Source organism: Rutilus rutilus (genome assembly GCF_951802725.1).
Source record: "Rutilus rutilus genome assembly, chromosome: 25".
Classification (NCBI taxonomy): Eukaryota; Metazoa; Chordata; class Actinopteri; order Cypriniformes; family Leuciscidae; genus Rutilus; species Rutilus rutilus.
The window spans coordinates 25,253,390-25,325,478 of record NC_140229.1 but is presented as its reverse complement, the minus strand read 5'-3'; the positions used below and the strand labels follow the sequence as shown (position 1 = coordinate 25,325,478).

The 72,089-nt window shown below is 39.3% G+C and overlaps 1 protein-coding gene and 1 long non-coding RNA gene across 7 annotated transcripts; one reads left to right on the top strand and one right to left on the bottom strand.

Moving 5' to 3' along the window:
- The first annotated feature begins 31,957 nt into the window (after positions 1-31,957).
- On the top strand, positions 31,958-33,513 carry LOC311284683. Of its 4 annotated transcripts, none has more exons than XR_014626258.1 (3): positions 31,958-32,066; positions 32,224-32,336; positions 33,076-33,513. It is a non-coding gene; the product is annotated as an uncharacterized lncRNA (long non-coding RNA). The 4 variants fall into 4 exon arrangements; XR_014626259.1 differs by having other exon boundaries at positions 31,964-32,066; positions 32,221-32,336; XR_014626260.1 differs by having other exon boundaries at positions 31,964-32,066; positions 32,171-32,336.
- A 22,543-nt stretch (positions 33,514-56,056) lies between these two features.
- On the bottom strand, positions 56,057-63,183 carry LOC311285033 (interferon-induced protein 44-like). 3 transcript variants are annotated; one of them, XR_014626298.1, is made up of 8 exons: positions 63,108-63,183; positions 62,966-62,999; positions 62,296-62,494; positions 60,469-62,083; positions 60,218-60,282; positions 60,055-60,116; positions 59,899-59,971; positions 58,912-59,699 (listed from the first exon to the last, which is right to left on the bottom strand). XR_014626298.1 is itself a non-coding variant. In XM_084400433.1 (7 exons), the coding sequence occupies exons 1-7, from the start codon at positions 63,127-63,129 to the stop codon at positions 56,516-56,518; spliced, it is 840 nt and encodes a 279-aa protein (XP_084256559.1). In that variant the 5' UTR covers positions 63,130-63,183; the 3' UTR covers positions 56,057-56,515. The 3 variants fall into 3 exon arrangements, 1 of the variants encoding a protein (XP_084256559.1); XM_084400433.1 differs by lacking the exons at positions 58,912-59,699; positions 59,899-59,971; positions 60,055-60,116; positions 60,218-60,282; positions 60,469-62,083 and adding exons at positions 56,057-56,680; positions 56,806-56,906; positions 57,007-57,178; positions 57,284-57,430; XR_014626297.1 differs by having other exon boundaries at positions 60,469-62,494.
- Positions 63,184-72,089: the final 8,906 nt, after the last annotated feature.

Here is a 72,089-nt window from a genome sequence, read left to right as displayed (position 1 = left end):
GGTTGTTCATGGCACTGTGGTCCTGTAGATCTGCAAACAGTGTGTCGGGCCTCTCCTTCATCTGCTTGTGTCTGAGCATCAGCCTGGAGGCCTCAGAGCTCTTCTGAGGGTAGATGAAGGGGCGGGGCCAGGATGATGCGTTGGCCATCATTGATTTGGAATGTAAACAATCAACTGAAATAACTGCCACTGTTTTGAATTGTTTTTGTTTATCATCTCCCAGTGGAGATATAAAACTGGTAAAAATGAGTAAATAAGCCAAAAATGGGGAAAATATGACTTCCACTGATTTCTTTAAAATTCCAGTTGTGTCCAAAATGTCCAAGAATGTTTTTTCTGTACTGTTCTTTCAGACAGGAATCAAGCAAAAGTCCAAAGAGAGATAAATAGCACTGTCTATTCAAAATGTTTTTACCTCTCTTTTCCTCCAAGTTTTTCTTATAGTGGCTGCTGTTGTTGTTTTGCTTGATGTTATCCTTTTCCAACATGAGTATCCTCTTCTGCAGAGGTTATCCTGTGATCAGCTTCTCTTGAACTTTTCCTCAAATTCAGGTGTGACAGTGTAAAAAAAAAAAAAAAAAAAAAAACCTGTCCAGATTCAACAAAATCTTTGTTTAGATGTTGTCTAGATGTTGTTGTATGTTGAATCCTCTCTTTTCATTAGCTTGTTAGCAAATAAATCTTATTTTTCTTGCAATTTATCTGGAGCTCAACTCAAGTGTGACTTGTCTCCTTGACACTCCTTCTCTCTCTCTCCTGTCTCTTCTCTCGTGACTCCTCTCTCTCTCTCCTGTCTCCTCTCTCTCTCTCCTGTCTCCTCTCTCTCTCCTGTCTCTTCTCTCGTCTCCTCTCTCTCTCCTGTCTCCTCTCTCAATTCAAATGAGCTTTATTGGCATGACTGTGTAAAATAGCACAATATTGCCAAAGCAATAGACATATATAAACATACAGCAAACACGTCTCCTCTCTCTCTCTCCTGACTCCTCTCTCTCTCTCTCTCCTGTCTCCTCTCTCTCTCTCCTGACTCCTCTCTCTCTCTCTCTCTCTCTCTCTCTCTCTCTCTCTCTCTCTCTCGTGCGCATGTGCGTGTTTGGTGTGGTGAGGAGTGGGGGCTGTGAGGAGTGTTTGATTGAACTTTAAATTTATACTTATTCTTTTTCTTTATGGGGATTTTTTTTCTCACCTTAGTTAGGAAATAATTGGGAAGTTGTAAACACTTGTTTGTTATTTTTGTTTCGCGTCCATTTGTGGACAGTAAACATGGCCTCACCTTCTGCTGAGGGGACGCCGGTTTTGTCTATTGGAAATGGATGCAAATGTTTCCCTGATCAAATTTGCTGGGTGGAGGATGTACTCATGGCTATGGGAAAAGTTGTTGGCCATGATAAAATTGTGTCGGCGTCTAGAATGAATAAGGCCGTAGTTGTGTTTTTAAAAGATGAGAAATTCGTGAATATGCTCGTAGAGAGTGGAATAGAAATGTCGGACACATTTGTGCAGGTGACACCTTTACGCTCACCCGCGACGCGCGTCATCATTTCTAACGCACCTCCATTCATTAAAAATGAAGCGATTTTAAAAGAACTTGGTCGCTTTGGGAAGTTTGCGAGTGTAATTAGAGATGTGCCGCTTGGCTGTAAGAATAGTGCACTGAAGCACGTCACGTCTTTTCGTAGACAAGTTTTTATGTTTTTGCAAGCACCGACTAAGTTTTTGGATATTTCTTTCCGCGTACAGCACGGTGAAAGCTCGTACCTGATTTTTGCAACAACAGAAAGTATGCGTTGTTTTGAATGTGGGGATTTAGGTCACAAGAAATTGTTGTGCCCTCACAGAAAACAAACCGAGGAGGAAAATGAAGCGACCGGAAACGTTGAAAATAGAACTCAGTCGGATCGTAGTAAAACTAGTGACAAAACTGAAAAAAGACCCACACTGTTAAAAGAGACTTCCGCGCAACCGCAAAATAAAAAACAAAAAGTACAAAACGAGGATAAAAGCTCAACTAACAGTGGACGCGCACTTCCCCTTGAGGATATACAGCAGCTTTTAGATAGACAGGTGCAGGCTGAGGCAGATGCGGAGCTAATGATAAGATCTGAGGTGAGTGACTCTTCTTTTACGAAAGTGTGTAGTGTTTCAGAACGAGCTGGTCAGAGTAGTACATGTGATGATGAAATGGAAATTGAAAAGGCTAGTGGAAGCGGTTTACAGGTTGTTGAGAATGATGATGTTGATGACGTGTGTGTAGATGAGTCAAGATGTGATAGTGATAGTGGTTCAGACGTTTCTGAGTTTGAGTTGAGTCAACCGTCTGGGGATTTATATACTGTGGACGAGATTAATGACTTTCTGGATCATACAAAAGGACAGAAAGTAGATGTCCTGAAGTTTTTTCCTGATGCTGGCAAATTTTTGAGGTCAGTTGTGAATGTTCAGAAAAGTGTAAGTACTGATGTCATATCAAAACAAAAAAGATTTCGGTTGAAAAAACTGGCTACTGTAGTCCGTAAAAGTTTAAAAGGAAAAAAAAAGAATAAATAGGTTCACATGGTTATGGGTGCTGCTCTTTTTTTTTCTTTCTTTCTCTGTCTGTCTTTCTTGTTTCTTTTTTTCTCCTCTAACATGCAAATCTTAAAGGTTAGTTCTTTAAACGTTAATGGAGTGAGGAATAGAGAAAAACGAGCTTTATTAACTGAGTTTCTTAAACTTAAAGAATCGCATGTAACATTTTTACAAGAAACTCATAGTGATGAGAGCAATGAGGCAGATTGGGGTTTGTGTTGGGAGGGCAGTTACTCTTTTAGCCATGGAACAAACTTAAGTGCTGGGGTAGCCATACTTTTTTCACCTTACCTCAATGTTGATATTTTGTCAAAAGCAGAATTAGAAAAAGGTAGACTTCTTGTTGTAAAAACAAAAATTGATGAGTATAATTTCACATTTGTTAATATTTATGCTCCAAATAGAAGTGCAGACAGAATAATTGTATTTAAAAGATTGAATGATTATTTGAGTACTGTGAATGTAGATGATTTTCTAATAGTAGGAGGTGACTGGAATTGTACAGTTGATTTTACATTGGACAGGAATAATACTGAACCAGATTTTGAGGCACCTGCTTTATTAAGTAATGTGATTTTTCAAAATAACTTGGTGGATGTATGGAGAGAGAGGAATTTACAAGTGAAAAAATATACTTGGGTAAAAATATCACAAGGGAGAATAAGTGCAGCCAGATTAGATAGATTATATGTTTGTAAGAAAACTAATAATAGAATTGTGGCTGCGAACATTGTGCCATGTGGTTTTTCAGACCATCATTTTGTTACTTTTAATTTGACTTTGTCTCCGACTCAGTGTAAAAGTCCTTACTGGAAATTGAATGTACGTTTATTACAGGAGAAGGATTTTATTGAAAGATTTAAATGGTTTTGGGGGACTTGGGTTTCTCAGAAAGGGGAATATGAAAACCTAATTCAGTGGTGGGAATTGGGAAAAACGCAAATTAGAATTTTTTGTCAGCAGTTTTCCTCTTTCTCTACAACAAAAATTAGGAAAAAAATAAATGAATTAGAAAAGGAAATAGTACTGATTACATCTAATTTGGTGCTACAATCAGGTTCTGTGACTGATAACTTATATGAAAAAAAGAATACTCTTACCTCTCTTCTACAAGTGCAAGCTAAGGGAGCACTTATAAGGTCACGGTTTTTGTCAGTTCGTGATTTGGATGCACCAACTACTTATTTTTTTTAATCTTGAAAAAGTTTCAAAAAAGCCGAGTGGGATGCATTGTTTGACTTTCCCTGATGGGTCTAAAACATCTGACCCTAAACAAATGAGGAAAATTGCTGTGGACTTCTATTCAGAACTTTTTAGAGCTGAGAACTGTGATTCACAGAGTACATCGGACTTGCTTGAACAACTTCCTACTCTTAATAGAAAACAACGTGAGACTCTGGACAGTGTTTTTTCTTTTCACGAATTGACTGAAGCTGTACAACAGATGAAACCTGGTCGTGCGCCAGGTATTGATGGTCTGCCGGGGGAATTCTATAAAGTTATGTGGGAAATCATAGGTAATGACTTTTTTGAGGTTGTGCAGAAATGTTATGAGGAACAACATCTTCCCAGGAGTTGTCAGAGGGCCGTTCTTGTTCTTATTCCCAAAAAAGGAGATATAAGTCTCATGAAGAACTGGAGACCCGTTTCCATCCTTACTACCGATTATAAAATTCTGGCTAAAGTTTTGGTCAATAGATTGAAGTGTGTTTTGGGTGATATAATTCATAAAGATCAATCATACTGTATTCCTGACAGGACTATTTATGATAACATCTTTCTTGTTAGAGATTTACTGGACTATTGTAAATTGAATGGTATCAACCTGGGCCTTCTATCGCTAGATCAAGAGAAGGCGTTTGATCGCGTAGATCATGGGTATTTATTTAAAACACTGAAAGCCTTTGGTTGTGGTGATGGTTTTCTCTCCTGGATTAAGACTTTATACAGAAATGCTTCATGTTTAGTGAAAATTGGAGGAGGTTTAAGTCCACCAATACAAATGCAAAGGGGAATCCGACAGGGATGCCCTTTGTCTGGTCAGTTATATGCAATTGCAGTTGAACCTTTGTTGTGTTTTTTTAGAAAAAATGTGTCTGGTTTATGTGTGGGAAATAGCATTTATAATGATATTAAGTTGACGGCATATGCAGATGATATTACTGTATTTGTCAAAAATCAAGATGATGTTAACATAATTAGCAAGTGTCTTTCTGTATATGAAAAAGCATCATCTGCAAAGTTAAATTGGAGTAAAACTGAAGCTCTGTGGTGTATTGAACATTCAACAGAAGTTTTACCAGTTATTCCTGAAAGTGTGAAATGGGGAAAAATAGGTTTTAAATTTTTAGGGATTTATTTAGGCAGTGAGGAGTTTCAGAAAAAGAATTGGGAGAATGTAAAGGTTAAAGTATGTGCTAAGTTATCTAAATGGAACTGGTTGCTGCCTCAACTATCGTATAGGGGAAGAGTGCTGGTCATTAATAACCTAGTTGCATCCACCCTGTGGCATCGACTAAATGTTCTGGACCCACCATCCGATTTTTTTGTGGATATCCAGAGAGTTCTTGTAAATTTCTTCTGGTCTGGGAATCACTGGGTGAAAGAAGCAGTTTTGTACCTACCAGTTCATGAGGGAGGACAAGGCCTAGTTGAACTTAAATCTAGGTGTGCGGCCTTTCGTCTACAGGCTGTCCAGAGGTTTCTTTATCATCAGGACCAGACCTGGATGGAAGTGGCATGTGCCCTCTTGAGGAGGGTTGGTCGGCTGGGTCTTGATAGACACCTGTTCTTGATGAACTTGAAGAATATGGACCTTAATGGACTCACACCCTTTTATGCATCGGCTTTACAAGTGTGGCAGATTTTTTCTGTGGAAAGAGTTGACATCTGGCCTGTGGAAGAGCCCTTATTTTTTAACAGACTTTTGCCTATTGAACTACTGAATTCAGGCACATTACGTAACAGTCTGATAGAAGCTGGCATTTGTAAAATTGGACATTTAAAGCATGATGACCAGTGGATTACAGCTGAAGAGTTGCGTCTTAAAACAGACATTCGGTCTCTTCGAGTTCTCCAAAGGCTGCTGGAAGAAGCAAAGAATCTTGTGTGTCTGAGGAGATCACATCTGGTGGACTTTGACGGGTTATTCCCTGAATTACGTGTGTCTGCGGAAGTGGGTGACTGGGTAGAGACTGAAGGGAGTCTTTTGACTTTCAGAACACCTGTACTTGGGGACTTTGAACTTTCCTCCAAGAAAGCCTTGTACATCGTTTGTGTGAAAGCTCTTAATTTAAGAACTCTTGATAATGTGATCGAGTCAAAATGGACTGCAGTGACTGTGCACGGGTCTTCCCCGAAAGGTAGTTGGAGGTCCCTGTACAAGATGCCTATTGAAAAAAGGTTGGGTGACTTTCAGTGGCGGATTGTACATTGGGCTATAGCCACAAACAGATACAAAGCACATCTGAACCCTTTGCAAAGTGTAGAATGTAGTTTTTGTGGGGAATCTGAAACAGTTAATCATCTTTTTGTTGAATGTCCAATACTAAGTGAACTTTTCTTCTGGTTAAAAGATGTTTGCCAAAGATTAGGTTTTTTGTTTACTAATGAACTTTTTATATATGGACCAAAGTATAGTGCTGCAAATAAACAAAAAGTTATATTATTGAATTTTATTTTTGGAAAAGCAAAGATGGCAATTTGGCTAACCAGGAAAAATAAGTCTCTTAACTTAAGTGGAGTAGACCCAGTGCTGATGTCAAAAGGTTTTATAAAAGGACGTTTGATGTTAGAATTTGCTTACTTTGAAATGATCAATGATATTGAGACCTTTCTTTTGACATGGGGAACAGAAGGCGTGTTGTGTACGCCCAGTGAAGGGCAAGGTTATCAGATAAGTTTTTGAGTGTTATAAGAGAAGTTGTATAATTTTATTTTAAATATTTATTTCAATCATTTTTTTTTTTTTTTTTTTTTTTTTTTTTTTTTTAAGATGTTTGATTATTGTCTGTTAATTATGATTTGTATTGATATTGGAAAAAATGTTATGTGAATTAAAAGGTTTTTAAAGGTTTCCTGACTCCTCTCTCTCTCTCCTGACTCCTCTCTCTCTCTCTCTCTCTCTCTCTCTCTCTCCTGTCTCTCTCTCTCTCTCTCCTGTCTCCTCTGTCTCTTCTCTCGTCTCCTCTCTCTCCTGTCTCCTCTCTCTCTCTCCTGACTCCTCTCTCTCTCTCTCTCCTGTCTCCTCTCTCTCTCTCCTGACTCCTCTCTCTCTCTCCTGACTCCTCTCTCTCTCTCCTCTCTCTCTCTCTCTCTCTCTCTCTCTCTCTCTCTCTCTCTCTCTCTCTCTCTCTCTCTCGAATGTGTGTTGCATGTCGGGAGCGTGGGGTGCGTGAGCGTTTCACGGGTGAGAAGAGCAACTGATTTTTCCTCTTTTTGGGAAGCTGTTTAATTTTTTTTTTTTTTTTTTTGTTTGCTTTTCGTTTTTTCTTTTTCGTTTGTTTCATTTTTTTCCAATTTTGTATTTTAGTTTTTATTTTTCATTATTTAATTTGTTGTTGTTTTTTACTTCGTGGCGGGGTGTGAGAATGGAGGCTCACCCGAGTGGGTGTGACTCCTCTCTGTCGCTCCGTCATGGAGTCAGGTGCGTGCCTGTGGCCGATGCTTCTGTGGAGGATGTACTTGTCGCGGCGGGAGAGCAAATTGGATTTGAAAATATAGTTTCTGCCTCGCGAATGAATAAGGCCGTTGTGATTTTCTTGAAAGAGCAGAGTTTGGTTGGTCGGTTGATTGAGAGCGGAGTCTGGGTAAGTGGTGTTTTTTGTGTTATTTCACCGCTGGTTTCCCTTTCAACGAAAGTTACAATCTCTAATGTGCCGCCGTTCATACCTAGTAGTGAAATTGAACGAGAATTACTCAGGTTTGGAAAACTTGCTAGCGGAATAAAAATGATTCCGCTAGGTTGTAAAAATCAAGCATTAAAACACGTGCTCTCATTCAGACGTCAAGTGTTTATGTTTTTGGAATCGCCTTCTTTGGACATCTCTTTTCGCGTTCAGCATGAAGGGAAATCCTATATGATTTACGCGAATACTGGCAGCCTCAAGTGTTTTGAGTGTGGAGAAATTGGACATAAGAAAAATGCTTGTCCAAAAAAAAGGCAGATTGAAAGAAATGAAACCACAAGTGAACACGAAGTAGTTTTACCAACATCAGAAGAGCAGAGTATAAGGAAAGATCAGCTCAATAGGCCAACTACGGGGAAAAGTGAAACTGGAAGTGGTGAGGCTGTAAAAGACAGTGAAGAAAGTAGGCCTACAGTAAGTGAAGTAGTTGAGGAACATGGCGGGATAAGTGTTGAAGTTGAAAGATCTGAGGTCATTGGTACTCTTGAAACAGATAGGACTACTATTGGTGATAAAATTGAAGATCACCTTTTTGGGTCACAGATAGAGGAAGAAGGAATTGGTCATGAAATGGAGGAAGGTGATGATGATGATAATTTGTCTGAAATGTCAGATATCCCATCTCAGTGTGGGGATGAACAGTTGTATACTGTAAAAGAAATTAATGATTTTCTGGATGAAACTTTTGGCAGAAAGTTTGAAGTAAGTGAGTTTTTCCCAGATGTTGGAAAGTTTTTGATTTCAGTAATGAAAATACAGAAAACAGTAGGATTTGAAGAACTTAGCAGAAGGAAAAGGTTTAGACTAAAGAAAATTGTTACAAATTTAAGGAGAGGCAAATGTTCGACTAAAAGATTAACTAAACTTGTTTAATGTCACAAAGGGTGAATCTTCTTTTCTATTTTAGACTGTCTTTCCTTTCTGTCCTATTTTTTTCCTTTCTTTTCCCTCTATATATGGAGAGCTTTAAAATAGGAACCATTAACATAAATGGAGGGAGGGAAAAAAACAAAAGGGCTGTTATATCTGAATATATACAGAAAAAAAACATTAATATAACTTTTTTACAAGAAACCCACAGTGATATGGTAGACGAGATAGACTGGAGAATGTGGTGGGAGGGAAACATTTACTTTAGTCATGGCTCAAATCTAAGTGGGGGTGTTGCCATTCTTTTTGGAAAAAATATTAATATGACTGTTGTTTCTACTTGTGAGATAGAAAAAGGTAGGGGTTTAGTTGTTCAAGTAGAAATAATGGGTTCATTATTTGTATTTATTAATGTATATGCACCGAATAATGGAGCAGAGAGAATTAATTTTTTTAAGAAAGTGAATGATAGCTTAAAAGTTTTTGATAAGAATGTATTTTTGATTATAGGTGGTGATTGGAATTGCACCCTAGATTTTACATTGGATAGAAATGGAGAGGAACCCTGTCCTCCTTCAATAAGTGTGTTAAGTGATATTATTAGGGATTATGATTTATTTGATGTCTGGAGAGAACATCATCCAATGGCAAGACAGTATACATGGGTAAAAGTTTCCAGTAATCATATTAGTTCAGCAAGGCTAGACAGGTTTTATATTAGTAGAAGTAATAATAATAGAGTTAAAAAATCTGTTATTTCCCCAAATGGTTTTACGGACCATCATTTGTGTTCGTTGGAAATAAGCTTGAAAAAATCAAAAAGCTTCAGTTCTTATTGGCATTTTAATATTAAATTGTTGCATGATGTAACTTTCTGTGAGAAATTTGTTTTATTGTGGAATAACTGGAAAGAAAGGAGAAATGATTATGATAATATTGTTCAATGGTGGGAAGTAGGAAAAACCCAAATAAGAATGTTTTGTCAAAATTATACTGCTCATACAAATAGTTTGATTAAAAAGACAATCAAAGACCTTGAGAGAGATATAGAACAACTTGAAATAAATGCAGTAAACAATAATTTATTTGATGTAAGCATGTTGGAAAAAAGGAAGAAAGCTTTGGGAACTCTTCTTCATGAGAATGCAAAAGGAGCTTTAATTAGAGCTCGTTTTTCTTCACTGAACGATATGGACGCTCCTAGTTCTTTCTTTTTCAATTTAGAAAGAAAAGTAATGGAGAGAAAACAGATGTTACATCTGAAACGTGAAAATGGACTTTTAACCTCCGACCCAAAAGAGATGAGGATGCTTGCAATGGATTTTTATAAGGATCTGTTTGGAGCACAAAACTGTGATGTCTCTAGTATGGACTTTTTACTTAAAGATATACCAAAACTGGATATTGAACAGCAAAAGGAGTTGGACTCTGAGATAACGATGCAAGACTTGTCAAAAGCAGTTCAGCAACTTTCTATTGGTAAAGCCCCAGGAATTGATGGACTTCCTTCAGAATTTTATAAACATTTTTGGCATGTACTTAAGGAAGACATGTTGGAGGTTTTTAAAGCCTCTTTTGAAAAGAAGGAACTGCCAACAAGTTGTAAAAGAGCTGTACTTTCATTACTCCCCAAGAAAGGCGACCTTGGCCTTTTAAAAAACTGGAGACCAGTTGCATTATTATGTACAGACTACAAAATTATTGCGAAGTGTCTTTCAAATAGACTAAAAACATACCTTGGGTCTTTGATACAAAGAGATCAGACTTATTGTATACCAAAGAGAACTATAATGGATAACCTCTTTCTTTTAAGAGATGTTATTGATTTGGCATACATGGATAATCAAGATGTAGGTATATTTTCAATTGATCAAGAAAAGGCTTTTGATCGAGTTGATCATTGTTATTTATTTAATACTCTCAAAGCTTTTGGAATTGGAGATTCCTTTTTATCTGGAATAAAACTTTTATATAATGGGGCATCAGTCATGCTCAAGGTGGGAGGTGGACTTAGTCAACCAGTTTTAGTAAATAGGGGTATTAGACAGGGTTGTCCTTTATCAGGACAACTCTATTCTTTAGCAATTGAACCTCTACTATGTCAATTAAGAAAAAAATTACAAGGTTTTATGGTTAAAGGGTTTGAAAAAAGGCCTATTAAAGTATCCGCTTATGCGGATGATATTACTGTTTTTATCAAAAACAAAAATGATGTTGAAGCATTAAAAGAAAGTCTAAGTATTTATGAAAAGGCCTCATCTGCAAGGGTCAATTGGAACAAAAGTGAAGGGTTCATTATGGGGAATTGGCAAGAGGAGCCTCCTCCAGTACTCCCAGGTGGAATTAAATGGGGAAATGAACACTGTAAAAAATTTCCCCGTTAATTTACAGTAAACTACAGGCAGCTAGATTTACCTGTAGAATGCTGTAATTTTACAGTGGACCTGCTGTAATCTGAAACAACAGTTTATTACTGTAAAAATGTTCCCGTTAATTTACAGTAAACTACAGGCAGCTAGATTTACCTGTAGAATGCTGTAATCTAAAGTAACAGTTTATTACTGTAAAAAAATATTACAGTACTGTGCTGTAGAAAATATAGGCTGCACAGTATAATACTGTCAGGTGTTCAGCTGCATATACACAAACTGTGCATTACTATAAAGTGTATTAAAGTACTCTAAAATGTGATCTTTACATTGTAACACTACTAGAATCTGACAATTTAAAATTTGCATTCTAAAATAAAAAACACTGAAAATTGCTTGCAAACAAATGACTCAAACAAAAGATTACCTTAAAACATGCTTTTATTAAAGCTAATACCTTTAAGAACAACACAACACTAGATAAACTTTTAGATTTATTCTCATACAACATTAGACTTTTACCATATGCCTTAAAACAGGCATACATAATTACATATACATACATAAATACATTACCTATTCATAAAATACTCTTAAGTACTCTTAAATACTCTTAAGTCAGGCTTCAATGAACACTAGCCAATTATTTTATATCAAAACAAATAGTTTATAAAATATATATCAGCATTTTATACTTTTGGACTGATGGTTAAAGTATTTTTCTGCACAGTTTTCCCAGTTATTTTACACACCTCTTTTCTCTGTGCAGCTTTGGTTCTCTTTTCCGGATTTATTCGAATAAAGTATCTGAAAAATAAGAGGAGAAATTTTTCAATTAAAATGATTTGCAGTGTATAATTTTGATTATCTAAAAATTTCTAACCAAAAACTACTGGATAATTCACTGAAGACTTGGAATTAACTGCGGAGATCATACAGAGTACATTTATAGTCAGTAGATTCTAGCATGAGGCACATAAATGTGAATCTTATCCTGATAAACGAAAGTTATGTGTCAGTCTGGAGTGTTAGCTTTGTTTTAGAGAAACAAAATGCAGACATGTCTAATATGACATACTTACCAAGAAGGATCAAACAAGGAGACACAGGCAAGCATTTTCTCAAGGTCAGCAGGTTTGGCAGACATCTATTGGTAAAGAAAACAATTTAAGATGACTAACAGTATTTGTATCTGCAAATACATTTTTTTAAAACTTAATGTGCTACTTGTTGCTTATATTCTACAGAGGCAATAGGCCTAACATATTCAGAATATGAATGGTTTATGTAAAAATTATAATTTTCTCATTTACTTGCCCTTATGCAGATTTAAACTCCAATGATGAAAAAGATGATATTTTAATGGAAAAGCAATGTCTGTTTGTCCCTACAATGGAAAAGAAGAGAATCGGGATCAATAATGGGGAACACCATTAGTCATAGTAAATGAAAGATAAAACTAGCCTAATTTATACGGGTCATATGTTTCAATTTGTTTCACCATACATCTAGCGATTGGAGTCCAGTTTTTGATGCTTTGGTCTCATATCTTTGATATTACATGAAACGACTGGTGACTTAGATTAAAGGGATAGTTCACCCAAAAATTTAAATTAGTCCATGATTTACTCACCCTGAAGTCATCCTTGGAGCATATGACATTTTTCTTTTAGACGAATACAATTATAGTTATATAAAAAAAAATGTCCTGGCTCTTCCAAGCTTTATAATGGGAGTGAATGGCAAGTCCATACAAGTGCATCTTTCCATCATAAAAGTGTCCCAAACTGCTTTGAGAGGTTAATAGAGGCCTTCTGAAGCGAAGTGATGCATTGGTGTAAGAAAAATATCCATATTTATAAATTTATAGACTAAAATAACTAGTTTCCGCCATGCAGCCATATACGCATCGATTTACGGCGAAAGAGTAACACTTGAACTTGACATACGAAGTAATGACGAACGCGGTTGCTCAGCCCTGTTTGTTTGAACTGGCATAAGTCGACTTGCGTATAGACATCTGCCGGAAGCTAGTTATTTTAGTCGATAAAGTTTTAAATATGAACATTTTTCTTACAATAATGCAACACTTTGCTTCAAAAGGCATTTATTAACCCCCCCCGAAGCCATTTGGGACACTTTTATGATGGATAGATGGACTTCGATGGACTTCAAAAAATGGTGCCCATTCACTCCCATTAAAGCTGGGAAGAGCCAGGACATTTTTTAATATAACTCTGATTGTATTTGTCTGTAAGAAGAATGTCATATACACCTAGGATGGCTTCAGGGTGAGTAAATCATGGGCTAATTTTCATTTTTGGGTGAACTATTATTTTAATGGTACTGTACCTTTATGTTCCTTTTGGAGCTTGAAGGTTTGGTCCCCATTCGTCTTCCATTGTTTGGGCAAACAGACATCATTTCTCCACAACAATATCTTAATTTTTCCTCCAAGAGAAAGAGACAACATAAGGTTAAGTAAATGATGAGAGAAGCAGAGAACTACCATTTTTAGGTGAACAACTATACAGGTGTTAATAGAAGAAGCAATAGGCAAACTCACAGTTCTTTAAAGAATGAGTCCTTGCTTCTCTACAAAGTTAGCCTTCAGGAGTTTATCTATAATGACAAGATAAACATAATGTAAAGAAGAGATATGTAAAAAAAATAGTCTTAATTAAAAAGAAAAATCTGAAAATTATCGACATTCCATCCATCCATCTGTTATGCTGCTATTTCTGCAGCGGTTTGAACATGCACGTTCACAGTAATCACGCAAGATTTATGAATTTTGATCATACCTCACCTATCTTTTGCTTCAATATAGATTGGGGCATGTGTCCGTTGCATAAACTGTGCATGACGGTAGCAAATACAAACCAAATGCAGTCTGAGTACATGCTAACGAGCTCACAGGCATGCTATCGTTTTACTCGGTTACTTTTCCATGATTAAAACACGCTATCCTGTCATCTAATTACACTTCACTGGATATTTATACTGTATGTTAATATTTAGATGTAGGCCTACTTGGTAACTTACATATCAAATCAAAGAGTACTGGTAGTTGCAAATAACAGCAGCAGATAATTGACGGTTTGAATCTCACGTAAAAAATTTAACCACATAAGAAAAAAAAACACACAATTTCACTCGGATTTTTACTCGGATAAGATAAGGAAAATGTGCAAGTTGAATAAAAGTTGCTTACCCGTTTGAATGTGATGTGATGACAGTCTGTACAATGGGCTAACTTTCCTGTGGTATCTTCCGGATTAAAACAAAGTCGCTTCATCAGACTTAAATCACAAAAACATCACTGGATGTTTAATATTTAAAAGTAATAGGCTAGATAGTTTACATATAAAATAATACTAGGCAGAGCTGCAAAATGACCTCATGCAGATTAACTAAAATGTCTTCCTAAACTCATGTGCATGGAAAAATATGGTATTATACTGTTAAATAACAGTGTCATACTGTTGCTGGTCAACACTCAATTTGAAGCGACCAAGTTTTCACATAATGCACTGCAAAAACAGTAACTTGCAGTTATTACATGAAAACAGCATTTTGCTGTTAAATTTTCATGTAAATTTACAGGAATTTTTTACAGTGAAGGGTTGAAGTTTTTAGGGGTATTTCTTGGGAGGGAAAGATATCAGGAAAAGAACTGGGAGGGAATGGTTGAAAAAGTATGTGGAAGATTGTCCAAATGGAAGTGGTTGTTGCCTAAGCTGTCATATAGGGGGAGGGCACTAGTGACAAACAACTTAGTTGCCTCTATGATCTGGCATAAAATTATTGTAATGAACCCACCAAATGATGTTGTTTGTGAAATCCAAAAGAGATTAATTGATTTCTTTTGGTCTGGATACCACTGGACAAAGGCTTCTGTGCTTTTTTTGCCCGTCAATGAAGGTGGACATGGACTAATGGACATACAAAGTCGAATTAAGACCTTTAGAATCCAAGCAGCGCAAAGACTGTTGTATTCTGGGAATTCCATGTGGACTGATACGGCTTGTGCTTTATTGCAAAAAGTGGACATTTTTAAATATGATAAACAGTTGTTTTTAGTAAGGCTGACTGATCTGGATTTGAGTGGTACTTCATCCTTTTATCAGTCAGTTTTAAAAGCATGGAAATCTGCTTTTAAAGTAGAGAGAGAGTTTTCAGATCCTGGAAGCTGGATACATCATGAACCTCTTTTCAGCAACCCTCTGATAGAAGCCAAGGAACTAAATCTGGAGAGCTTGAGATCTGTAATGGCAAAAGCTCATTGTACAAAAGTATCCGATTTGAGAACTGGCAACAAATGGAAAAGTCCTGAGGAGATGTGTTGTCTAACTGGCATCAAGTCTGTGAGGTTCATGAATATAATACTACAGAGAATCTTTTCGGTCTTACCTTCTGCATTGAGACAGTTTAAAGAAGTGAATGAGATGACTCCACAGAACATTGAAGAACATTATGAATTTCCAGACTTAAAGATTTCCGCAGCCATTGAAGAACAACCAGAGGATGATTCCATTCTCAATTTCAGAACTCCTCAGTTAAAAACGTTTGAAGAAACATCTAAGAAAGCAATTTACATAACATGTGTGAAAGTGACACACTACTCCTCCCTAATGACAGTAAGGGAATCAAAATGGACAGATCTTTTTGGGGCAGATTCTTCCCCTAAGGGATGTTGGAAGACTTTTTATAAATCTCCCCTGGAGAAAAGGACTGCAGATCTCCAGTGGAGAGTAGTTCACTGGGCGATAGCCACAAATAAACATGTGGCACATTTTGATCCCAATGTGGTAAAGGAGTGTGTTTTTTGCAATGCTGAGGAGTCAATAGATCATGTGTTTTTGCTATGTTTTAGATTAAGGAGGTTATTTCAGACCTTGGAAGATTGGTTCATAAAATTGGGGGAAGTGTTTAGCACAGTGAATTTTATTTTTGGTCTGAAATATGTTGCTGCAAAGAGGAGGAATATTTCCTTGATAAACTTTATAGTGGGCGAGGCAAAGTTGGCAATATGGTTGACAAGGAAGCGGAAACTAAAAGGTGAAGTTTCAGTGGACCCTGATCTGACTTTAAAGGCCATAATAACGGCAAGAATTAGAGCAGAATTTGTTTACTATAAAATGACAAATAATTTAATGGGTTTTAATGAAATTTGGGGAATAGGAAAAACTTTGTGTATAGTTGATGAAGAGGAACAATTAATTTTTCTTTTGTAATTTTCTTTTTTCTTTTTTTCTTTTTAAGGTTTTAATTTGGAGGAAAAAGTTGTAAATGTTATTTTTTTAAAGGAGTTGGAGTTGTAAAAGGAAGAATGTGATAATAAAGGAGTGTAAAAATTCAAAAAAATCTCTCTCTCTCTCTCTCTCTCTCTCTCTCTCTCTCTCTCTCTCTCTCTCCTGTCTCCTCTCTCTTCTCTCTCTCCTGTCTCCTCCCTCTTCTCTCTCTCTCCTGTCTCCTCTCTCTCTCTCTCTCTCTCAATTCAATTCAATTCAATTCAATTCAATTCAGAAAGCTTTATTGGCATGACAAAAAAGTACATTTTGTATTGCCAAAGCATCACAACAACATAGAAAATGATTTAGAACATTTAGTACACAAAATTATAATAATAGTTAAATTAAATAAAGATAGTATTATATATATTATCTTGGCTAGTTATTGCAAAAATAATAATACTGATAACATAAAGCAATAATAATAGTGTAAACAAAGATTAATAAATAAAATAAAAAAGGATTATATTGCAGAAATCATGTATATAAAAAAACAAAATAAACAAACACTGAACTTGAACATCATATATGTGTGTAGGTGTGATGGGATGGGTTAGGCTGTGTGTGTGATGGGGTGTGTGTGATGGGGTGTGTTAGGCTGTGAGTGAGTGTGTGTGTATTGGGCGTTTGCTGCTCTGCTCGTCCCTCAGGATGTGGAGAGATGCTACTAGTCTTGCTGCTATATTGGAGCATTTGGCTTCTTCGCCAAGGATGAATCTGAGTTTTTGGGTTGGGTTACAGGTGTTAAATTGGGGAAATATCTTATTAATTTTGGGGTAATATTGGTCTCTGATGTGTTCATATTTTGGGCATTCTGTGAGGAAGTGCAGCTCAGTCTCCGGCACTCCCAGAATGCAGTGCGTGCAGAGTGTGTCCTCCCGGGAGAGCCAGGTCTGTCTGCGCCGGCCCGTCTCGATGGCCAGGCTGTGCTCGCTGAGTCTGTACATCGTCAGGGTTTTCCTGAGCTTCACATCACTCACTGTGCTCAGGTAGCTCGCAACAGTGTACTCTCGATTTAGTGCCGAATAACATTCCAGTTTGTGTTGGTTTTGAATGGTGTTCGTCCAATGGGTGATGTACTTGTCTTGTTCTGTGTTGATAATTTGTGCAGGCCGAATGTGTGTGAGTGTGTGTGTGTGTTGAGGCGAGCTGATCTCTGCAGGAGAGAGCTCAGTCAGTCTCAGCACCAGCTGACACAGGGGACTCCTCGCTACGCTCAGCTCTTGGTGTTTAAGGGCTCTGTAATGGTATGTGTTGGGGTCGCTTGTTTTCAGGTGTTTCCAGAATTTGATGGCTCTTTTTTGGATGTTTAGGAGGAGAGGGTATTGGCCTAATTCTGCCCTGCATCCGTTGTTTGGTGTTTTTCTTTGGACTTTGAGTATTCTTTTACAGAAATCTAATTGTAGAGTTTCAATCGGATGTTTTTCCCAATTTAAAAAATCTAATTTTATAGAAGGACCCCACACTTCACTGCCATATAGAACAATTGGTTCAATTATTGATTTGAAAAGTTTGAGCCAAATTTGGATTGGGATGTCAATTTTGATTGATCGTTTTATGGCATAGAAAGCCCTTTGAGCTTTCTCTTTGAGTTCATTCACAGCCAAAGTAAAGTTACCAGTTGGAGTTATTTTCAGGCCGAGGTAAGTGTATGCTTTGGTGCTCTCAATGGTTCTGTGTGAGAGTGTGAATGTGTGTGTTGGTCCCTGAGATCTGGAGCGTTTCTGGAACATCATGACTCTAGTCTTCTGGAGGTTGACGGTCAGGGCCCAGGACTGACAGTAATCCTCCAGCAGATCCAAGCTGTCCTGAAGCCCCTCTTTAGTGGGCGACAGGAGAACCAGGTCGTCTGCGTAGAGAAGACACTTGATTTCTGTGTCGTGGAGAGTGAGACCTCGAAAGGGAGCATGTTCTAATGTATTGGCCAATTGGTTGATGTAGATGTTGAAGAGGGTGGGGCTTAAACTGCATCCCTGTCTCACTCCGCGCCCCTGGGGGAAAAATTCGGTTCTTTGGTTTCCAATTTTAACAGCGCATTGGCTGGCTGTGTACATCGATTTGATCAAATCATAGAATTTCCCCCCTACTCCACTGTCGATAAGTTTTAGGTATAATCCTTCGTGCCAAATTGAATCAAATGCTTTCTTGAAATCAACGAAACAAGCAAAAATTTGTTCTTTGTTTTGATGTACATATTTGTCAATTAGTGTTTGTAATGTAAAAATGTGATCGGATGTGCGACATTTTGGAAGAAAGCCAGTTTGGGATTTACTCAAGGCATTGTGCTTCATAAGGAAGTGTAAAAGTCTGGCGTTTAAGATGCTGCAGAGAACCTTCCCCAGGTTACTGTTCACACAGATGCCTCGGTAGTTGTTGGGGTCTAGTTTGTCTCCGCTCTTGTGGATGGGGCTGATGAGGCCCTTGTTCCAGATCTCAGGGAAGAACCCGACACACAGAACATCATTGAACAGTTTGAGCATGGCCAGTCTGAAGCTTTGGTCTGTGTGTTTCAGCATCTCGTTCAGGATGCTGTCTACACCACAGGCTTTCTTGGACTCAAGGACTCCTAATTTTTCTTCCAATTCGGTCATTGTTATGGGGAAATCTAAAGGGTTTTGATTTGCTTTAATTGATCTTTCTAAATTGTCTAGTTTATTAATTATTTCATTTTGATTATAATTTTGAATTTCAGTTGGGCTGTATAATTCTTGGAAGTGGTTCTTCCACTTCTCCCCGTCTTGAATTGCCAGAACTTCTTGATTTGGTTTGTATAACAATTTCCATTTATCCCAAAATTTGTGTGAGTTTATAGATTTTTCAATTTCTTCAAACTGGTTTTGCAAAAACTGTGCTTTTTTCCGCCGGAGTGTGGCTTTATACTGTTTTAGTGCCTCACAGTAAAGAAGGCGGAGGTCCGGATTATCTGGTTGTCTGTGTTTTTGATTTGATACATTTCTGAGGTTTTTTCTCAGAGCCTTACAGTCCAAATCAAACCATTTGTCAGTCTCTAAATATTTTTTCTTTGGTTTAACAATTGCCAAATTACTTTTTTGTGCTGTTTTGTAGAATATGTTGTTTAGATCTTGTACTTCCTGATTGATGCCGAATTGATTTTTAGGGTATTCCTGTATTTGGAATGAATGTATGAGGGATTGTATTTCTGAAGATTCGACGGCAGTGCTGTAATTACTGGCACTGGTTTCAGTCCATTTGAAAGACATTATTTTGCTCATTTGATATGGGGTCCTAATTGGTTTGGGTGATGTTTCAGATTGCTTTATATAGAGGATGATTTGGCTGTGGTCTGAGAAAGGTTTCAGGGGTTTGACTGTGAATGCTCTCAGAGAGGAAAGGTCGAGATCTGTGATGGTATAGTCTACAGTGCTGTTACCAAGAGCTGAGCTGTAGGTGTATCGGCCGAGCGAGTCCCCTCGCAGTCTTCCGTTGACGATGTACAGAGCCAGTCCTCGGCAGAGCTGCAGCAGCTGCCGTCCGTGAGCGTTCACGGTTTCATCACAGTTTTGTCTGCTGGGGTGAGAAGGGTACAAGTCGTTATTGCCTGTGATGAATCTGCTACCGTGCGATTCAATGTAATCTAGTTCTGCTCCTGTTCTGGCGTTTAAGTCACCCATAAGCAGCACACTTCCCTGGGCCTGGAAATGGCTGATTTCTCTTTCTATGGTTTGGAAAGTTTCCTCTTGGAAATACGGAGACTCGAGGGGTGGAATGTAAATGGCACAGAGGAAAACAGGCTTAGATGCTGATATCATTCCTTTTTGTATTTTTAGCCACAAGTGGTATTGCTCTCTTTTAATTAATTCTATGGACAGCTCAGATTTAATCCATATGATCATCCCTCCCGAGTCTCTCCCTTGTGTGACTGATGTGAGTTTGACTGATGGTAATATTATCTCTCTGTACCCTGAGGGACAGCCAGTGAGCGCATCTCCTCTACACCAGGTTTCCTGTAAGACGATGACATCTATGTCTTGAAGTTCTTTCATAAAATCAGAATTTCTACTTTTTAGGCCAAAGACTGAGGAGTTTAGACCTTGAATATTCCACGTAGAAAAACTAAGTGATTTCATCGTAAACTTTTAAAATGATGTGTATGGTTTGTTTGCTATTCTGAGAAAAGAGAAATGATGCAAAATTACTATAGATTAAATTAAAACAATGAATTATGGAATTAAAGTTATGGTAGGAACTCAAAACATCAGCAATTCCATATTAAATGTACATGAATATCACAGAATAAGGTAGTGTTTTTTTTTGGTTTTTTTTTTTACCACTGTCCACTGTGTGTTAGTAGGTGAGAGCAGATGATACTCAGCATGTGTTGGATGTCGTGGAGTTCAGCGTTAGGGTGGTCTGCTCCTCCGCTGACAGCTTGGGCGTAGCTCGGTCTGCCTGGATGGGCCGGGCTCTGCTGTGGACGGGCTTCAGCTGCTGGAGCTGTGGGGCTGTTGTAGAACGGTCTCTGTCTGTAGCGGTCCTGTCCTGGTGCTGGAGCTCCGGGCGGTGCTCTGGGTGCTGGTGCTCTGGGTGGTGCTCTGGGCGGTACTCTGGGTGTTGGTGCTCTGGGTGGTGCTCCGGTCGGGGCTCTAGTTGAGCTATGGGCTGGGATGTAGTATGCTGGAGGGTGTCTCGATGGATTGGCTGGGTTAGGGCTGGTTCTGCTCCACCTGGGGCTGGTCTGGTTGGTCCTGTTTAGAGTGACATCTTTGAGTCTCTTTGCAAGGATATGTACCAGGTTCTTATAAAGGTGGACGTGGTCGTATAGACATTCAGTGTCGAGGTCTGGATGGTGGGCCAAGTGGACGTTGGGCAGGAGGGCACAATGTCTAGAGATGCTGGAGTTTATTTTATTAATTGTTTTGGGGTGGAAATCTGTCCTCTGAAGTAAAGTGGACAGGATGATTTTGGAGTTGGGGAAGGTTTCTCTAGCTTTATCCACGACGGCTCTGAGGGAGTCCGACACTCGGTCCTGCTGGCTCCGCAGGTCGTTAGTGCCCGTGTGGATAATGATGTGGCTGGGCCGGCCTAGCTGGGACTCTGTCAGGAGCTCCAGGGCTTTGTCAGTGGTGGGACACCAGAGTTTAACAGCTCTGTGCAGGGGGAAGAGTTTCTTTACATCAATGAATTTGCCGTTTGAATCGATGAGTAGAGCTATTTCGGGTTCCTCTGTGCTGGCTGGTGCTGGGCTGCTGTGAGACGAGGGCTGCTGTGCTGAGGAGTCTGACATTGGGCGCTGTGACGGCTGTGAGCGGGCTGGGTCGGGTCTCTCTGCGCTGAGGGCTGGGTGTTGACTCCCTGTGTTCGGCGACTCTGGGCTGGAGGCCAGTGTTTGAGCTCTGTGGGTCTGCTCTGGCTCTTCTCTGGCCAGGAGGAGCTCTCTCAGGGCCTGGATCTCACTGCGCTGCTGCTCTCTCTCCTCCTGTATCTCCTCCTGTATCTCTCTCAGCTGCTCTCTCAGGGCCTGGATCTCACTGCACTGCTGCTCTCTCTCCTCCTGTATCTCTCTCAGCTGCTGCCTCATCTCTGCTGTGGACTGTTCTCTGTCCTCTAGCTGGAGTCTCAGTGCGGTCAGCTCACACTGATAGCTGTCCTTCTCTGTCTGAAGCTTCCTCGTCTGCTGTGTGAGGGCTGACAGTCTCTGTGTTAAGTGCTCGGTGTTCTGCTGGAGTTCAGTGTGAGCTGCACATGTGTCTGGCTGCTGCTGTTTCAGCACAGTTTCTCTGAGCTGCACCATCTCCATCTCCAGCTTGGTGAAGTGCTCCTGTAGGAGAGGGATAGCTCTGAGCAGGGAGGGCGAGATGTGCTCAACACTTTCTGTAGGAGTGGGTCTGAGGTCTGAGGTGCTGATCGGTGGATTCTGCTGAGATGACGAGCTTTCAGATAGGACAGCTTTCTCATGTTTCACGATTTCACCTATTGTCCTGTAGTCCGCCTGGAATGTTTTCAGGTCCCCCTGTACCATGACTGTGCCATTTTTATAGATGTTCACCGTCATCACTGTGCTGTCAGGGTCATGTGGTTCTCTGATTTTGACTTTCCAGCCATTACAGATGCCTTCTTTCTTTACAGAGGGGTAATGGTTGATGATGGCTTTATGCCAGGCGCTGGGGTGATCAGAGAAGAAAATGAGGTTGCAGACTTCTCCAGTTTTGAACAGATCTGCAAACAGAGTCTCTGGATTGTTTGTCATTAGTTTCTGCTTATAGGTTTTCCTTGCGGTGTCAGATTTCACCTCAGAGGGGTACTGTATGGTGGTGAGGGGGCAGCTCATTTGCATATGGCAGTGGGCTGATTGCAGCTGCTGCTCTGATTGGCTGATTCTCTCTGCCTCAGTTAAATTGATACATTGAGGAATGTCAGAGTGTGGGCTAGCCATAGCTTTAGCTTTTTAGCATTTTTAGCTTATAAAAATATAAAAAGATCAATTTTATGCCCTTATATTTGGAAAAAATAAGCAAACAAGCCCAAAAAAAGGTTTCCAGTGCAGTTTTAGTTGTACTCACTGCTTCTCCCTCTGTGGATAGGTGGTTCTTTTCCTGTTTTAAACTTTCCCTCCAATTTTCCAGCAGGCCTGTTGCTAGAAGTCTGATCTTCTGATCCTCTGCATTGATTATTTGTGTTTAAAAATAAAGATACTATAATTTCTAAGTTCTTTTCATCATATTTCACGTCTGTATGTGGTATTCCTCTAGATTTTGTAGATTTTCGGTCTATTTCTTTTCTCAAAATAGCAAACAAAGAAGAAAATCTAAGAGCTCATGGCTTCTCAGAAGCTTCTCAGAAGCTTCCTCACTCTCTCTCTCTCTCCTGTCTCCTCTCTCTCTCTCCTGTCTCCTCTCTCTCTCTCTCTCCTTCTCTCTCTCTCCTGTCTCTTCTCTCTTCTCTCTCTCCTGTCTCCTCCCTCTTCTCTCTCTCCTGACTCCTCTCTCTCTCTCCTCTCTCTCTCTCTCTCTCTCTCTCCTGTCTCCTCTCTCTTCTCTCTCTCCTGTCTCCTCTCTCTCTCTCTCTCTCTCTCTCTCTCTCTCTCCTGTCTCCCCTCTCTCTCTCTCCTTCTCTCTCTCTCCTGTCTCTTCTCTCTCTCTTGTCTCCTCTCTCTCCTGTCTCCTCTCTCTCTCTCTCTCTCTCTCTCTCTCTCTCTCTCTCTCTCTCTCTCTCTCTTCCGGTGCACGGCGGGGAGCGTTTGGGGTGTGCGTGAGGGTTTCTTTCGCGGGGAGTACGGGAGTTTACTTTTTTTTGTTTTTCTATTTTCTACTGCACTTTAATTAAAATGTATTAGAAGAGGAATACGTTTTGACCAAGGAAACAAAGACTTTTGTTTATTTGGAAACTTTTGTGGCGGCACCGAGATGGCGTCTCACCCCGCGGCCGCGGAGGTGGTGGTGTCACCTGTGTCGCTCCGTCACGGCGTCAGGTGTGTGCCTGTACAAGGCGTGACGGTGGAGGATGTGTTACTGGTGGTTGGAGAACTAATCGGATATGAAAACATTTCTTCGGCGTCGAGGATGAATAAGGCGGTAGTGGTGTTTGTAAAGGAGGAAGAACTGGCAAATCGGTTGATAAGCGAAGGAATTGTGGTAGGTGGAGATTTTCTTACCATTTCACCGCTGGTAACGCCAACAACCCGTATAACCGTGTCTAACGTTCCCCCTTTCATTCAGAATGATGAAATTGAAAGAGCGTTAGCGAGATATGGAAAGTTTGCAAGTGGGATTAGAACTATTCCACTGAGATGCAGAAATGAAGCTTTGAAGCACGTTATGTCTTTCAGGAGGCAAGTGTTTATGTTTTTGAATCAGCCAGAGCTGGATGTGTCGTTTAGAGTTGGCCACGAGGGAAAATCGTATGTGGTGTACGCTAATACTGGTAGCATGAAGTGCTTTGAGTGTGGCGATATTGGGCATAAGCGGATGGCTCGCCCACATAAGGCCCAGGATAGGCAGGAAGAGGTAGCTGAACATAGGCCTAGTGCTGTTGCTGAGGATGTTCAGGAACAAAATGAAGATGTCCAGATTAACACTGGTGAAACAAATGATGAGAGAGTACCAGCTCAGATTACAGAGGAAAGGAACGTTGTTAATGCTGATTTTATTGACAGTAATGATCAGAGAGATGATGTTGATGAAAACGAGATTTCTACTGGACAAAACGATGCATCTAAAATGGGGGAAAGTAGTGTGATGACTGATGATGTCACCAAAGGAAAAATAAATGTTGAAATGGTTCAAACTGATGATCCTGAAGTGTTTAACAGTGTTGAAATGTGTACTGATTCTGAAATGGGAGATGATGATAATTTCTCTGAAATTTCAGATATTGGTTCACAAATCATGGAGGACACATATACACTGCAAGAAATAAATGATTTTCTAGATGCAACTTTTGGAAAGACTGTGGAAGTCAAGGATTTCTTCCCAGATATAGGGAAATTTATAGTGTCGGTGACTTTGTTACAAAGAAACGTTAGTCATGAGGTTCTTAGCAAGCAGAAAAGATTTCGGTTAAGGAAGATTTTAACGAAGTTAAGAAAGAGTAAGGCAAATGCTTCACAAAATGATTAAAACACACAGGGTGTCGGCTATTCTTTGTCTTTTCACTCTATTTCTGTCCTTTTTATACTTTTCCCTTTTTATGGAGTTTTTGAGAGCAGGCTCCTTAAATATAAATGGGGGTAGGGATGGAAATAAGTTGGCAATGGTGTCAGAATTATGTAGAATTAAGAAGGTGGATATTGTTTTTTTGCAAGAGACACATTCTAATACAGAAAATGAGTCGGAATGGGATAGATGGTGGGAAGGAAAATGTGTGCTAAGCCATGGGACAAATTTGAGTTCTGGTGTAGCCATATTATTCTCAAAAAATATAAGTGTAAATATTTTAGTTGTAGAAGAAGTTGTAAAGGGAAGAGTATTATTAATGCATATAGAATATAAGGGAACTGTGTTTGTGCTTATAAATGTTTATGCACCAAATATTGGGCCTGAGCGGGTGGAGGTTTTTATGAAACTAAAAAATGCTGTTCAAAAAATTGGAGATCAGGTGTGTGTTATCATTGGAGGTGACTGGAATTGTACTGTGGATTTTATAATTGATAGGAATGGGGAGGAACCTCATAATGAGTCAAGTGTGGTATTATCAAAAATTATAAAAGAGCTTAATTTGATTGATATTTGGAGGAAAAGAAACATAGGAATTAGGCAATATACATGGGTTAAAGCATCTGAGAATAGGGTTAGTGGGGCAAGGCTAGACAGATTTTATATTGATAAAACATGGAATAATAAGGTGATGAATGCTGTTATTGTACCTGTTGGGTTTTCAGATCACCATTTGGTTTTATTTGATTTAAACATGAAGGCAATTACAAAGCCAAACTCTTTTTGGCATTTTAATGTTAAATTATTACAAGATGCTTTATTTTGTGATAGTTTTGAATTATTCTGGAATAAATGGAAAATGCAGAAAGAGTCTTTTGAAAAAATGTGTCAGTGGTGGGATGTTGGCAAAGTAAATGTAAGAATATTTTGTCAAAATTACAGTTCACATAATACATCAAGGGTGAAGTTTGCAGTAAAAAGCTTGGAGAAAGACATTCAAAGAATGGAAAGTACTATTTTTAATAATAATGAAACTGGGCAGAGTGAGCTGTTGAATAAGAAAAAGAAAGAACTTGGCTCGTTACTACAGGAGCAAGTGAAAGGAGCAATTGTAAGGGCGAGAATCTGTTCTATTAAAGACATGGACGCTCCTACATCATTCTTTTTCAACCTTGAAAAGAAAAGCTCCCAACAAAAACAAATGTATCACCTTCAACGGCCTGATGGGACTATAACGTCAGACCCGGTGGAAATAAAGAAGTTGGCGGTTAACTTCTACAAAAACTTGTATGAAGCTGAGAACTGTGAAGTTGAGAGTGCTTCTGATTTGCTGAGTGATTTACCTCAGGTGGAAGATGAGGGGAGAACATCACTAGACAGTCAAATAACTTTTCAGGAGATTACAGAAGCAATGAAACAGTTATCAAGAGGACGTTCTCCGGGAATTGATGGACTGCCAGTTGAGTTTTACCAAGCTTTTTGGAATATATTAGGACAAGATCTGTATGAAGTACTCATTCAAAGCATCAAAAGTGGAACACTTCCTATAAGCTGCCGAAGAGCTGTACTGTCTTTGCTTCCAAAAAAAGGAAATCTAGGTCTTCTAAAGAATTGGAGACCAGTTTCTCTATTATGTTTGGACTATAAAATACTGTCAAAGTGTTTAGCAAATAGGTTAAAGTGTTATCTAGAGTTATTGGTTCAAAATGACCAGACGTATTGCATTCCCAAAAGGTCAATTATGGATAATCTCTTTTTATTGAGGGATGTAATTGATTTTAACCAATTTAATCATTTAAACCTGGGTATTCTTTGTTTGGACCAAGAGAAAGCATTCGATCGGGTTGACCATGTGTATCTTCTTAAGGTTTTAAAACAATTTGGATTTGGGGAGAATTTTATTTCTTATATTAAGTTATTATATTCAAATGTTTTTGTGATGGTTAAAGTTGGTGGAGGATTAAGTGGACCCATACCGGTATCAAGGGGTATTAGGCAGGGTTGCCCACTTTCTGGACAATTGTACAGTCTCGCTATTGAGCCTTTGTTGTGTAGGATAAGGAGAGATCTGAATGGAATTTTACTTCCTGGTATAAATAGCAGTAGTAGGGTGTCTTTATCTGCTTATGCGGACGATATCACAGTCTTTATCACGAGTCAAAATGATGTTGACATTTTAACTGGAATTATTAGTAAATATGAGAGGGCATCTTCTGCAAAAATGAACTGGGGGAAAAGTGAAGGGCTTATTATTGGTCAGTGGGGAGGGTTAGGACCTCCAAAGTTACCAGGTGGATTGCTGTGGGTAAGAGAAGGGTTAAAAATTTTAGGTGTTTTTTTAGGAAATACAACATTTAAAGGAAAGAATTGGGAGGGAATGCTGGAGAAGGTGAATGCTCGATTGTCTAAATGGAAATGTCTATTACCACAATTGTCGTACCGAGGAAGAGTTCTGGTGGTAAACAACCTGGCTGCCTCTATCCTGTGGCATAGACTCGTGGTGCTGGAGCCTCCTGATGAGCTGATCTGCAGGATACAAAGGACTCTTGTGAATTTCTTCTGGAGTGGAGAGCACTGGATTCGTGCAGCAGCACTGTATCTTCCAGTTGAAGAAGGAGGCCAAGGTCTAGTGGACGTGAGGAGCAGAATCTGTGCGTTCAGAATCCAAGCAGCACATAGACTTCTCTACCATAAGGACTTGGTTTGGTCTCAGACTGCAAAGGCAATTCTTCAGAAAACTGGGGGTCTTGGATTGGATAGACATTTATTTTTAATGAACCTGGAGAAGATAAACATGTCTGAGCTTTCGCATTTTTACCGGACAATGTTGCATTCATGGAGAGCTGTTTTTAAAGTTGAAAGAGAGGTTGATGAACCTGGGAACTGGGTTCTAGAGGAACCATTGTTTTTTAATCCAATGACTCTAACAAGACTTTTGTCCTCTGTAAGTGTGAGTGCATGCTTACAGAGAAATGGAATTGTCAAGCTGGGACACCTCTTGAATAGAGATGGATGGAAGTCGTTGGAGGAACTTAAGGAAATGACTGGCTTAAGATCGTCACGCTTGACAGAAAAGTTGATGGAGGAGATTGTCAATGCCTTACCAAGCAGTTACAGAGAGTACATTGGGAGAGGAACTCTGATGGACTTGACGAATGAGCAGGAACTCCCAGGATTTAAAATCTCACATCTTATAAAGACGGAAAATGAAGATGAAGATGTGGGGTCAATTCTATCTTTTAAAACCCCGCAGCTGGAATATTTTGAATATGCATCAAAAAAAGCAATATATTACTCTACAGTCAAAGTTTTACACCAGGACTCTCTTAAAGGACAGAAAGCCTCCAGGTGGCCAGGTTTGTTGAAGCCGGACTTCCTCGTGAGGGACAGGTGGAGAGCCCTGTATAAGCCTCCCATAGAGAAGCGCACCGCTGATCTGCAGTGGAGGCTTATCCACGGGGCGATAGCTACGGACAGACATGTAGCGCACCTGAATCCAGCAGTGGGGGAACAGTGTAGGTTTTGTGGAATGGTAGAAAATTTGGAACATTTGTTTTTAAGATGTAATAGGTTGAAAGGTCTTTTTAATCGTCTTGATAGATGGTTTCAAGCATTTGATGAGAATTTTTTAGAAGAAGTGTTTATTGGGGGTGTGATGTACAGATTCTTAATCAGAAGGAAAGCGTGTTTGTTAAACTACTTGATCGGAACTGCAAAATTAGCAATTTGGAAGACGAGGAAGAATGAGGGGCTGAATCTTCTTAGTACTGATGCTGAATTAATGTTCAAGAACCTTGTAGCTGCCAGGTTAAATATAGAGTTTGTATATTATAAGCTTATAAAAAATGAGGGATGTTTTGATGATATTTGGTGTCTTAATAATGTTTTGTGTGAAATTGATGAGGGCCAGTTGGTTCTGAATTTTTAATTTTTTTTTTTTTTGATTAGCGAGTATTTGATGATGTTGTGAATAATGTTTTTATTATGTAAATAATAAAGTCTTGTTAAACCTCTCTCTCTCTCTCTCTCTCTCTCTCTCTCTCTCTCTCTCTCTCTCTCTCTCTCTCTCTCTCTCCTGTCTCCTCTCTCTCTCTCCTGTCTCCTCTCTCTCTCTCTCCTTCTCTCTCTCTCCTGTCTCTTCTCTCGTGACTCCTCTCAATTCAATTCAATTCATTACAAAATACATTACAATACATATCACATATTAAAAAATACAAATACAAATAGAAATACATACTCTCTCTCTCTCCTGACTCCTCTCTCTCTCTCTCCTGACTCCTCTCTCTCTCTCTCTCTCTCCTGTCTCTTCTCTCTCTCTCCTGTCTCTTCTCTCTTTCTCCTGACTCCTCTCTCTCTCTCTCTCTCTCTCTCTCCTGTCTCCTCTCTCTTCTCTCTCTCCTGACTCCTCTCAGGAGAGACCACGGAACCTGGTCTCACAGGATTCTGTGAAATGTCCACGTGCCCTTAACTCAAAATCCGTGGAGCCATCACGGAATCGGCCCAAATTCCGTGATGCGGCCACGGATATTACTCCAATGCAAGTCAATGACATTGACCTTCCGTGGTCCACACACGGATACCCGTTTCAATGACGGAGTACAGATCTCACTCAATCGACGTGCTTTCTCATTTGGAAACGCAACATTTGAAGTATTTGTGAACTTTTCCAACATCAAATGCCATAATGACGTTAACCTGACTGTTATTGAAGCTATTGCATTGTCCTGTCATCATAAAATTTCGGTTTGTTTCAGTTAGCCTAACCAAAGTCCCGTGATGGCACCACGGACCTCAACAACCTGACCTCACTCATGGACGTTGTAATGTTGCTGGCTTGTTTAGGAACTTATAAGCTTTAGGTCGACTGTGTTGCAATGGCATGTAATTAACTTGACATTTTGTCTCGTCCTGTCATCATAAAATCCAGTTTGATGGTGTTTTACACCTATTGCTCGCTTGGCTATAGTCAGATCTAAAATCTGTGATAGGAGCACGGAGTGAGTCTGTGGTGAGACCACGGATAACTCCAACGCGCAAGTCAATGACACTCATCTTCCGTGGTCCACACACGGATACCCGTTTCAATGACAGAGAACAGATCTCACTCAATGGACGTGCTTTCTCATTTGGAAACACAACATTTTAAGTATTTATTTATTTTCCAACACCAAATACCATAAAGACTTTAACCTCTCTGTTATTGTAGCTATTGCATTGTCCAGCCATCATAAAAATTAAGTCTGATTCTGTTAGCCAAACTGAAGTCCCGTGATGGCACCACGGACCTCAACAACCTGACCTCACTCACTGGATGGTGTGATGTTGCTCACTTGTTTAGACACTTGAAAGCTTTATGTCGACTGTGTTGCAATTTTGTCTTGTCCTGTCATCATAAAATCCAGTTTGATGGCGTTTTACACCGGTTGCTCGCTTGGCTATATAGTCAGATCTAAAATCTGTGATAGGAGCACGGATTGAGTCTGTGGTGAGACCACGGATAACTCCAACGTTCGTGATATGGTCACGTAATTTAATCTATTGATTCGTGCCACGGACACGTTTATTTCGTCATTTTTCGTCTTTCGTGATTACAGCTCGATTATTTCTGCCTGTCGGCTGCAGCAGAGAATCTGTTTAATCAACATTTATTCACGAGATCTTATCGTGGTTTATGTATTTTTTTTAATGTTATTATTTCGGTCTTATTGCCAGGGAAGCTGGATTGTTTTGCTGTAAATTGATATTTTTTAAATGATATTTTATTAGTAGGAAATCGCGCTGAAGAAGTCTCGTTCCGAACACATCGCGATATTTGGCATCAGTTCACGTGTGTCAGCTGTTGGTAAGTAGCCTAGTAAATAAATACCTAAATACGCTGTCCTAATAATGTGTGATATAATGTCTTTTCTGTTTGTCGATATTAATCTGCCAAATATATCTGCCATTTCCACGGAGATTTTGCGTTTCATTGCTTTCTAATTCAAAATATATGATTAAACACTGCCTGTCACGTGACGTGCTATAGGCTTAGATATTCATATCAGATTAAAAATAGTACAATTAGTTCCAAAGTTGTATTTGTAGTAGAAGCACAGTAAAAACAACACTTACCATGCTTTTACCACAGTAACATTAGTTTTACTGTGATAAGTGTAGTAAAAAGACAGTAATCACAAAACTTACCATGCTTTTACCACACTATTGGTAGTTTTAATGTGATACTTATTGTAAATGCACAGTAACCACAACATTTACCATGCTTTTACCACAGTAACCCTAGTTTTACTGTGATAGGGTGTGGTAAAAGGATAGTAACCACAAAACTTACCATGCTTTTACCTCTGTATTGATAGTTTTAAAGTGATATTTGTTGTAAATGCATATTAACCACAACACTTGCCATGCTTTTAACGCTTTATAATGTAACATCCAATATTTGTAAGGTAAATCAGTACTTTTTCCTTTAAATAATCCTATATATTATACATAATTATATTTTCTTTTCTCTTTTTTCAGCTGAAAAGACCTAAAGGGCCTTTCGGACTCAGTCAGCCCATTATTGTTTGAGGAGAAGTAAACGGAGGAGACGGAAAGCTGCAAAGGCAAATATTCACGATGGTATGTATGTGTTGGTTTTGACCCTAAATCAAACATTTTATCAAGCATTTGTTGTTTCTTAAAACTTTTCTCACAAAACCCATAGCCCAATCAGTACAAACATAGTCTGAAAGTCTTAATAATTCACAAGATTTAACAAGTTGTCAAATTCGTACGATACTCGTACATATTTGTATACTCGTACACAATCCTGCAGCTTTTACTCCTAGTGCTGTCATTGGCTACTGCCTCAATTCCTGTACATATTTATCGCGATATTTGTAAATCAGTTGCGCCACTTCTTGGAAAGTTGTCGGATATCACACACACTGTCAGAAAGTTTATATTAATTGCAAATTGGTCCCCGTCTGTTCATGTTCCAGTGATACATGATGTCTCTCCACACCTCATAACCTACCTCTGTTTGCAAGAGTGGAAAAGCTTATCTGACTTGTCACATGACATCAGATACTCGATTATTTTGTCATAATCAGAATGTTACACTGCTGATAACTGTCCCGTTTGCATGTAAATCATTTTCATATAATTATTGCTTGCTATTAAAGACATACTTTTATTCATAGAAATGCCCACATATCAGTGAACTTATAAAATAAAAATGCTTTTAACATTTAATTATGCAACACTCTTTACAGAAAACATATCATACAGTTATAAACTGACTATTTGCAAGTAATGTATTAAAATTACCTTCCTTTCTGTTTTGCAGGATTGCTTAGTTCTTTTTTTTAAAGCTCTACAATATCAAACTCAACAGCTCTTTTAGGAGCCAACCCTCACAAGAGCTACTAGTGAGTCGCAGCGAATCTTGCCGTGATCAGCCCTTCCCAGGTGAAGTTTCTAGAATATTGCAATCAGTATTTACTCATCAAATGTTCTCTCCTGAATCATATGGTAAATTAACTTATTTAATACTGTCTTAATTTATGTTTCAGGAACAATAGTAATTGCACATAGAGTAAGTCGAGACTATCTTGTTTTACAGCAGAGAAGGAAGACCAGTCCTTATATCAACGCAAGCTAATCGAATAAGTCCTTTGTTTCGGGTGAGGAAGGAACATCTGGTGCCCAAAGAAGACAGAAAAGTGAGCGAGTCCATTGGTATGTCTTGAATTGAAACAATGCTGTAAAATGTAGTACATAATTTGATGTTGACAATTTTACATTGTACAGGTTTTCATTTGGTTTTTGATCATGTGAAGCTCTTGAAACAAGTGACAGAAGAGTATGTTGTCTGGAAAGAAATCAAGCATCACTGGCAAAGGCTCAAAAGAGACAATGCCTTTCTTAAAAATCTTTTAAAATAGGTTGCTGTTGATATGGGTAAAACTGTTTTTGTTCAGTACTTAGCTTATATTATGTGCTCCAAAGCAGCAGTCAGTACATTATATAATATACACATTGAAGTATTTATTATATATATATATATATATATATATATATATATATATATATATATATATATATATATATATATGTATATATATATATATATATAATAAATACTTCAATGTGTATATTATATAATGTACTGACTGCTGCTTTGCAAATTTATGTAAGGAACAGGCAACTCTGGCCCTTTGCATTTTACTTTTTGAGGTTAGTTAAGAGTTAACCTCCAACCCTAATCGAGCACATCTGAAAATTTTAACCAAAGTCGTCAGGTTTATTTCTAGACAATAGGCAGGAGGGTTTGAGGTCGGAGCTAAATCTGCAGGACAGTGGACGCTGAGGGCCAGAGTAAACCATCACTGCTTTAAATAATGCAGAACATAAGCTGACCCGACTGGCCATTAAACAACTTTATTTGAATGGTTTCTGTTTTCTGTTTTACTTTCAGACCAGGACTGGAGAACGCCTGACAATGGGATGTTGAGACTTCTTCCTCTGGTTGAGAAAAAGCTACACCACATCAGTGATCACATCTTCTGTTCTTCAACTGAACAAACTGTTTAGACGAGGAAGAAGAACACAAACACGATAGAGACATGTACAGGGAAGAGCAAGAAACCAGTTTAGCTGTGATAATGAATCATTATTTTCCAACACAATATCAAATCTGTTTTCTGTAGGTGACTGAATATGATTCTCTGGCACTAATTTTATGGCTTCAGCAGCTGTGAATGGACTATTATGATGTTAATGTATTTTTGAAGACACATTTTTATTTATCTTGAATCTCATTTGTCTTTATGCTACTTTATTAACTTTATTCTGTGTCCTCCAATAAAGTGTTGTTTAATAAAGTATGGTGACTATTGTGTATTGAAAGTGGTGTTTGGTACAGTAAATAGACATTTTTATTTGAGAAATTTTAATTTCTTATTTCTTTAGTTTAATTAATTAAAAAATAACTAGGCCTACATATAATTAATAACTTATAAATTACTACATATAATTAATGACCATGATTCTTGGGACATAAAAAAATGTAGATCTGGTTAATGATATTTGGGACAACAATGCAACAAAAGTTGCACATACTTGCATGTATGCCAGTTTGCAGTGAAATAAAAGGAAGCTATGTGAATAACAAGAGGCTACAGTGGGCTATCTTGCTATAAATACTTAACGCTTAATTGAAGATGATCCATGTTGATCATTCTAGCACATCTACAACTGCTTTTTGAATGAAAGCATATATCACTGATGTCAGGCATATAAGCAGCAATCAGAGGGGGTGAAAAGGAAATGTTGGCACTGTTTTTTTGTTGTTTTACTGAATGGTGCATTACCCTTGTGTAATAGTAATAGTGTGTGTAGATCTGTGTAGATTGTATGGCCCAGCAATGGCCCCCAGAAGAGCAAACAAATGCACATTTCAAATGGCTGTAACTCGAAGTCCGGTTAGTGTATCAAAGAGAAAATCGGCAGGACGACTGCTTATGCTATGTATAATAAATAATGTTGGCCACAGTTTTCAGATATATATGGAAAGCTGGCATAAAGGTTATTTTTAAAGTGCTCACAGTAAAATATCAAATTTCAGCCTGTCCCTCATATATGTCATAAAGGTTTGCGCAATGAAGATATCCAGTTGTCCATTAAATATATAATTTATTTAACATTTATTGTTTTATTACTAAACGTTTTATACTACATTACCCACATATCTCTGTCATTCTATCAGTGGAACAGGAAGCATTGTTCTGTAGTTCATTGAAATGTGCAGACATGCATAGGGTTAGGGTTAGGATCTCGGTAAAGGAGTAATTTCTCACATTATAGAGACACTTTATAGTTAGCTTAATGTATAACTAACGTAATAATAACACCAAAACATACTTTGTAACATGAAGCGCCGTTTTATATGGGTTAAACGAGTGTCCAATCACAGCGAGTTCTGCGATAAAGTCACAGCCAATACAAACCCAGCTGAATAAATGCGTCACACTTACATGCCCATTTATGGCAAATGATGACAGATCTCTTCTGGTTCCGGCTGCAGGGATAGATACCTTAAATATTTAATTAAGGCTGTTAAACATGTATTATTTCTAATTAAATTATAAAACTCATATTTAAAAACAAAAGACTCTTTGTGTGGTTACCGTCCAAAAACGAGTTCACATGATCAATGACACAAATTTGCTTATTTGATTAGACTGATGCATAAATACATTTGAAAGAGAAACTTTTTTCTAAGCAAAGGCCTACAGCAGGGTAGTTTTGCAGTATTTTAATTAAAGATAATTGCATGTAGGCCTACTAAAGTGCTTCTAACATTTACAGTGTATGTACTGTATAGTCAAAGATATATCAATTATATTCAAATAAATGTAACAAAAGCACAATGAATGGACACAATTTTGAAAGCTTATTCCAATATTTAATGTCAAACTGTTTAAAGACAAATGTAGCGCCAAAACTACTGCACAACAGTATAAAAATCAGTTAATTTAAAATATCCAGATACAGGGGCAATCTATTATAGTGACACATACATTAACGTTCAAAAAATTGCTATGATGAGGTTATATATTTACAAACCAAAAGATGAGATTCAACTTTGTTATGTGAAAATACATTTGTTTCGTCGCTTTAAAGAACAAATAGGCAAAAACATAAGCACAACATTTTACATTCTCAACTTTCATTCTATATCCTTGTGATTATTGGTCACTTTTATTGTAACTATGCAATAAATATGTCCTTTAGCAAAACACCTGATGAGCACTGACCCTTTTTTATAAAGGCATTAGGCAGAAATCAAGTACAGTTTATGAAGCTGAAAAGAGAAAACAAAATGCTTTAACAATATGGAAAAAGATAAATCACTATATTCAATATTGGTTCTGCATATATCAAAGAGATCCTGAGGAGGAGTGGGACTCCACATGAGGACTTTCAGAAACTGAGAAAGAGCAAAGGGTGCACCTCGCTGGACACATCCTACGCATGCCCAAACAACAACACCCAAACACAGTGTTGAAGTGGACACCACCAGGAGGATGCAGGAGACAGGGAAGACCAAGGAAGACACAGAGACAGATGTTTCATGAAGACCTGAAGAATGTCAGTGTCCCATGGGAAGATGTGGAGAACTTGGCCACGGATCGAATACGTTGGAGGACACTTGTTGCCCAATGTGCCCAGCACAGCACTTGATGATGACGTTGTGAGTTTATCCATAACTGTGGGATATGTTTTCTGTAAAGAGTGTTGCATAATTAAATGTTAAAAGCATTTTTATGTTATAAGTTCACTGATATGTGGGCATTTCTATGAATAAAAGTATGTCTTTAATAGCAAGCAATAATCATATGAAAATGATTTACATGCAAACGGGACAGTTATCAGCAGTGTAACATTCTGATTATGACAAAATAATCGGGTATCTGATGTCATGTGACAAGTCAGATAAGCTTTTCCACTCTTGCAAACAGAGGTAGGTTATGAGGTGTGGAGAGACATCATGTATCACTGGAACATGAACAGACGGGGACCAATTTGCAATTAATATAAACTTTCTGACAGTGTGTGTGATATCCGACAACTTTCCAAGAAGTGGCGCAACTGATTTACAAATATCGCGATAAATATGTACAGGAATTGAGGCAGTAGCCAATGACAGCACTAGGAGTAAAAGCTGCAGGATTGTGTACGAGTATACAAATATGTACGAGTATCGTACGAATTTGACAACTTGTTAAATCTTGTGAATTATTAAGACTTTCAGACTATGTTTGTACTGATTGGGCTATGGGTTTTGTGAGAAAAGTTTTAAGAAACAACAAATGCTTGATAAAATGTTTGATTTAGGGTTAAAACCAACACATACATACCATCGTGAATATTTGCCTTTGCAGCTTTCCGTCTCCTCCGTTTACTTCTCCTCAAACAATAATGGGCTGACTGAGTCCGAAAGGCCCTTTAGGTCTTTTCAGCTGAAAAAAGAGAAAAGAAAATATAATTATGTATAATATATAGGATTATTTAAAGGAAAAAGTACTGATTTACCTTACAAATATTGGATGTTACATTATAAAGCGTTAAAAGCATGGCAAGTGTTGTGGTTAATATGCATTTACAACAAATATCACTTTAAAACTATCAATACAGAGGTAAAAGCATGGTAAGTTTTGTGGTTACTATCCTTTTACCACACCCTATCACAGTAAAACTAGGGTTACTGTGGTAAAAGCATGGTAAATGTTGTGGTTACTGTGCATTTACAATAAGTATCACATTAAAACTACCAATAGTGTTGTAAAAGCATGGTAAGTTTTGTGATTACTGTCTTTTTACTACACTTATCACAGTAAAACTAATGTTACTGTGGTAAAAGCATGGTAAGTGTTGTTTTTACTGTGCTTCTACTACAAATACAACTTTGGAACTAATTGTACTATTTTTAATCTGATATGAATATCTAAGCCTATAGCACGTCACGTGACAGGCAGTGTTTAATCATATATTTTGAATTAGAAAGCAATGAAACGCAAAGTCTCCGTGGAAATGGCAGATATATTTGGCAGATTAATATCGACAAACAGAAAAGACATTATATCACACATTATTACTAGGACAGCGTATTTAGGTATTTATTTACTATAGGCTACTTACCAACAGCTGACACACGTGAACTGATGCCAAATATCACGATGTTTTCGGAACGAGACTTCTTCAGCGCGATTAAATCTAAAACTAATAAAATATCATTTAAAAAATATCAATTTACAGCAAAACAATCCAGCTTCCCTGGCAATAAGACCGAAATAATAACATTAAAAAAAAATACATAAACCACGATAAGATCTCGTGAATAAATGTTGATTAAACAGATTCTCTGCTGCAGCCGACAGGCAGAAATAATCGAGCTGTAATCACGAAAGACGAAAAAATGACGAAATAAACGTGTCCGTGGCACGAATCAATAGATTAAATTACGTGACCATATCACGAACGTTGGAGTTATCCGTGGTCTCACCACAGACTCAATCCGTGCTCCTATCACAGATTTTAGATCTGACTATATAGCCAAGCGAGCAACCGGTGTAAAACGCCATCAAACTGGATTTTATGATGACAGGACAAGACAAAATTGCAACACAGTCGACATAAAGCTTTCAAGTGTCTAAACAAGTGAGCAACATCACAACATCCAGTGAGTGAGGTCAGGTTGTTGAGGTCCGTGGTGCCATCACGGGACTTCAGTTTGGCTAACAGAATCAGACTTAATTTTTATGATGGCTGGACAATGCAATAGCTACAATAACAGAGAGGTTAAAGTCTTTATGGTATTTGGTGTTGGAAAATAAATAAATACTTAAAATGTTGTGTTTCCAAATGAGAAAGCACGTCCATTGAGTGAGATCTGTTCTCTGTCATTGAAACGGGTATCCGTGTGTGGACCGTGTGTCATTGACTTGCGCGTTGGAGTTATCCGTGGTCTCACCACAGACTCACTCCGTGCTCCTATCACAGATTTTAGATCTGACTATAGCCAAGCGAGCAATAGGTGTAAAACACCATCAAACTGGATTTTATGATGACAGGACGAGACAAAATGTCAAGTTAATTACATGCCATTGCAACACAGTCGACCTAAAGCTTATAAGTTCCTAAACAAGCCAGCAACATTACAACGTCCATGAGTGAGGTCAGGTTGTTGAGGTCCGTGGTGCCATCACGGGACTTTGGTTAGGCTAACTGAAACAAACCGAAATTTTATGATGACAGGACAATGCAATAGCTTCAATAACAGTCAGGTTAACGTCATTATGGCATTTGATGTTGGAAAAGTTCACAAATACTTCAAATGTTGCGTTTCCAAATGAGAAAGCACGTCGATTGAGTGAGATCTGTACTCCGTCATTGAAACGGGTATCCGTGTGTGGACCACGGAAGGTCAATGTCATTGACTTGCATTGGAGTAATATCCGTGGCCGCATCACGGAATTTGGGCCGATTCCGTGATGGCTCCACGGATTTTGAGTTAAGGGCACGTGGACATTTCACGGAATCCTGTGAGACCAGGTTGCTCCTCTCTCTCTCTCTCTCTCTCTCTCTGCGCATGTGCGAGTGTAGTGGGCAAGTGAGTGTGTTGGTTAGAGTGAGCGCGAATATCGAGCACTTTGAATGTGTTTTCTTATTTCTTTTTTCTCCTCAATTGTCTTAATATTTTGTTTAAGATTATTGAGTGCTTGAAGCCGCTCGCGGCTTTTTGTCGCGTGTCGGTATGGCCGCTGAAGTTAGTCGTTGCGTAATGGATGCAGGTGTGTACCTGAGATTGGCGTGAGCGTGGAGGATGTTCTCGTGGTGGTGGGAGAAATTATTTCGCTCCCTGAAGGCCAACACAGAGAGACTGAGGAGGAGCTTCTTCCCGCAGGTGATAAGGTCTCTCAACCACAACACAACACAGGACTAAAAACATATTTTTTGCAACATTAAAAAATTCATTTATATTTTCATGTTTATATAATTTCATATTTTTATATTTGCATATTTTCATCTTATGGACCACTGTACAATTTATCATATTTATCATATTTATATTTCATCTATGGACCACTGCACAAATCACTTTAAATAAGACACTTAAGAAGTCACTTTTATGCATATTTGCACACCAGAGCCATTTCAATTACTATACTTCTAAATTCTGTTTTGACAAATTTTTATATTTCTATATTTGTTATATTGATATTTTGTCTCATTTTCTTAACGTATTTCTTTTATTTATATTTATTTATTTTCTTATGTATAAGTTTTTATTTTTCTCTGGTCACTGGCAGTCGTTTAAGCATTTCACTGCATATCGTACTGTGTATGACTGTGTATGTGACAAATAAAATTTGAATTTGAATTTGAATTTGAATTATAGGTTTCGATAATATTCTCTCAGCATCGCGTATGAACAAAGCTGTTATCGTGTTTTTAAAAACAGAGCAGTTAGTTAACCAGGTGACTGAGAATGGATTATGGATTAAGGAAATGTTTGTGCCCGTTACTCCTTTAACGGCTCCGGCAACTAAAGTCACTATTTCCAATGTACCGCCTTTTGTCTCAAATGACGCGATTGTTAAAGAACTAACCCGATACGGTAAAATCGCAAGTCCTGTCAGAAACATCCCATTGGGCTGTAAAAACACTGATCTCAAACACGTTTTGTCATTTAGGAGACAAGTGTTAATGTTCCTGACTTCAACAGAGCGCACATTAGAAATCTCGTTCCGTGTAAGTCATGGAGATGGATCATATATGCTGTATGCAAGTACAGATAATCTAAAGTGCTTTGAGTGTGGAAATATAGGCCATAAACGCTTCTCCTGTCCTAATAAAAAAGCGGACGTTGAGCAGCAGCTGCCTGTTAATGTTACTAAAAATGGATCAGCTCATCGTGATACCGAGGATAAAACGGCAACAGCACAGGATAAACAAGTAGGCCTACCTAAGAAACCAAACAAGAGGCCGTTAGAGGAGGTCTACGGGCACAATGAGGTGAGTGAAAGCGATGCTGGTGTGGATGTGGAGAGTAGCGAACAGGCTGGATGCAGTTCTGCGCTTGTCATAAATGATGATGTTGAGGAAGCAAAAGAAAACGAGAGTGTATCTCAGACAACAGCTGATGAATGCTTGGTGGATGATACAGATGGGTTATCTCAGTATACAGATGATAGTATGAGAGATGATGGACATTGGTCTGAAGGGTCAGAAATGTCAAAAGTAGATACAGAAGATTTGTACACTGTGGCACAAATTAATGCATTTCTGGATGAGACAAAAGGTAGAAGCATAGAAGTGAGTGAATTTTTCCCAGATCTGGATAAGTTTATCTCTTCTGTTATGTGGGCAAGGAAAAGTTGCAATAATGATGAGCTATCAAAACAGAAACGTTTTAGGTTAAAAAAACATATAACTGAGATTCGGAAAAAGTTTAAGACAGGGAAAGGGAAACTGAAAAGAGGGAAATACATGTAGAGACCTAGAAAAAAATGTTTTGGGTTTTCTAAATGTATACCTGTCATTTATCTTCTTTATAGATAAGATAATTTAATTATTTGTATTTGGGCCTGAAATTGAATTCATATGGACTTTTGTTTTTTTGTCTCTCTCATGTTCATATGAGACATGTTTATAAAAGTTTTTTTTTAAATATGTGTGTGTGAATGAAAACAAATCATAAATGGTTGCATTTAATTGTGTTTTCTGAAGAGCGTCAGTCTGTCAATGAGAACTGTGTACTTTGACCTCGGGAAAAAGTTCGGTGCGCAGGGGATGAGAGAGGAAGTGCAGTTTTTTTTCTCTCGGGCGGATGAGTTGCAGTTCGGCTGATAGCTGAGAGAAATCAAGGTTCACGGACATTTTTGAGTGCCGTTTGGTGATGAAAGTTTGTGCGAGAGATTGGTTTAAACTGTGAAAGTGTCACAAATCAGTTTGCAGCACGGAAAAAACGAACATTTCGAGAGAGTTCGGTGAGAGACTGCATTTCCGTTTCGCGTGAGGAAGAGATCTAGCACGAGGTTCACACGTGAGAGATTCCGTGTTATTTTCTATCTTTACGTTGATTTGTTTTATTAGTTTTAGATTGTGAAATCACCCGGAAGAATATTCCCGAGTTTAATTTCTTGAGTGCAGTGTTGCAGTTTAAATTATAATAAGTTGTGTAAGTCGTTTGAAATCCGGAAGAAAATACCCGTGTTTTATTTGTTTTTGTTTTTTGGAATAAGCTTTGCAGTGGTCTATCTAGTTGAGAGTGCACGTTAAGTGTGTGTTTATTTTTCTTTAACACTGAGAGATCGTCGAAATCGGGAGATCTGTGTTGATTTTCGCGGTTGCATCTAACTACTTCGAGGAGGGAGGAGTTCATTGAGATCCACTCAAGCGTCGTCGTGGGACGTGTCATCATGGATGCTGTTTATCATCTCGGCGAGGAGTAAGGATTCGAGGTTACTATTCTACTACTGGAATTCTTGTTGTCCTGATTCGTGAGTACTCTGGTTTTGCATCAAAGAGCTCCAACTAGCGCGCCATCTGTGTACTGAAAATCCCAGCTGGGTAAATTTTAAGTAGTGCATTCATTGACATTTTTTTTTTTATTTGATTCTTTTTGGGGTTATATTGATTCATTGTTGTGACTCTGTGAATTGAATTATTTGGTAATTCAAAGAGAAACAAAAGAGAAAAAGAGTTCCAGAGAATAATAAATACATGTTTATTGATCTGCCATAATTTTGTGTGATTTCCTGTGGAAAGAATTGATTGTTAATAGGTTTTTTTTATATTAAGGTAAACACAGTAGTGGTTTATTATTATTTTCAGAAAAGAAGAAACATAAATCTGACACTATTAAGTGAAAATCTGACAATCTGGGTTATAGTTGTACTGTGACTGAAGAGAATGTGCCTTTACCGGGGTAGTGGGTAAATTCAAGTTCCCCTAGACAGATTTCTAACTTGTGAGCCATAAGATTCTACCCGGTGGGAGGGCTACATTTTGTGGGGGCTCGTCCGGGATCTAAGTCGGATTATTCAGCTTGTGTTTCAGGCTCTGAGGAAAAAAAAATTGTATAGATAATATATATATTTTTTTTGTGTATACTGTGTTTCTTTTAAGATTTCTATGAATTGATGCTTACCAGTCATAACCTGTTTTTCTGAGCACATACTGTTGATGACACAAGTGAACAAAATGGAGGTTAGTGAGATAATTGATTGGTGTAGAGAGAAAGGTGTTGAGCTGGACAGAGTTATCATTCTGAGCAATGTACCTGCAGATTGTGAAGACAGAGTAGTTTATGAAGTGCTGGATGCTGCTCTGGGAATGAGGAAATGCAAAGTGATTGGTCGCCTCTTTGATAAGACTAAGCGACTGCAGTTTCTTCTCATTGAGACAGTCAGCAAGGTTTCTGAGATGTCTATACCTGCAGAGCTGGGAGGACCTGAAGTAGGTACCTGGTACACGCAGGTTGTACCTGTCGCAGCTGAAGCACCTAAACACAGAAAGGAAGATGAGTTTCAGACAAAACTGATGTCTTTTCTGCATGCCGAGGGAAAGTCGCTATCTGATATTCCAAGTTTGGCTTCCTCTACACCTGTGCTTGACACTAAGCTTGTTGATGCCATAAACTCCCTTGTTCAAACATGTCATGTGGCTTCGTCTGAGGAGAGAGTGGGCTATAGGAAGCTGCGTCCCTTCTCTGGGTTCATTCCCACTCCTCATGGAGAGGATGAGTATGAGGTCTGGGTGGAGCAGACTACTCACATTCTGGAAGAGTGGCAGTGTTCAGACAATGTCAAGAAGCAGAGACTAGTAGAGTGTCTCAGAGGTCCTGCAGCGGACATTGTAAGATTCGAGAAGACTGGTAACCCGTCTGCTACTTTCAGTGATTACCTGAGTGCGCTAGAGACAGCGTTTGGCACCACTGAGGATGCTGCAGACTTGATGTTAAAATTTCGGAGCACTTACCAGAGTGAGGGAGAGAAGCTCTCAGCCTACATAATGAGGTTGGATAGGATGCTACACAGTATGCTGAGGAAAAAAGGCATTGAGTTCCCTGCAATGAATCGTCTTCGAATGCAGCAAATAGTTAGAGGTGCTCTTTCAAGTGATCTGGTGGCAATGCGCTTGAGGATGACCCATAAGCTGTGTGCTCCTCCTTCCTTCAATGAGTTAATGAAAGAGGTGCGGGAAGAAGAGAGTATGTTGACGCAAAGGAGCTCAGTGCATGCAAATGTAGCTGTGGCTGGGGTACCCCCTGCAAAGAATGAATCATCCGGTAACACCAATCTGGCAAATTCAGAAGTAGAAATGCTGAAGAGGGAGATTAGGGGGTTGAAAAATGAGGTGTCTCGCTTGTCAGCTATGGCGAAGGAACCAGTGACCTATGATCATTCTGTTACGCACAGTCTAGCTGCGGTTGCAGAGAGCAAAACACCAACCAGACCAGTGAACAAGGCTAACATCTTCTGTTACAGATGTGGAGAAGATGGGCATCTGAAACGTGATTGTACCAACGAAGAGAATCTCAGGAGAGTAAATCAGCGGCTCATTAAAATGAGACAGCCGTCGGGAAACACCTCCGGGGCTCAGTAGGGGAACGGCCTGAAGCTCCGGGGAAGACACGTTCCACAAAGTGCAAAAGAGCAAGAGCTGAGCAAGTAGATCTTCTGAGCGGGTTAGTGGGACCTAGCTCTGTCCTTCCCATCCAGGTGGAAGGTATTTACACTAAGGCTTTGCTGGATAGTGGATCGCAGGTCACGCTGTTGTACAGATCCTTTTATGAGAAACACTTGAAGCATCTGCCACTGACACCAATTGAAAATTTGGAGATATGGGGATTGAGCTCGCAGAGATACCCCTATGATGGCTGTTTGTCTTTAAAGCTGGAGTTTCCTGGATCTGTTGCAGGAGTGGCGGAATCCATAGATGCACTAGTGTTGGTCTGTCCCGATCCCGTCATGAAAGGAGATGTCAACATTCTGGTGGGAACAAACACGGCTGTGGTAAAGAAGCTGGTAGACATTTGCGAGACGAAGATGGGAAGTGATTTCCTTCATACCCTGCCTGTCCATCCTGAGATCAGAACTGCCTATGAACGGGTCATTGCTGTTAGTAAGTGTGATGTTGACGATTGTAGAGGGACCGTCTGGTTTCCCCGCCTTAAGCCGTTGAAGTTGACTCCAGGAGAGAGTGTGAGGGTTTCTGGAATCCTGAAGTACCCAGCCACAACCTCTGCTAAACCCCCGTTAGTGGATCAGCCTGAGGAGTCCCGGTTTCCTGAGGAACTGCTAGTGAGAGCTGAGGTGCAGTCTGCTACTGCTGTACATTCAAAAAGAATTGGAGTCACTATTAGAAATGTGTCTTCCTGCCCAGTGACGATTAAGAGAGGAATGCCTATCGCCCATGTGTTTCCGGTTGATGTGGTGCCTACCGTCTCTAAGCCCAGAGAGAGTAGTGGTCAAACCAAACTGACCAAGGATTCATTTAATTTTGGCGATACACCAGTCTCTGAAAAATGGAAACAGCGTCTGGCCAAAAAGATGTTGGAGAGAAAAGATGTCTTCTCCTGTGACGAATTTGATGTGGGATGTTCAAAGAGTACCCAACACCACATTAGACTGACAGAGGATAAGCCTTTTCGTGAGAGGTCACGGCGGCTTGCACCAGCTGACATCGAGGATGTTAGACAGCACTTGGGGAAGTTGAAAGAGGCTGGAATTATTGCAGACTCCAGAAGCCCCTACGCTTCACCGATCGTCGTAGTCCGGAAAAAGAATGGGCAGATAAGGATGTGTGTGGACTACAGAACGTTGAATCGTCGCACAATCCCTGACCAATACACCGTCCCACGCATTGAAGATGCTCTGGCCTGCTTAAATGGAAGTCAGTGGTTCAGCGTATTGGATCTTAGGAGTGGATACTACCAGATCCCCCTGAGTGAAGACGACCAAGAAAAGACAGCTTTCATTTGCCCAGTGGGGTTTTACCAATTCCAGCGGATGCCACAAGGGATATGTGGAGCTCCCTCGACTTTCCAGCGAGTGATGGAAAAGACGGTGGGAGACATGAACCTGTTGGAAGTGTTGGTCTATTTGGACGACCTCATTATTTTCGGACGGACTTTGGAGGAGCATGAGGAGAGACTGCTCAAGGTGTTGGACCGCTTGCAAAGTGAAGGGTTAAAGTTGTCCCTGGACAAGTGCACCTTTTGTCAGACTTCTGTCAGCTATGTGGGTCACATCGTGTCTCAAGACGGTGTCTCGACTGATCCCTCCAAAATTGAAGCTGTCAAGTCTTGGCCCAGACCCCAGAACGTGACAGAGTTACGTTCTTTCTTAGGTTTCTGTGGGTACTACAGAAGATTCGTAAAAGACTATTCTAAAATAATTTACCCACTCAACCAGTTACTGCAAGGGTGTCTTCCTAACAAGAGTTTGAAGAAAATCAAAGCTGGAGACAACCCAGACAGAGTCGTATATAAAGCCTCGGATCTATTTGGAAGTAGATGGACTGATGCTTGTGGAGTTGCTTTCAATGAGTTGAAGGTGAGACTTACCCAGGCTCCTGTGTTGGTCTTTGCTAATTCTCAGCTCCCGTACGTCTTACATGTTGATGCCTGCTGTGAAGGGTTGGGCGGGGTGCTGTATCAGGACCAAGGACAGGGGTTGAGGCCTGTAGCCTTTGTCAGCAGAAGCTTGACGCCTTCTGAAAGAAACTATCCAGTCCACAAACTTGAGTTCTTGGCGTTAAAGTGGGCTGTTGTTGACAAGCTACATGATTACCTGTACGGAGCAAAGTTTGAAGTGCAGACGGATAACAATCCGCTAACTTATGTTCTGACCACAGCCAAACTGGATGCTGCGGGACATAGGTGGCTGGCGGCTCTTTCTGTCTATGACTTCAGTCTCAAGTACAGGCCTGGGAGACAAAATATTGATGCCGATGCTTTGTCTCGTCGTCCTCATAGGGAAGTGAACGACCAGGAGTGGACTAATATATCATCCTCTGGAGTGAGATCCCTGTGTAAGCTGCCAGTGCAAGACATGTCCAACTGCTTCGCAACTGCCAGTAGGATTGTCATGTCATTGGGAGGATCTCTTAAATCAGTCCCTAAAGCTTACTGCAATTTAGCCACTCTGGATACTTCAATGATTCCAAAACTGAGTTCTGCAGATCTGTCACGTGCTCAGCAGGAGGATCCTTGTCTTGGAGAGATATGGAAGGCTCTTAAAGGAGGAGATTTGTCCAAGGTCAACAGGGAATCGCACAAGGACCTTCCCTTGATGATGAGAGAGTGGGAAAGATTAGTAATGGAGAATGGAGTGATGTCTCGATGCACTCAAGCCCCAGACAAACCCCGTCGTAAGCAATTGTGCTTGCCCAGGCAGTTCCATGATGTAGTTCTCCGGTCACTTCATGATGATTCTGGACACCTGGGGTTTGACAAGACTTATGGCTTGGTAAGAGAGAGATTTTATTGGCCACGAATGAAGATGGAGGTGGAGAAGTACTGCCAAACATGTGCCAGATGTGTCCAGAGGAAGACTCTGCCAAAGAGAGTTGCGCCATTGTCACACTTATCCAGTGAGGGACCTATGGATCTTGTGTGTATGGATTTTTTGTCCATTGAGCCAGACTCCAAGAACATTGGCAATGTCTTAGTCATCACTGACCACTACACGAGGTATGCGCAAGCCTTTCCAACTAAGGACCAGAAGGCGTCCACAGTTGCAAAAGTATTGTGGGAGAAGTATTTTATTCATTACGGACTGCCTAGACGGATGCACTCGGACCAGGGACGGGATTTCGAGAGCAGGCTCATTCAGGAGTTGTTTGACCTGTTGGGAGTGGAGAAATCCCGTACAACGCCATACCATCCTCAGGGTGATCCTCAACCCGAACGGTTCAACCGGACCCTTTTGGATATGTTGGGAACCCTGGATCCAAAGCAGAAACCACAGTGGAGCCGTCACATTGGACATCTTGTACACGTGTACAACAGCAGTCTGAATGAAGCCACAGGATACTCGCCTTACTTCCTTATGTTCGGAAGGGAAGCCAGATTGCCCATAGACCTCAGTTTGGGTGTGTCTAGTGATGGTACTTCCACTAAGTCTTACCAGCGTTATGTCAAAACCATGCAGCAAGAGTTGAAGTCTGCGTACGAGCTGGCGGAGGAAAAAGCGGGAAAGAAGAATGCAGGAAATAAGAGAAGATATGATCAGAAGCTGCATTACTCTTACCTTGTTCCTGGAGATAGAGTACTGATCAGGAATCTTGGATTGCAAGGAAAGCACAAGCTGGCAGACAGATGGAGTACTGAGCCCTACGTTGTCCAGAGCCAGATGCCTCACTTACCTGTGTTTCGTCTTAAGCCAGAGAGTGGAACTGGACCTGTCAAGATTCTGCATAGGAATCACATTCTTCCTATTGGACAAGATTTGAGACAGCGACAAGTTCCTGACAGTGTCCCTGAACCCAGAAAGAGAGTTCTGAGGAAAAGGAAGAATGCTGGACAGACACAGAGTCCGGAAGAGGAAGGTGAAAATGCACCTGTAAGACAAGAAAAAGAAGGCAGAGGTGATCAGAATCCTGACTTGAGTTCAGAGAGTGAGGATGAAATGTATGGAGTGTGGTATCACGTACCTGAAAATCATCCTTTGACTCCTAGAAGAAGAGACACTTCTCAGAATAATGCAGAGGTTTCTGATAATGCTGTTTCAGAGACTGTTAAACAGATTTTTTCTGAGAATGTTGAGCAATCTGGAGCCCAAGTTGAGGTCTCTCAAAGAGTTGAGACAGATGAGTCTGTAGAGTCTGTTTTAAGACTGCTACCCAAAAGTGATCCTGACAACTTGCCAAGTGTGAGCCAATTGTCAGACATCGGTGATGTTGAAAGTGATGTGCAAGACCTTTCACATGTGAATGAGAGTGATATAAATCAAGGTGTCTCTGCTGAGGAAATTGAAAAGGAGAGAAGGTCTCAAAGAGAGAGAACTGTGCCTAAGAGGTTTACCTATGATACTCTTGGGGAGCCAAAATTTGAGCCGGTCATTGCTCAAACTAAAGCTGTAAGTCCTGTTAGATACTGTTCTACCGTCTTTTTGTGGATGAATGTGCCTGCAAGAAGGTTAGGTACCTATTCAGTCGACTTAAGTGCTAGACACTAATTTGAGTGATTTGTTTCTTAGACATGAGTCTATTGTGATATTCTGCTCATTCATTTGAAACGTGTAGGGGTCTAAATTTGTGAAAAGAGCTAAGATATTGAAATGTCAATTGTGTGATTCTTGGTTTTCCCTCGTTATGAGGACATAACGATTTTTGGTGGGGGGAGAATGTAGAGACCTAGAAAAAAATGTTTTGGGTTTTCTAAATGTATACCTGTCATTTATCTTCTTTATAGATAAGATAATTTAATTATTTGTATTTGGGCCTGAAATTGAATTCATATGGACTTTTGTTTTTTTGTCTCTCTCATGTTCATATGAGACATGTTTATAAAAGTTTTTTTTTAAATATGTGTGTGTGAATGAAAACAAATCATAAATGGTTGCATTTAATTGTGTTTTCTGAAGAGCGTCAGTCTGTCAATGAGAACTGTGTACTTTGACCTCGGGAAAAAGTTCGGTGCGCAGGGGATGAGAGAGGAAGTGCAGTTTTTTTTCTCTCGGGCGGATGAGTTGCAGTTCGGCTGATAGCTGAGAGAAATCAAGGTTCACGGACATTTTTGAGTGCCGTTTGGTGATGAAAGTTTGTGCGAGAGATTGGTTTAAACTGTGAAAGTGTCACAAATCAGTTTGCAGCACGGAAAAAACGAACATTTCGAGAGAGTTCGGTGAGAGACTGCATTTCCGTTTCGCGTGAGGAAGAGATCTAGCACGAGGTTCACACGTGAGAGATTCCGTGTTATTTTCTATCTTTACGTTGATTTGTTTTATTAGTTTTAGATTGTGAAATCACCCGGAAGAATATTCCCGAGTTTAATTTCTTGAGTGCAGTGTTGCAGTTTAAATTATAATAAGTTGTGTAAGTCGTTTGAAATCCGGAAGAAAATACCCGTGTTTTATTTGTTTTTGTTTTTTGGAATAAGCTTTGCAGTGGTCTATCTAGTTGAGAGTGCACGTTAAGTGTGTGTTTATTTTTCTTTAACACTGAGAGATCGTCGAAATCGGGAGATCTGTGTTGATTTTCGCGGTTGCATCTAACTACTTCGAGGAGGGAGGAGTTCATTGAGATCCACTCAAGCGTCGTCGTGGGACGTGTCATCATGGATGCTGTTTATCATCTCGGCGAGGAGTAAGGATTCGAGGTTACTATTCTACTACTGGAATTCTTGTTGTCCTGATTCGTGAGTACTCTGGTTTTGCATCAAAGAGCTCCAACTAGCGCGCCATCTGTGTACTGAAAATCCCAGCTGGGTAAATTTTAAGTAGTGCATTCATTGACATTTTTTTTTTTATTTGATTCTTTTTGGGGTTATATTGATTCATTGTTGTGACTCTGTGAATTGAATTATTTGGTAATTCAAAGAGAAACAAAAGAGAAAAAGAGTTCCAGAGAATAATAAATACATGTTTATTGATCTGCCATAATTTTGTGTGATTTCCTGTGGAAAGAATTGATTGTTAATAGGTTTTTTTATATTAAGGTAAACACAGTAGTGGTTTATTATTATTTTCAGAAAAGAAGAAACATAAATCTGACACTATTAAGTGAAAATCTGACAATCTGGGTTATAGTTGTACTGTGACTGAAGAGAATGTGCCTTTACCGGGGTAGTGGGTAAATTCAAGTTCCCCTAGACAGATTTCTAACTTGTGAGCCATAAGATTCTACCCGGTGGGAGGGCTACATACAATTAATTGCTATGGCTACACATCTCTTTCTGATTGTTATTTTTCTTTCTTTCCTTAACATGGAAATCTTACGTGTGGGCTCCTTAAATGTTAATGGGATGAGGGATAAGAGTAAAGCTGATACAGTGATAAATTTTATTAAGTTAAAGAAATTAGATGTTATTTTCTTACAAGAGACTCATAGTGATGCAAACAATGAGGTTGACTGGCGATTGTGGTGGGGGAATGAATGTGTGCTCTCACATGGTACTAACCTGAGTGCAGGAACTGCTATTCTCTTTTCTCCCTCTATAAAAGCTAAAGTTTTAGAAAAAAGTGAAATTGAACCAGGAAGATGTTTAGCAGTTAAGGTTGATTTAAATGGTCTTGTCTTTATGCTTGTGAGTGTATATGCACCTAATATAGGAGCTGAGAGAATACTTTTATTTAATAAATTGAAAGGGTTTTTAGGAAAGCAGCAAGCTAATGGTTTTACTATCTTAGCTGGGGACTGGAACTGTACACTTGATGCTTTGCTTGATAGAAATGGAGAAGAACCCCATTTTCAGTCATCTACAGTACTTGATAATGTGTTTAAAACCTCCAATCTTACTGATATATGGAGAGAAAATAACCCCTCTGTTAAACAATATACATGGGTAAAGGTTAGTGATGGGAGGATTTCAGCAGCACGGCTAGATAGACTGTACTTATCAAATAGTATGAAAAGTAGAATTATTCATACAGCCATTGTCCCCACATCTTTCACTGATCACAAATTAATCACTATTGATTGTACTTTGAATTCTAAGAAAAACAGAAGTGTTTACTGGCATTTTAATGTAAAATTGTTAAAAGACAAGAGTTTTTGTGAATCTTTAAAAAAAATTTGGGAGACGTGGAAAAAAGAGAAAATAAGATTTGATAATGTTATTCTTTGGTGGGAAGTAGGTAAAGCTCACATAAGGGATTTTTGTCAGCAGTACACATCTCATTCTAATTTTTTTTTTAAACAGTCTCTGGAATGGCTTGAAAGAGAAATCCTTGCCCTTGAAAAAAACATGATAGGAGATTTTTCTTCCAATGTACATGAGTGGTCTGAGAAGAAATTAAAATTAAGCTCTATTTTAAATGAAAAGGTTAAAGGAGCTCTTGTGAGAAATAGATTCTTATCTATAAAGGATATGGACAGTCCCACCTCTTTTTTTTTTCAATCTGGAACGTAAGAGTGTACAAGTTAACCAAATGTATAACTTGAAGAATGACAATGGACAATGTACATCTGAACCTGTGGAAATGCGCAGACTAGCAGTGAAGTTTTTTTCGCATTTATACTCACCTGAGGACATAGACATTCCAACGCAAAATGGATTCCTACAAAATCTTCCCTGTCTAAATGAAGAAGATAAACAAGCATTGGAGTCTGGACTAACTTTTGCTGAACTAAGTGATGCCGTAATGGGTCTTTCGTCAGGTCGTACCCCAGGCATAGATGGACTTCCTGGTGAATTTTATAAGCATTTCTGGACAACATTTGGATCTGATTTATTTGAGGTGCTCAATGAATGTAATCGTACTGGTTTTCTACCTAAGAGCTGCCAACGGGCTGTTTTAACATTGCTTCCAAAAAAAGGTGATCTTACCCTGCTAAAGAACTGGAGACCTTTGGCAATTCTCTGCACTGATTATAAAATTTTATCAAAGTGCCTTGCCAACAGATTGAACAAAATATTGTTCAAAATTATACATAAAGATCAATCTTATTGTACAAAAGACAGATGTATTGCCGATAACTTGCATCTAGTACGCGATGTCATTGATTATGCAATGTGTAATAATATTGATGTTGGAATACTGTCACTTGATCAGGAGAAAGCCTTTGATCGTGTTGATCATCAATATCTTTTTAAAGTATTAGAAGCTTTTGGGTTTGGAGAGAAATTTAGGAAAATGATAAAGTTGTTGTACAATAATGCAACATGTTTGGTAAAGATAGCAGGAGGTCTGAGTGTCCCTGTTAAGGTACAGAGGGGTATCAGACAAGGATGCCCAATTTCTGGTCAGCTTTATAGCTTAGCTATTGAACCTCTTCTATGTAAATTAAGAGAGAGTTTAATGGGTTTGAAGGTACAAGGTGCTATTTTTAATGATTATGTAAAAGTTTCAGCTTATGCTGATGATATTACTGTTGTTTTAAGGGATGTTAAAGATGTTCAGGTTTTGAAAGAGATTTTATTAAGTTATGGTAAAGCCTCATCTGCAAAAGTAAACTGGGTAAAAAGTGATGCATTGTGGTGTGGTTTAGACCATAACACTCCAGCTCTCCCAGGTAATTTAAAATGGGGAAAATCTGGGTTAAAATATTTGGGGGTGTTTTTAGGAAGGGAGGATTACAAGAGACAGAATTGGGAGGGCCTGGTGGAGAAGGTGTGTGCTCGGTTGTCTTCCTGGCGGTGGTTGCTACCACAGTTATCCTATAGGGGAAGAGCCCTGGTCTGCAACAACCTTGTAGCCTCAATGCTATGGCACAAAATGAACATTCTGGAACCTCCTGAAGATTTGGTTGAAAAAATCCAAAAACGCTTAACAGACTTTTTTTGGTCCGGTAACCATTGGACAAAAGCATCAACTTTGTTTCTGCCCAGACAAGAAGGTGGACAAGGACTAGTGGATATTAAAAGCCGAATTAAGACTTTCAGACTACAGACAGTAAAAAGATTCCTCTACGGAGTGGATGTCAGTTGGTCTGGAGTAGCTTGTGCCCTCCTTAGAAGAGCAGGAGGGATGGGGCTGGATAAACATTTGTTTCTCCTGGATATTCAAAATGTTGATTTGACTGGACTAACTTCCTTTTACCATTCAGTGTTCAAAGCCTGGAGGACTTTTAATATCTCAAGAGACATCACGGATGAGGGAGGTCTCTGGTCAAGAGAGGAACCCCTAATGTACAACTCTATAGTGGACTCAGCGATTTTAAAATCACCATCGATGAGGAATCTTCTAAAGGCTGCAGGAGTTGTAAAGATTGGGGATTTAATAACTTCAGATGGATGGATGTCTCCTGAAATGCTAGCCTCCAAGATTGGAGTAAGATCAATTCGTCAGACACAAAGACTGTTAACTGAAATCCTTGAGAGCCTATCGACGGAGTTTAAACGCAGTGTGGAAACAACTAATGAAGATATGGATGTAACTTTTCCTGAACTAAGAATATTTCCGGCTGTGGGTATTTTTGAAGAAAAGGAGGGGTCTTTGTTGACCTTCAAGATACCTGTACTGGACCGTTTCAGTAAAACTGAGAAGAAAGCACTGTATGTCATATGTGTAAAAGTTTCACACTCTCACTCTTTAGGAGGAGTTAAAGAGTCAAAATGGCAAGAGCTATTCGGATCAGGCTCTTCCCCGAAGGGTTGCTGGAGGGCCTTGTACAAGCCTCCCATTGAGAAAAGGTCTGGAGACCTTCAGTGGAGAGTTGTGCATGGGTTAATAGCTACGAACAGATACAGAGCACACCTCGATCCCCAGGTTCAGGAGGGATGTCCTTTTTGTGGGATGACTGAAACTGTTTTTCATTTATTTTTCCAATGTGGGAGGCTTGTGCCTTTATTTTCTCAATTAGAAGAATGGTGTACAGTTTTGGGAGAAGTGTTTTCACCTATGTTATTTATCTATGGACCAAAATATAGCAGAAACAGAAAGCAGATCCATGTTTTGCTTAATTTTTTGTTTGGGCAAGCAAAAATGGGAATATGGATTTCACGTAAAAGCAAAATAAATAATGTTGGGACAACTGATGCAATGTTAATTTTAAATGGGTTAATTAAAACTAGATTAAAGGTGGAATATGCATACTATAACTTGGTTAAAGACCTGGAGACTTTCAATCACATTTGGGGAGTAAACCAGTGCATATGTGAATCTGATTTTGATGGTGCTTTGCAAATTTATATTTAATTGTGCTATTGTCTTGCTTGGTTGTTTGTGCTATTTATTATTGTATGTTTGTGTTTTAAATTACCTTTTTAAATCTATGTAAGGTTTAGTTAAACCCTGAATATTTTGTAATAAAAGGGGGTTAAAAGTAAAAAAAGTCTCTCTCCTGACTCCTCTCTCTCTCTCCTGTCTCCTCTCTCTCTCTCCTGACTCCTCTCTCTCTCTCTCTCTCTCTCTCCTGTCTCTTCTCTCGTCTCCTCTCTCTCTCCTGTCTCTTCTCTCGTCTCCTCTCTCTCTCCTGTCTCTCTCCTGTCTCCTCTCTCTCTCTTTCTCCTGTCTCCTCTCTCTCTCCTGTCTCCTCTCTCTCTCCTGTCTCCTCTCTCTCTCCTGTCTCCTCTCTCTCCTATCTCCTCTCTCTCTCCTGTCTCCTCTCTCTCTCTCCGTCCAGCGAGCATTGGTCTCACAGCGGACGGAGTGAGAACTTTCCCGGTAGAGCACTTACGTTTTCTCTTTCATCCAGCGAGCATTTGGTCTCACATCGGATGCAGTGTGAGAAAATCTCCCGGGCAAGCACTCATTTTCCTCTTTTCCATTTCCTCTTTATGTCCAGCGAGCATTGGTCTCACAGCAGACATACTATGTACTTATCTCTACTCTCTTCCGTCCAGCGAGCACTGGTCTCCCAGCGGATGTTGCACGTATCTGTTTCCTCCTCCTCTGTCCAGCGAGCATTGGTCTCCCAGCGGACGTTGCACGTATCTGTTTCCTCCTCCTCTGTCCAGCGAGCATTGGTCTCCCAGCGGACGTAGCATGCATCTGTTTTCTCTTTCTCCATCCAGCGAGCATTGGTCTCCCAGCGGATGTAGCATCAATCTGTTTCCTCTCTCCCCATCCAGCAGGTACCAATTTCCCAGCGAACACAGCAAGAAGTCTCCCGGCTGGGCTTCCAAATTTGTCACTCCGCTGTCGACTGATAGGACCCACCAGCCCGAAGCTGTGAGCTGCTCCTGTCGGAAGCTATATGGGCCCTCTCGGTCGGCCGTCTTTTGATCTCACTGCTCTCTCCCCCCCATTCCCAAATCTTGCTGCTCATTTGTCAGCCAGTAGGCCCGTCCGCCTAGCGCAGTAAGCTGCTCCCGCCAGAGACAACACAGGCCCTCCTGGTCAGGCGGCATAAATTATGCTGTTCCTCATTCATCGGCAGGTATGGCTCACCCGTCCAACGCCGTGAGCTGCTCTCGTCAAAAAACAACGCGAGCCTCCCCGTCTGGTTGTTCCAAATAACGTCTGCTCCCCACTCGTGAGCCAGCAGGCCCTCAAGCAACCAGGCTTATTCTCAAATCGCCAGCCCGCCAAATTTCTGCGTTTTGGGGGGCTTTTTAGTCTGGCGGCTGTCCTTTGCTCTTTGCTTTTGGGGGAGTACTCTGGGTTCGGGCAGAAATTCCGAGCTCGGAGCCCTCCACCCGGACAGTTTTACCGTAATAATTATATGTAGATGTGAACTCGTGAAATGATGTTTTATTAACAAGGTTCGGGAGGAGCAGGTGCAGATAATTAACCCAATTAGCACAAGTGGAGATCAATCAGTAATCAACTCAGGACAATATAAATAAATCAATATAAATCCTTGACAGTTTATTCAGCATCCCACCTCCACCCCATCTCCTCACTTTTAGTTCCATCTCCTCACTTCTAGTTCCATCAACTCTCACCAACGGGGACAGCACGCCAAATACGCATAACCTTTACCGTAATAATTATATGTAGATGTGAACTCGTGAACCAAGGTTAAAAACATCAGGACCAGAAAGTGTAGGTGGTGGTGAACAATAAGTGTTCACAAACTAAAGTTTTGAATGGGGCAGTTTGAACTGCTGGATGTTGTAATAAAGGACTGTCTGCATATTTTACCATTATCCACTTGTATGACTCCTCGTGCATCACAAAACCAACAGAGAATGGAGCATTCTCACACAGATGAATCAATTGCCTTGTATATCAATAACAACTAAAGGGATTCTGTTAGAACAAACAATATGCAAACAGCACACAACCTCGTATATTTATGAAGAAACAAATACTTTTATTTGTTCAAGTGGTTTCAGGTTACACAAGCATGTGCGCTATTATAATATTTACTTATGTTCTTATCAAGCACTAAATGATTTCCTTTAACCAATTATGACAAACTGTGCTCTAATGGAAATAAATGAATGTCTTTAATGTCAACTGGTAGACTTGTCAAGTATGTGAGTACTTCAATTAGTGTATGAAAGTACTTAAAGCTGAATCTATTGTAGGTGAAAACTCTTGAACTGCTTTACGATTAACATTTTAAAAATATATAACTAATTGCAATAAACAGTATATCATATTTTCAACAGTGATGAACATTATTACCTGCAGTGAACCTGCTAGACTTCCTTGATTCGTCATACATGGAAAAGGGTATTTTATACATGCATGTATAGTTAGTAAATGTCATCAATGTGCATTCCATGCTTTGCACTGTTATTGAGCAGAGTAATTGTATTGGCTGTATTGTATTAATTGTTTGCATCAGTTTTAAGCAGCATCTCTCAGTCTATCATTAGCAAGGTTTAGCATTTGCTCAAGTGCCTTTAGAATGAGAACATCAACATCATCATCTGTGTCGATCTCCTCACTGTAGTTCTTCACTGGAAAGATATGGTTCATTGGCAATCCGATCTTGTCACTACATATCTGCATCTAAAGAGCAAAAAAATGTAAAGCCAAAAAATGAATGATTATTCAAACAACTATCAGACAAACCTGATATAAAAATAAAAAAATCACTTCCACAAAGTAAAACACATATAGGATGTTAAATGCACCTTCTCTCTGATCTTCTTGCTGGTGTAGATCTTCCTTAGGTCTTTATTCACCAGTGGACATACTAAATCCACTTTAGTCATGACGATCACTTGAGGAATCCCTACAATGATAGTGGAAAGATAATATGTTATCTTAGAAAAGAGCACATTTCCATTGTTTACAAATTATGGAAGACACAAGTATTTAAATGCCAGTCTTACTGTTTTCGCTGCATCTTGAGTGGATTATATGCAATTTATCAGTAAGTTTTTCATCTAAGAACTGGAGTAAATTTGCATCCACAACGTAAACCAGGCAGAAAGCCTGATCAGAGAGCAAAGGGTCACTGATGTAATCTTCACTCTTATGACTGAGTGGCTCCTCTGGGTCGAACTAAGATTTAAAATGAAGACAAAATATATGAAAATGTCAGTTAGACTGTCAAAATAATTTGTATTTGTACAATGTTTAATTTTTCTAATAAATGTGGTTTATTACTTTGTAGTCATTCTTGAGATGTCCATAAATGGCATTGATGATATCTTCTGACTGAGACCCACACATTGCACCGGCTTGCAAACCCATTGTGTCAATCAAGGAAAAAGGCAAATCACCATCTACACTTCTGATGCGGTGTTTTGTAAGCTACACAAAAAAATATATAATATATATAAAAAAAATAAACTGACACACAGCCAATATTCTCATAATGCACATATATTGTAACAGTGTGGTTGTATCAATCACATAACGAAGGAGTTCCAAGAAAATCTAACAGTCTTTATTGATAAACTGAAGCAAACCACAAATGAGATTGTAGAAGTAAAGCTCTAGTAAACACAAACCACACTAATAATAAACAAGAACTGACCAAGAACATCTCGGCTACTATTGTAAACTCCATTCCTCGATGGAGGGAACATTTCGGGTTACGACTGTAACCCTTGTTCCTTGAGAAGGGAACGAGACGCTGAGTCGAAGACGACACATTGGGGAATGCCTCCAGCGTGATCGTGTCTGAAACACGTGTGGATTAAGTGCAATCTCGATTGGTGTTGCGTCATGACGTCACATGTGATGGTGCTCACGGAAGCTACAAAGGGACGCCAGCACAAAACGGTGTTAGCTTCTGATAGGTCGAAGCAAGTTGTTCTCAGGCACTCAGGAGGTGTGGCAAAGGGATGCAGCGTCATACAGTCATAACCCGAGACGTTCTTTGGGGAAGGAAATACCCATTGCGTCACACTGACTAGTGCCTGTCCTGGTGTGAAGCTTGCATGGCACAACTCAGGACGTAGGACTTTAGAACCCAGGATGGAACAAAGTTCTACTTCAGCCTGGCTGAACTCCCTCCAGATTAACAGGAAAACCTGATGAGCAAGTCTGTACAAAGGGCACAACCTCAGGCCCCCCTGCTGATTTATATAAGAGACCACAGACGTATTGTCTGTTCGAACTGGAACATGATGGCCTCTGAAGTCTGGGAGGAAATGTCTTAGAGCCAGAAACACAACCAACATCTCCAGGCAATTGATGTGCCATGAAAGATGATGGTCCCTCCATAGACCTCTGGTGTAGCGGCCCTCCATGACCGCTCCCTAGCCTGTAAGGGATGCGTCCGTAGTCACGATTTCCAGGCCTAGCTTGATGCTGGTGACTGTTGTCAAGATTGTCTCTATACGAGCAGGACACAACTGTGCCTGCATCGTAACTGAGTCCCATACTACCCCTAGGAACATCATTGCTCACTGTCAGCAAAGACCCAGTATGGCCCACACTGTTAGACTTTTCCAGGGTTTTTTACAGTAACTTACTGGCAACACTGTTGCCAGTAAGTTACTGTAATCGAGAGTTACAGTACCAAACCGTATTTCAGTTTTACAGTATGGTACTGTAATTGTGTACTACAGTACATTACTGTAAAAACAAAGCTAATCAGTACACTACTGTAATTATTTTTATTTGTACTAAATATAAATTAGATTTCTTAATTTTGATATATGATTAATTTTATTTTTATCCTACATAAGTACTACTGACATACAAATCAATTAGACACAGTTATCACAAAATACATTTTTTTTTATTTAAAACATTTCAGATATATCACAAAATAAACAGTATGCCAATGCTGGAAATGATGTGTGAAATGTTTACACATTAATGGGTGAGTTTAGGGATAACGTTTTTTTGTGTTAATTTTAACTCATTCATTGTGTTAATGATTTTAACAAAGTAAATATGTCAGAAAGGTTAGCACAAATATGTGTAAACGTGTTAAATTAACACATTATGTGCTGTCCTTCACTGCACACATTGTTAAAAACATACATGAAATCATAAACAAAACGTTAGCATTTGACAAAATGAATGTAGAGTCATTGGTTGTTTAGCTTATACAATTATTATAATGAAATATCAACCATTACATTCTGTCATGTAGAGATTAAACTGCAGAATATAAATGAATTTTTAAGCAGTCAAAAAGGAAATGTCCAACACAGGACAAAACACAGTTCTTTTCACAATACATGACACATAACCCCACCTTAAAAATAATTTCACTTATTTACAAAAATTTGTTGGATTCATGTGCACTGGTGGCCAAAAGAAGTGTTTAAGTGTCTTAATGTTTTTGAAAGAAGTCTCTTTGATGCTCAAGAAACATTTCTTTTTATTATCAATGTCTGCCTGTCTACTCCTCCATCTTTTCTACAACATAGGAGTAAAAATCATCATCAAAATAATCTTTAAAAAGCCAACACAATGGTTTTGTCCACCTTTGAATAAATGAACTCCAAAGATTGGTTCCTGTTCAGAACTTGACTGACAACATCAGAATGTTCCCTGGTCTGTGTGCGTATCCACAAACACAAATGTACTCTGTCCTTCAGAGGAGATCCTGGTTCCAACACTATATATATGAGAGAGAGAGAGAGAGAGAGAGAGAGAGAGAGAGAGAGAGAGAATATTAATGTCAAATTATTTTTAACCATTATTATTTTATTTTTTTTACAAAAACTTAAGAATATATATTTGTAAACAGCTTTTGTCAATAAATAGCATACAAAAGAACTAAATTAAATTATGACAGATTCAATTTTAACACTTACAAATCCTAAATTCTCTCCAAAAATGCTGAGATCCATAGAGAGAAAGACTGAAATCGATGATTTTAGCCCATTCCTGTTTGAGACAAATACACAGTAAGACACATGCAAGAAATCACTGTGTGATGATCGTTCTCCTTCCTACAGTAGTTAACACACCTGTGCGCTGATGTCAGGACCTTCCTGGTCAGGTGGGACTGCAATGGTAGAGAGTATTTTGCCTAATAAAATATCAAAATAATGCAAAAATATTAACTTAAGTTGTTTAGAATTCTAGATTTGGTATGAATGAATTATAGTGAGAGTTTTAGTGCAGTGCTACCTGGATACATTTAATCTGGTGAGACTGAACAAAGACAATGGTCCATCTTCTGATTGGTTCATTTGCTGTGTAATAAATATAAAGTTAGACATGATGCAGGTCACTTATTTGATATAAAGTTAGACAATTTTATAGAGATTTTATAAGATATTGTACCTAGTCTGCACCAGTGGCTCCAACGCACTTTTCACATATTGCTAATCATTTCAGCAAACTTATCTCAAAATATATCATAAATGGCCTAACGTTACCTCCGGAATCTTGCTAGAAGTCACTGGCTCGAATTGGCGCTTTGTTGCAGTTGCCTTTAAACACATATAAAAATGGAAGTAAATAATGCATTTCATTAAAAAAACTATAATGTTATAGTTTGCAAACAAATGCTAAAACTATAAAGGTTCTCATCAGTAGGCCAACATTATACAACCCAAACAGAATTTCACATTAGTTAATGTATTGTTAATGTAAACTAAGCGTTGCGCGTTGGCATATTTTAACTCGACAATTCAATAATCTAATAAAGTCTGTAAAATGAAACGTTAGCGCAGTTTACCGTGGTAAAGTTTGTTACCGCCATGTTGACGACGAGTAACGTTATAACATAGGTTAAACTGGGCACAATCCTGTCAACACACACAGAATGTTTTTTTACCTTGCTTGCTGGTCTCTCTCTCTGTGAAGTGAATTCCATCTCTTCCCCGGGCCAGACACGAACGGCGCGGTCCAACAAAAAACAGTCAGAACCCAGTGATATTACACTGGATGCTCCGCGCGACACGACAAATCCCAGACAGTGTATAGTTATAATAATAATAATAATAATAATAATAATAATTCATTACATTTATATAGCGCTTTTCTCAGCACTCAAAGCGCTTTACATAGAAGGGGGGAATCTCCTCAACCACCACTAATGTGCAGCATCCACTTGGATGATGCGACGGCAGCCATATTGCGCCAGAACGCTCACCACACACCAGCTTACTGGTGGAGAGGAGACAGTGATGAAGCCAATCAGTATATGAGGATGATTAGGAGGCCATGATGGACAGAGGCCAAGGGGCAAATTTGGCCAGGATGCCGGGGTTACACCCCTACTATGTTATGCGCCGAGGCCGTTATATTTCTGACGTACGGTACTCCGAGTCCAAGCGCTCGCGCTATTTCTGACAAGGGAGGGACAAACAGGTTTGCATTTTGTATTAATGGTCCGGTCGCTTCAATGTGTCCAGTATAGACAGCCTCTGGCTATTATAGCGTTGTAGACACGCGGTGTAAGGCAAAAATTAGGAAATAAAAAGCACGATGAAATGGTGCCAGCCAGAGAGGCTGTTACCTCAAATACAGTAGTATACTGCAAATTTTAAAAATACAGTAAGTCTCTGTATGTGGTGTTAGACAAATACAGTAGTATACAGCAAATTAAAAAAATACAGTAAGTCTCTGTATATGGTGTTAGATGTCACAGAAAATTCCCATGATGCAATGGGAATCACAGTTATTTACTGTAAAGAGAAATAGCAGTATAATACTGGGGGATTTACAGTAAATAACTGTAGAAATTACAGAAAAGTCTAACAGTGCAGAGGTTTTGGAAACTGCTCTTTTATTGAAAAAGGGTCGGTGACGGAACAGAAATAAAACGAAACACTTGTTTCCACTCGAGAAGTGTTCCACTAGAGCCCAATGCCCACGGTGACCTGGGAAAGCATGGCCTTCAACTCTGAATCCGATTCAGAATTCCTCATCCTCTCCAGAGGACAAAAGCCGATGCAGTGATCTTCATCAGATCCTTATCCAGAGCGCTGAATGAGATACATGGTGCCTCACGTGAGGGACCCGCAACAACATTCAGCAACTCGGCGGCTCGAGGAAGCCAGAAAGTAAACAGAAAGGAGAAACGGAAACAGAAGAATCAAAGTATCAAACTAAAAGTCACCAGAAACATCATTGTGACAACTATGGGTCATCTAAAGAATTTTAGTTTACTGAGAAAATGAAAACTTGTTTATGCATTTTGTTGGAAGAAAAAAAATCTTACTGTATATGTGCAATATTATTTAAAAAATAATACTTACTTTTGTTGTAAAATTGAAACTTTTACTTGAATAAGCTATTGCACTATTTGTGATCCGTCCTTGGAAAACGTTGTTGACAGAATTAATAAAACTGGACTTCCCTCCTTCAATATGTCCAGCTACAAGGATCCTGATGTCTTTTACTTCTGGATTACTCACAGAGAACTTTTCTAGGCGTTTCTTCAGCTTTACTTTTTGTCTATGCAAGTACAAGAAACAAAATACTTTGAAGAAAGGAACTTCAGAAAAACTGCTGATTTGTCATATATCGCACATTCAAGACTCGTTTGGTCACACGCTTTATTTAGATATTTATTTAGCCAAGGACTTAGTGTGTTTGGCAATATAAAAAGAATAAGCTCTTACTGAAATCTTTAAACCAGTACATTATGTTGGTAAACAATATAGTGTTGATTCTAGTCACTGGCATCTACTAATAATAGGAAACATTAAAGGCCACTATTATTGATAAAATTATGCATTTGTTATTATTGCTATAATGTCTGTTGTTATTTATTGTGTTAATATATTTTCATATCCAATTCTTCTTTGCTATGAAAGTCATATATACCATCACCCTTTTATAAACATATTTATATCTATTCATGGAAATAAGACAAATAGGCAACATTATTTTCTACATAGCATGAATATTATATGGTAAACTTACCCCCAGTCAAATTTCCTCCATGGTTTTTCCAGTTCTACAAACAGTAAATAAACAGAAAATATGATTATCTATGGTGTGTCCCGTCAGAATACAAATCATATAATACTGCAAAATTATGCAAAAAATATATGTAAATCATTACCTAATTCACCTTTGTCTCCCATTTTCTGCTGTTTTTCTCAGAAGAATGGTCACTTCACGTTTTTCAGTCAGTCTGCAGCCCAGTATGAAAGCTTACATCACGGTGCTCATGTATATATAGCCTACTGTTCCTTTTTCACTTTCACTTTAAATTTTACACACAATACTGGGAACAAATTTAAATGCATATTGAATTAATTGCTTTACCACATCATTTATTTTGTAAAAGCAGAATACTTAAAGGCATTTTGTTTGAATTAATCTAAAATGAATTGTCTGATATACATCATCAGTACAAAGTGAAATATTATAAAGTCCTAACAGGATGGAAAGAGTTAAAAATCGATGTAATGCCAGCCTCCATTTCCAGGAAACAGAGGCTAAAAGTGATTTGAAAGTGCTGTATCATTCTAGGGAGGGGGAGCCAAGATAGCACAGGCAAAAACCAACAGAATATGTTTTTCTCAAAACTAACATTTGGGTTAATTATTATATTTAATACTTGATTATGTATATAAACACAGATTAAAAAAAAAAAAAAGAACAAGATAAAGTTTCATGGTATGGTGTTGGGCCACCACGTGCCGCTAAAACAGCTTCAGTGCACGTTGCCATCAATTCACCAAGTCTCTGTAGCTCTACTACATGATTCAAATTTCTTTTTTTCTTCAAAAATTAGTCCTTTTTGGCATTTTGATAATGGTAGTAGAGAGTGCTACCACCATCATCAAAATACCAAAATCGCCCATAGGTGTTCAATTGGGTTGAGATCTGGTGACTGAAGGTCATTGTATATGATAATTTTCATATTGATGCCAGCAGCCACATCACCCTGTAGCCAAATACTGGTTGTCCACTGAAGCTTAGCAGGGTTGAGCCTAGTTAGTACCTGGATTGGAGACCTCCTGGGAAAACTAGGGCTGGATCCCAAATGGCACACTTGTGGACTCGTGACCTTAAATTGTGAGTGCTTGCCAAGTGTACGAGTCCGTAGGGTGTCCCATTCGGCATTTCAGTGCTCAGAAGTGTGCTCGCGAGCGCCGCCTTTCTGTCTGTCGGATGAGACATGCCAGATAGCATGGTGACATTGATACAATGTTGTGTTTTGATCCAAACCAGAATTTTGGTTGAGATTGACATTTCAATGTTTAAAGTGTGTTGGATCAGCATTTAAATTTTGATGAAAGTCAACAGCACACATGGGTGGAGACACACCCTGTGTCTCAATGTCCATACTATCCACCCTAAACAGTATGTGAGATTAAAATAAGTGTGTCTCAAAGCATAGTATGTTGAAAAGAGAATGCCAGAAGTCCGCGGATGATCTACTATTTCCGGTGGATTTTTGAAGTGTTTTTCTTCAAACACATTTTGAACGTGTTTTCTCATGAAAGACTGCAGATCAACGTGCTTCTGCATTTCTCTCCGATATGGTAGGAAATTAAATGAAATGAAATGTGGAGGATTTTATCTTTGACAATATGATTGACAGGTCAGTTTGCATGACAGGATGCGACAGAGAGCAGCAGTTAAAGACGCTATTGCATGACGTGATAGTATGTCCCAAAGCTTGTCTACTCTACACACTAAAAAGTATGCAGTTTTTCTTCACAAAAAGAGTACATACTTTTAGGGTGTAGTATAAGTAGGCGATTTGAGACGCAGCAAGTGACATTGAACTAACAGTGATTTGTAGTTGATGAGATCATTCAGGCATTTATCTCTGCAGAACTCTAGTGGGTGTTTCTCAATCAGTGGGGGTTTTCAACCCTTTACCCGATTTGTTCTAATCCACTGGGGGCTTGGTTTAGGGGTGGGCCTTCATGATTTTAGCAAGTGTGTGTCATGTTTATCAAATAAAAACTGATAAAAAAACTCCACTTCATTGATAGTAGCTTATGTTGAACTTTATTCTTGTTCAAACAGACGCTGGATGAAGCAGTACATAAAGTATTGAATGGAAATGTCTCTGAAACATATGTGTATTATTTGGCAAATATTGTATTTATTTCACTTCAGCTGTGGTAAAGTATGCAAACACCACGTTAGCGGTCACTACGGGAACCAGAAAGTGTCCGACTTCACGTCTCCATTTGCAGCTCCTCCCCGCCTGTGGCTCCTCTCGCAGATCAGTTACATCCAGCCGCAGCCGATGTCGAATACACCTTTTAGCTCCAACTGAAAGGTTTCATTGATCCTAATGACCTTGATTAGCTGCTTCAGGTGTGTTTGATTAGGGCTGAAGATAAAATCGGACACCCCTGCCATAGTGCTTTCTTTTGATATTGAAGCATTAATAGATTTTAGAAAAATAAATTGAATAAACAGAATTTAATGATACTATAATCGTAGTTAGAATATTTTGAGTTAAAGTGAACCATCAAAAAGTGTTTTTGTGTTCAAAAGCGAATCATATTGTGTTTAGTATATTAACATTCGTGAATGTGACTGTATGTATGACAACTGAATTCTAGTAGTATGAAGTTCGCATCATTTTACTGACTCGGATCTTTGAATATCGTTATATGCAATCTGTAGTAGGCCTACCGGATACAGAATTGATTAGTTTACGTTTCGAGTCTTTGACATCGGGTTCGAGTAATTTTTTTTCATCAGGTGACAGCCACATAAGCTGTGCTATGCACATTGTAACATTGATCAAACCATATTACCAAAGATTATTTTTGTTAATTTCAGTGTTGATTCAACGGCAGTGATGTCGATTCAACATCATAGTGTATGGTTGATTCAACAATATTACAATTGATTATTTTTTATTCATTTCAATATTGATTCAGCGTCAGTGATGTAGAATCAATCATAGTGCAACATTGATTCAACATTATTACCAGTGATTATTTTTATTCATTTCAATATTGATTCAGCATCAATGATGCAGAATCAATCATAGTGTATTGTCAAATCAATAGCATTACCATTTATTTTTGTTGTTGAATCAATATTATTACTGTTAATTTGTGGTTGAAATCCAAACATTATTTATACATTAACTGAGGGTGCAAAAGTAATGTTGATAAAATATCCTCTGTTCAGAAGACCGCCGATCCTTTACACAAGCTTTGGATACTGTCAATAATAAAACGTGAATTTCAGTCATATTTCAGAAATATGTAGCGGAGTGCAGTCTTACGGAGAGACTCAGGAAGAGGTTGCTTTTGGACACACCTGGACGTTTCTGAATGGTTAGTGGATACATTTGTGTAGCCTAGTTGTTGTGGAGTTACATTGATTCATCTCATCGACTTGCATGTATCATCATGTTTAAGTTGACACAGTTCCCTGAGGTCTTTATAAGACAGCTGTGACATTTTTTGGTCAAATAGTGTTCTGTGCTCGTCTGCCTATGCAGCCAATGACAGAACAGTTTGCATCCTTTACTGGAACGTTTTCCATTGCATTAGAACTGGTTACACTGTTGTCGCTTGCGAAAAACAAACCGTGGGTAGAAACGTTCAGATTAAGGGGCGGTAATATTAGTATATGATCCCCTTCCTAAATCAGAAGGGGAGCTAAATCTGATCGGCCTATTTTTTGTCATGCTTGTAGAGAAAGGCTCACCAAAACAAAGTTACTTGGTTGTCACTTTTCACATTTTTTGGGTTGGTAGGTGCACTGGGGACCCGATTATAGCACTTAAACATGGAAAAAGTCAGATTTTCATTATATGTCCCCTTTAAAAATCCCATGGCACTTCTCTTAAACAGTAGGTGCAACCTTGGTGTCCTGGCCAAATTCCCTACATTGGTTCTTACCAATCATGGCCTCCTAATAATCCCCATCCATTGAATTGTCTCTATCACTCTCTCTTTCTCCTCTCCACCTATAGCTGGTGTTTGGTGAGCATACTGGGGCCATTGTACTGTGGATACTGCGTACTGGTGGTGGCGTACCCTTACGAAAAATAAGTTTATTCAAGTGTGCTATTAGTATACTTCTTTTAAACTAAAAAATAAGAAAGTATACTTTCAGTCTACTTTTTATATACTTCTCAGAAATATACTTTATGTACTTCTCAGAAATATACTTCAAATTCCACTTAAGTATACTTGACTTATACTGACAGAAAAGTCTAAGTATATTTGGCCTCTACTTGTTGATCGAGATATACTTAAAAGTATAATTAAGTATTCTAAGTATTCTTGGCTTGTACTTGTGTTTACTATTTTGATTGAGTAGCTTATTAAATACTTTTTTAAAAACATAATATTACACATTGTCGTATAAACTAACTTGTTCAGCTTTATATAGTAACAAACTTTCGGGTGGAATAGCTTATAGAGTAAATAAAATAAGCATGGAAAATAAGTTTATTCAAGTGTTCTATTAGTATACTTCTTTTCAACTAAAAAGAAGAAAGCATACTTTCAGTCTACATTTTATATACTTCTCAAAAATATACTTAATTACAAATTTAAGTGTACTTGGCCTATACTTGTACTCAATCTTTTGATCGAGATATACTTAAAAGTTTAATTATTCAAAGTATACTTGGCTTGTAGTTGTGTTAACTCTTTTGATCGAGTAGCCTATTAAATATACTTTTTTTACATCGGTTTTCATATACAGTCTTATGAAACTTTGCTTGAAAATATTGATTAAAGGGTTACTTCAGGATTTAGCATTAAGCTTTGTATTAGTAGAAAACCTGTAGTATTTTCGAATTACCGTGCTTTCCACCCTCATATCCCCCTGAGACAAGAGATTTATGTATTTTTTGTCTGGAAAAAATCCTCCGATGACGCAAAAATCGTCATTTTGCGTCATCGGAGGATTTTCTGGACAGAGGCTAAAGACTACAGCCAGTAGAAGGCGTTGTTCCGCATGTTTTCAGCCCGCCCATAGAGGGTGGGATCTCACTCAGTCAGAATGTACACAGTGTCAGCCGTCTTTCTTTGGAAGCTAAGCTAGCAGGCTCTTGTTCTGTGGAGAAAGCTGAATAGTAGGAGAAAGCTGAGTAAGTAACCATCCTCCTTTTTCCGGACTTGTCCGGCCGTCGAGATCGTTCAAAATGTCCGGGATTCAGCTTTTGCTTTCTGCGGTCGCCATTCATTGTTTACATGCATACCTTTCAATCTAACTGAATTCATTCTGATTGGTGAATTTGAATGTAGTGTTTACATGAACGCTAAACAAGTGATCGGTTGATGTGCGTTTTACCATTGCTAAGAAAAATTCCCGCTCCTCCGTGAGAGATGCGAGACCCGGCGCGTCTCAGTAATCACGCCACCGGCCTCGCGCTGTTCTCCCGCGGCCGTCAGCCTCGTCCTGCTCGCCACAGTAAACATGATGAATGGCGACTGTAGAACGCAAAAGCCGAATCCCGGACATTTTGGACGATCTTTAAATCCCTCGTAAACTCATCACGTAGGCTAGCTTTGTTGTTTTCATCTGCGCACTCTTACCGGTAGGCGTGGCCTCCTAAGACAGCGAAGCAAGTGCATTCTGGGAGTTGTTGTCTTTCATCCACATAAGCCAAAAATACTTTTTCTGGCTTTTCTCAGTCTAGAAAGCTCCAAATTCAAAAATTTCTTCACATTTCTTCTACTTAAATGACCTATTTTAAATACACATTCATCTTCCCAGAGGTGAAGTACCCCTTTAAAATATTGATATAAAACAGATATGTTTCTAATTCTGCGTATCTGAATTTTTGTGTAGGCCAGTCCACTGGTGTACATAGTAATTTTCTTTAATTCAACTTTTCCCCACCATTGACTGAATTTTCCAGCTATCCATGTTTTCACTGGTATACGGTAGGGGGCGCTATGACACATCTTCTAGTACAGAATCTCCGGATCAAAACACAGGAGAAGAAGAAGCTGAAACAAGTGATAGAAGATTGCTCACTCAAATGTAAAATAATGTGATCATCAAACATTAAACAGCTTGTAAATCAAAACTGCTTAATGTTTCCAAATGAAGCGTAACCCATTAAGAGAAAACGACTGAAGCTGTGGGGGTGTCGGACTCGATTTACTCCATCTGTGTTTGATCATCGTTCTGAATCTGATCAAGGCGTAGTCCTTGACAAAATTTTTATTTTCTCAACTATTTTGTTTAAAATGTTGCCTTATGAAACTTACCAACATTCAAGTGTTGATAAAAACGGATGCATGAAGCTAATAAAAGGTTTTTAAAATTAAAGTAGAGTTAAAGGTATTTTTCAAGTATAAAAAATAACATTTGAACATAGTAGTATAGGCCTACTGCAAGTGCAAAAATTAAGTATAATGTTCACTTAAAGAAAACGTGTAGTATAAAACTACTAAACTAGTAGTTTACTGAGAGTACACTAAAAGAGCAAAAATAATCTATAAATGGTAAACTATAAGTATGATGTTAAGTTCACTTAAAGAAAACTTGTAGTATAAAACTACTAAACTAGTAGTTTACTGAGAGTATACTTCAAAGTTGCTACAAGTATTAAAATAGTAAACTACTAGTATACTCATAAGTTCACTTGCAGTACAAATGAGAAACATAATTATGAACTAGTTGTGCACTTAAAGTTTACTACTGTTACACTTATGTCACAGGTCGGGGTGGAGCGCCAGCGGGCCGCCCACCCCTCCGCCCGCGTGCCGCCCCTGAGGAGCTGACCGTGGACACAAAGGAGGCAGACACAGAATTAAAAATAAATATTCTTTATTAAATAATAAAAACAATATAAAGTCCCTTCAGCATCCTCTTTTCTTCGGGAGCAAGTTCTTCCAGCATCAGCAGGCTCTTCCAGCATCAGCCGGCTCTTCACTAGCCTCAGGCTCTTCCAGCATCAGCAGGCTCTTCCAGCATCAGCAGGCTCTTCCAGCATCAGCAGGCTCTTCCAGCATCAGCAGGCTCTTCCAGCATCAGCAGGCTCTTCCAGCATCAGCAGGCCCTTCCGGCATTAGCCGGCTCTAGCATCAGCAGGCTCTTCCAGTATCAGCAGGCCCTTCCAGCGTTAGCCGGCTCTTCACTAGCCTCAGGCTCTTCCAGCATTAACAGGCTCTTCCAGCATCAGCAGGCTCTTCCAGCATTAGCAGGCTCTTCCAGCATCAGCAGGCTCTTCCAGCATTAGCAGGCCCTTCCGGCATTAGCCGGCTCTAGCATCAGCAGGCTCTTCCAGTATCAGCAGGCCCTTCCAGCGTTAGCCGGCTCTTCACTAGCCTCAGGCTCTTCCAGCATTAACAGGCTCTTCCAGCATCAGCAGGCTCTTCCAGCATTAGCAGGCCCTTCCGGCATTAGCCGGCTCTTCACTAGCCTCAGGCTCTTCCAGCATTAACGGGCTCTTTCAGCATCAACAGGCCCCTCCAGCATTAGCCGGCTCTTCACTAGCCTCAGGCAGAGAGTGGAAGATACATGTAACTCACAGCGTTAGCAGGTTCTTCACTGGACTCAAGCAGAGAATGGATACATGTAACTCACAGCGTTAGCAGGGTCTTCACTGGACTCAGGCAGAGAGAGGAACAGACACGTGTAACTCACAGCATTAGCAGGCTCTTCACTGGACTCAGACAGAGGGAGGAATAGACACGTGTAACCCACAGCATTAGTAGACTCTTCACTGGACTCAGACAGAGGGAGGAATGGACACGTGTAACTCACAGCATTAGTAGACTCTTCACTGGACTCAGACAGAGGGAGGAATGGACACGTGTAACTCACAGCATTAGTAGACTCTTCACTGGACTCAGACAGAGGGAGGAATGGACACGTGTAACTCACAGCATTAGTAGACTCTTCACTGGACTCAGACAGAGTGAGGAATGGACACGTGTAACTCACAGCATTAGTAGACTCTTCACTGGACTCAGACAGAGGGAGGAATGGATAGCTGTGATTGCGAGTGAACAGCAGAAATAATTCCCACACTCACATTTCCACCACACACTGTAAGGTTTCACTCGTGCTCATTTCCACAATAAAACTGCAATTCAACAGACTCAGTGTACCAAGGCTTCCGCCCGCAATCCAGCCGAAGTTTTCTCTGGCTCTCTCATCTGTCTCTCTCATCTGTCTCTCTCGTCTGTCTCTCTCGTCCTCTCTCTCCCGCGGCCTCCCGCCGCGACCGCGGCCACGGCCGCTCACGTGCTGCGCGCTTCACCTCTCATTCTCGTCGTGTCCCCCTCTGCTCGTGCCTCTCTCTCCCGCGGCCTCCCGCCGCGGCCACGGCCACGGCCGCTCACGTGCTGCGCGCCTCTCTCTCACAACCCCCGCGGGGAAGAACCACCCTCACTTTCTCTTCCTCTGACTTTTTATACTCTCATGAGCTAGTGTGGCCCCATTCAAACGCTCAGCGCAAATTACCCACACCTGCTGTCAATCCGCCACTAGGTTACCATAGCGACAGGCACTCACCCAGGCTTTGGGAGGGTGTTTCGCTTCCCAAATCTCAGCGGGGACATTCCTCTAGCAGGGATAGTCCCGGGCTTATTTGTCACCCCGTGACACTTATAGTACACTTAAACATATACTTTTATATACTAATAGTGGGCCAATTTAGTCCCAAGCGGTATTAAAATAGTACACTTACAAGTTTACTACTAGTACATATTGACATTATACTTACTACATAAAGTATACTTAAAAATATACTTGAACATTACTCAAGTATACTTCATAAAATTAACTTGAAGTATACTTTTTTTTCGTAAGGGTACTGGTGGTTGCAATCGCAAGGCCCACTAAACCACAAGGTCCAACACATTGCATAGCCCATGCAACCATTCTTCCACTGGTTTTCAAAGAATATTATTTAAAAATGTAACAGTATGAAGGTTCTGTAATGATCCACTGGGTGAGTTGAAGTGAATCCAAGTGCAGTTTATTACAAATATGAACTGATACAATTGAAACAGATTGGCTTGACTTGAAACATGAAATAACCATGACCATAAAAAAAGCTAGACAAGAGACAATGGTAACATGATGTAGAGACTAATGACTAACGAGGTACACCTGTAAATAATAATCCAATGAACCA

What these genes read in the sequence shown, in the direction of transcription:
- LOC311285033 (XM_084400433.1), bottom strand. Translation starts at nt 63,129, where the DNA reads ATGGGAGACAAAGGTGAATTAG. An exon ending in TGGAGGAAATTTGACTGGGG is followed by an intron (nt 62,495 to 62,965) that starts GTAAGTTTACCA and finishes GTACTTGCATAG; the next exon opens with ACAAAAAGTAAAGCTGAAGA. An exon ending in ATCTCAAGAATGACTACAAA is followed by an intron (nt 57,179 to 57,283) that starts GTAATAAACCAC and finishes TTTAAATCTTAG; the next exon opens with TTCGACCCAGAGGAGCCACT.